At 40.1% G+C, this 72089-nt stretch overlaps 1 protein-coding gene and 2 long non-coding RNA genes across 3 annotated transcripts; 2 read left to right on the forward strand and 1 right to left on the reverse strand.

The window, feature by feature from the left end:
• Positions 1–6437: 6437 nt before the first annotated feature.
• Positions 6438–45091, reverse strand: LOC107759262 (phosphatidylinositol 4-kinase alpha 2-like). Its single transcript, XM_075255487.1, has 15 exons — positions 44972–45091; positions 44524–44794; positions 44314–44442; positions 44230–44243; positions 43753–43854; positions 43541–43624; positions 42933–42940; positions 42701–42792; positions 41839–41915; positions 37004–37176; positions 36684–36879; positions 22457–22597; positions 8003–8211; positions 7009–7170; positions 6438–6919 (listed from the first exon to the last, which is right to left on the reverse strand). The coding sequence occupies exons 1-15, from the start codon at positions 45089–45091 to the stop codon at positions 6661–6663; spliced, it is 2037 nt and encodes a 678-aa protein (XP_075111588.1). The 3' UTR covers positions 6438–6660.
• Positions 26763–30452, forward strand: LOC142181470 (uncharacterized). The gene is made up of 3 exons (XR_012710119.1): positions 26763–27013; positions 27368–27424; positions 28273–30452. It is a non-coding gene; the product is annotated as an uncharacterized LOC142181470 (long non-coding RNA).
• LOC142181471 (uncharacterized) lies at positions 34197–36211 on the forward strand. Its single transcript, XR_012710120.1, has 3 exons — positions 34197–34642; positions 34998–35054; positions 35903–36211. It is a non-coding gene; the product is annotated as an uncharacterized LOC142181471 (long non-coding RNA).
• Positions 45092–72089: the final 26998 nt, after the last annotated feature.

The raw sequence follows: 72089 nt of genomic DNA on the forward strand, positions 1-72089 counted from the left end.
CACTCTCTTATTTTAGCATGTTTAGAATAAAGCTATGCTATGAGTAATGAGACTCATGTCAAAATGTAAATGGAATGGTATTTAACGCCTGATGATTCCCATTTGTTTTAATTCTTCAGTTTTTTTATTATTGTTAGAAGAGTAGTTGATTCTGTATTCGACAATGTGTTGGTAATTTTAGATTACACAAAACGTCTGTTAGTTACCAAATTAGAATAGTGACATTGAGGCATGGATTTAATTATTATTTCGGATTGATTAATGTTAGTATTAGAAAGGGCTGTTGATTATGATTAAATGCAAAAGGGTCGTCTGTTGTAGTAAGGACTCGATGTCGAGTCCGGGGCCTTAGCCTTATCCTTCCAGATTTTGGGCCCATCGAGCTTTGAAGCTTGAAATCATTTGCAAAGACAATTTGTTTGGCTGGGCTGGTATTTAGGGCCTAGCAACTCCTCCGTTGATTATAGGATCATCGTGAAAGCGAATTGGATCCGAAATGCATGATATAAAAAGAGTTGTAGGAGATCTAGATTCCTTTTAATGTGTGCTGAATATTTTTAATTCCAAAGTTTGAGTCAGGCAACTCAATCCCACAAATCCAAGTTATGAATTGGGCTTACCTTGAGCCCAAAGCTGAAAGGCACTTTTCAAAGGGGTTTGTTCAGTTGCATGTTCGAAGTAGTTTCCCTTTTAGCATTTGATTCATTAATACGATGTGCTTTAGTAAATTAGCCGGGTAGAACCTTTTGGTTAAAAAATAATTAGAATCCTTCAAACTTCCTTATTTAATTAGTGGAGGTGAGCCATGTTAAATAACAAAAATAGTTTATGGCCCTCCGAAATTTAGTTTGAATTCCCTTTTAAAAATAAATTGAGGTGTGCCACGCCCAACAAAATCTCAAAATGTGTGGCCCTCATTTAATTAATCTTGTTTAGTCCTTAGAATTCGAGGCGCTCCATTTAGCAAATTTCCATGGCCCTCGCAAAGTTAAAAACGCGTAATTATTTTAGGCGCATTATTTTAATAACATTACCTTCCTAAACTCGGGTGTGCATTTCATGTGACCCAAATCCAAATCTCAACAACGTTGAATAAAATATGTTTCGGATTGTGGGTGCATTTCATTTGGCGAAGACATGTTTTAGACGACGTTAAATCTTCGTTAAAATGAATAAAAGCGGTTTTAAGGTTAAAATGCACATAGGTTCAAAACGTCTTAAAATCAGATAATTATGCCAATTATAGCAGTTGAGCGACTGTGCTAGAACCACGGAACCCGGGAATGCCTAACACCTTCTTCCGAGTTAACAGAATTCCTTACCCGGATTTCTGGTTCACGAACTGTATAACAGAGTCAATCTTTTCCTCGATTCGAGATTTTAACTAGTGACTTGGGACACCATAAATCTCCCAAGTGGCGACTCTGAATTTTTTAATATAAACAATCTCGTTTCGATTGTCACTTTAATTGGAAAAACTCCCTTACGCCCTTTTTCCGGGGGTGTAGGTAAAAAAGCAGGTGTGACACTAGTCAACCTCTCTATCCGAATTTCTCGAACTATGATTAATGAAATCTGCTCACCGAGCTCGACCAAGAGATGACCTCGATAAGCGGAGGGACTAACTGTATATGTCAAAATTAGATCAGAAAAATTTGGCACGCGGAAACATAAGGCCAAGGTCAGACAGACCGTGGTCGGACAGTCGTCAATTGGCCGAGGTCGGACACTCATCAATAAGGCCGAGGTCAGGCAGTGATGAAACAACTAGTTTGCTTTGGAATACTCAAAAGGAATATTCTACCGAATATTCCCTCTAAATTGTACATTTTTTTACAATTTTCTATGGATACCCCCTTATAAATAGGAAGGGAGGACTTCCCAAAAAGGGGGGTCTCTCTCTCCCTCTGCCTCTCTCTAAAAAATATGTAAAAAGATCTCTCTGGAGGATCTGTAATCCCATACCTTCATCGGATCCAAAGGTTCTTGCATTTGTCTATCATTCTTCTTTATCAAATGAAAGAAGATCCGTCTCACTCAAATTGGGTAAATCTTTTGCTCTATTTACATTTTATTTCCACTTAATGTTACTTAATGCATTTTTCTTTACGCTATTAAATCTGGCCGTAATCCCGGTCAATATTTATACTCGACTATGTTTTTCTATTCATATTACTCATCTCGGATCTAGAGTTAATTATCTTTAACTAGGATTTACCCCTTCATCTTTGATTGATTTGTTCAAATAGGTTTTAACATCTTTTGAGTCAAATAGGTAACACCTGGCATCACGTGGAGTGGAGCAGTGGTAGGTTTGTGAGGCGTTTCAGACTCCCAGAGAATGCTAAGGTGGATCAGGTAAAGGCTAATATGGAGAATGGTGTTTTGACTGTTACGGTCCCGAAAGAGAACGCCAAGAAACCTGAAATGAAGTCCATTGAGGTTGATTTCTTGTTTACCTCAAAAAATGGGGTTAACAATTAAATGTAATTTGTGGTTTTAAAGATATGCGATTTATTCTAATACTAGTGGATATATAAGTAATATTAAGTTTAAATAAGAAGAATTGATGGACCAAAACAGTGTTGCTATAACAATGTGAACCTCAAGCTTTAACTTTCTTGGGGGCCTCAATGTCAGCTAAGAACAAGTGGGGTATGAATAATAAAGTAAAAGCAATAAAGCTGAAGAACACTTGTTGAGCACGTTAAATAAGAAAAGCAAAGTAGAATATTCTATTGCAGTGAATAATGTGTGATACAAATGATTGAGGTCCCTTTTATATACGAGGAGAAAACCCCAATATAGTACATTCCTAATTGTGCTAAAGAATTCTATTGGTACAAGTGTATTACAACCTAGTACAGACCTATTCCATTTCGTACAAATCTTATCCCTTAATTTATGCCCTGATCCACGTGTCCTTGAGAAATTCCTACTCTTTCTTAAGTACCCTCGAGAATGTACTGCCCTCGATGTAGGTCTTTCCAAGCCTTCGATCTGCTTCCTCGAGGTGTGTGTCTTTCAGCTGGGTCCGACCTCTACTTCGAGTCGCCTGAACTCGACCTCATAGCCCAATCCAAGATTTCGAAATTGGTCTCCTTGATTTTGACCGTATACAGATAGTCCCTCGTTTCTTAGAATATAATGATATGAAACGATCTGAATTCCCGAAGCCCTTAGTGATGATGTCATCTTTGTGATGCCAGTGTTCGAAGTGACCGAAACATCCCATCGGCTCATTTCCCCAAAAATATTGAATGCACGCCAGCGTCGGTCGGTCACTAATGCCACTGAACCGTCGCTGCCCCTCTATAAATATGAGGTGTTTTCTCTAAGTAAAGAACTTTACCCTTTCTTCAATCCTTTCCCATCTTCATCTCTTTCTTTAATCACTCGCTTCCTCCACCTCTTTAAGTGTCGGAACACCAAGCTCTTGCCGGAAACACCACGTCCCTGTACACCTATATTCTTTAGTTACAACCACGGCCAAAACTTCCAAGACGGTTCCCAAAAAGGACAAAGCATCATCTTCCTCTGCCTCTCACCTGGCCACAACGGTGGTGCCGCCAACACTTGAGGAAATCACCCATGGTGATTGCATCATTAACAAGGACTTTGGTATCGAGAATCCTCCCAATGTCGAAGGCTGATGTGAGCGCGTATCCCAAAACATCAGCCTGATAATGGAGCAGCTCACCGATGAAGTAAAGAAGGATTGTCGGTGGGGAGACGAGGTTGAGTCCAAATCCCGGGGCCTGATGAAAGCATAAATACCCACAAGGAGGGTTTTTTGAGTGTTTACAATTACCCCTTCACACTGGGTCCCCTCGATCCAGTGGTGATCGATTTTTGCAAAATGTACGAAGTCACCCTCGGTCAAATCTACCCTTCCTTTTGGCGTATCGTGATCATGTTGTGATACCTTTTTGAAAAGTTCAAGGGTTTGGAGTTCACCCTTAGCCACTTGGTCTAGTTGTACTGGCCTTAGTTATTTCGAGGGCTCATTAAGCTGCAATGCCGAACAACGAAGTCCTTTTTCGCCAGCACCGACAAACCCAAAGACCGGGGTTGGATGAGCCGGTTCGTTAGAGTAAGAACTTCGGACATCATCCCCGAGGAAAAAATGTCGTTCCCGAAGAGGTAGAACTTTAACCGTAAGTGGAGTTCGTATTTCTTGTATACATTCATATTTTTTCATTTTCCATAATGCCCTTATCTTTCTTCTGGCAGTCGAAGCTTGGGTGCCCCTAGCGGTACTCGACCTTGAGGATTGGGTCAAAAAGTTAGCTGCCACTTCTTCCTACGATGAACGCAAGTGGCGCGATTTAGCGAGGGGCCGATGGGAGGCCAAGAACCACGGTAAGTGCCTTTCTATAGTTTCATCACTTTCCATACACTTGGCGGTATTTTTACTTACTCACGCTTGCCTACGCAAGCCTTGGAGATGCGTCCGAGATGAGACCGGACCCGCCCTGGGAAACAACCAAGCCTTCAAATCAAAAGCCTGAGAAGGACAATAAAAGAAAAAGGGTCTCGAAACCTGAGGACCCCCAAGACAAGAAGACCTCCACTCGAAGGCTGCGGAAAAGGTTTGCTCAAACGGGCACAAACTAGGCCCATGACTCCCCGGATGGCGAGGAAAATGATGATGAAGATTTGGTGCTGGTGACTCGGACCAGGAAGCCGGTGGAGGCCACCGAGCCTTCCGAACTAAAAGACCTATCCCACGGTGAGGATGCCCAGAGGGAAGAAACGAGCAAGGCCCCTATGTCCCCGGAGGTTGAAATTGTCTCTCCGTCTTCAACAACCATTCCAAAGGGGTTAGATGCTGAGGCCTCCAATGGTAATGAGAATGCCCCGAGTGAAGAACTTGGGGTCGCGATAGCAGGTCACTCCCTTTCATTGCCAACCTTTTTCGAGGGAGCTATCGATGAAGCCAACGCTCTACACATGCCCGATCCGAGTAAGGTCATTGGGGACGATCTTTTCCAGAGTTGCTACATCGGGATTGAGGATGCTGATGACGTGAATGATGCATCACTATCTTTGAGGAGGCTCAACATCTCCTTTCTCGGGTAAGTATTTACCTTTAGCTTTTGCAATTTTTTCATTCTTTTCTTTCGACTGATGTATCTCCATTTCTTGCATAGGCCGTCGCAAAGTTTAGAGCTGACCTAAGCCAATGTGAGGCCAAGCTCAAGAAGGTTTTAGGCGAAGAGAAGGCCTTGAGGCTCCTCTGCAGCCAGAAAGAAGAGGAACTTAAGGATCTCCGAGCGGCGTTGGCTAAAGCTCAAAAAAGCGAGTCCGAGATTGATGAGCAGGTAACTATGATTTTAACAGAGTACAGCCTTCTCGGCCCTGCTTCGGAGGCTAATACTTTGACACCTCAGCTGTAGCAAAAGCTGAATATGATTGGGCAGCTCCGGGGTGAGGTAGATCAAGTTCGGGCTGATTGTCATCAGTGGAAGAAGAACATGGATCAACTTGTTGTCGATAAAGAAGCTATTGCGGCCCAACTGACCTCGGCCGAAGCTCAGCTCCGAGGTGTTGAAGCGAAGAATCTGGCTCAGGCCAGGAAAATCGAGGGGTTGGAGGCCGAGCTGGCTAAAGCCCGGGCTGAAGTTACGCAGGCTAAGGCCGAAGCAGTATAGGCTAAGGCCGAATACGAGAAGACGAAGGTTGCGGCTGATAAATCCATTGCTATATACAAGAGGGAAGCCGCGACCGTTCAAGCTGAGTTGAGGGAGGCCTCCAACCGAGGGAGACGGAGTAATGAATTGGCTAAGTACCAAGCCCGAAGAGAGATTCTTGAAGAGATCCATGCCCGAGGGTTTGACCTTGATCATACGACGACAGGTATACACTAATACATCGGCCTATTAATTACAAAATAACCTACGGTAACTGACTACTAACCTATAGCTAACAAAAAGCTTGTACAATAACTAACTCCTTGTACACGTTAGCTTCCCCAATACTAACTAATACTGAGGTTATCAATCTTTAATACTTGAAAAAAATTATTCAATACACTGCAATTTACTATTATTACCATTAGTCTTTAATACTTTATATTACTAACGTAACTATTAGTCTTCAATATACGTTTTTTGAGAAAATGTTGTTCACTAGCAAACCAAACACAAGGAAACATTTTCCATACAAAATGACTTTGCTGTTCTCTCCGTCTCGACGGTAAACCTGAAAATTGTCACCTATTTGATGATTCATAAATCTGAACTTTGATTAATGATCAGGGCAAGAAGCTCTAGCCTAGAACCTTGTACATGCTGCCTTAAGCTGAAGGCATGCTGGGATTGAAACATACCGCAGAAATTTTCTGTTATCGCGCCAAAAAACAGTAAAACCCGTTGGATGTCAACTGTAGATTTTTCACTCTGTCAGTGTAATTTAACTGACTATAATAGGTTAAGTTTGCTGTTTTACACGCTGATTAGTGCATAAATATTAAACCCAAAATTTTTACAAGCAACACATCTCTGCAATTCTTCGTTCAATTTAACTAAAGGATCACTTGCAGATTCACGCTTCTACCCCACCCTAAAAAGAATTACACCTATGTGATATAGACATTTACATTTTCATAGATTACAAGAACAAAATATACAGTTTATGTGAAACTCTGCAGCAACTCCCTCACTTTTCGATGCCCTGCTGCATATATTGTATCAAATCATATCCGGCCGTAGTCCACTTGTTGTACGCATCACTACATGCACGAATCATGTAATTGGCTGCTTCACGCTCACTCATCTCAGGGTGAAATCTCTTTCTAAGATTTCCTATGGGGTCACCCCTGCTAAAGCAATGCAATCCGCAATCTAGCATCATCGAAACTGTATTTATTATCCCATCCATGTGGCGACGTGCAGCAAGGTAATCCTTGACACACAAGCTGGAAAACAATCAATCGAGCCTTAACATAAGAAAAAAGTAATCCATACAAAATAAGACAGTGCAATTAGCCCAACGAAGACCACTGACCTTACAAACTGGTACCATGTCTCACTTTTCATTGCTCCAGATGGGTCAATTAACTGAGTCATCTCATGACTCAGCTTGAAGTGAGCACTTTCAAATCGCATATTTCCACCAGGAGAAATTTCCAGGATAAAACCAAAATCAATATGGACAAGCCGACCAGCACTGCAGAACAAATATAAAAAGGAATTCATCAGATGATGAGTCAATATAAGGTTCTTCGTGGAAACAGCATTAGGAAAAGGAATGCACAGCTTTGAAGTGAAGTTAATTCTCATCCTTAGGTTCTTGGCATATTAAAAGACTCAATTAAAACAGGTTTTATTCAACAATCAAAGCAACCTAGAAACACCACCTTTCCTGTTAACTAACCAATTGAGTCCACCATGAGCTCGAACAATGAACTCACTAGCCATCTATATATAATAGAAGACTAGTTGAACTTGCCTCATGAACAATACTGTTTCCTTGAGTCTCTTAGTTGACATTGCTAAATGCAAATATCACACAGCAACGGCAAGTATATGGCCAATCTTTAGTAGTATATAATTTATAAGCAGAATAGTCGTCTATTGGTGTGCATATTGCGCATTATCATTCAGCATCATTGATGTGTGTCAGCCATCTTACCATAGACTAATCTAACCCTTCATACAAGGTCTTCAAATCAAATCTGAAAAAGGAGCCTACTTTATGACACATCGTCAATCTAAGCTGGAAATCATGGTGGTGAGGGAACATATAAAAACTTATTTTAAAAAACTTTCAGACACTTCCGAACACATTTAACAGCAGTTATCCTATATTGTGCATGTTTCTATCTCCCCTTTAGCTCATGCACTTCAACTGTTAAAACAATTTGAAACATTTCCACCATGACATGACGATATTTTAGAAGCTTTCTGCATCTTAAGTAACACAAAACCTGACTTACATAAAGTGTAATTTCACAACCATTGGCATTATGAAACTTAACAACAGAAGACAAAGGTCTTACCTGTCAATCAGAAGGTTCCCATTATGTCTATCCTTAGGCTGAAGCAACAAGCTGGCAACTGCATAACCTGCACTGCTTACGATGAAATTCTCACGAGCAGCTTCAAAGCCAGGAGAGCCGACAGGCCCATAGTCCTGTTGGAAAATTTCATATAGACCACCATCAGTCGTCTCACCCATCTGACTTCTGCTCCGTGTGTTGGGTACAACCTGCAAAGGGACAGATGTGAAAAGATTTTGGAGGCAAAAAGAGCTATCATGACCGCATAAAGCTAAATGACCTCATAACCATTGGCTACACGAAATATCATCTTTCTTCTGTATTGTAAAGTAGAAGATACCCCCATGTATCGCATTCTAGGTTTTTTCACGTGTACAAAGATTAACTCTTTAACTAATCTCCAATACAAAACAAAACCATGCATATAAACCACGAACTGTTTGCTGAAAATACTCTATATGCTATAAAAATAAACCAAAGATATGAGGGAACAAGGAGAAGATAAAAGGAAAAAATTAAGTAAAGCATTTTTCACAGCAACACAGTTCAGTAACCAATATTTAGCCACCTATCCTGCAGGTGAGCATTACATCCTTCGGACAACAATTTGCATTCAGACCTTCAATTACCTATACGATTCAACAGACAGTTTAACTTTCCTAATTGCTCTCTAAGGTGTCGACAGTGAGTGATAAAATTTATCAGTTGCTACTCACTAAGACGCTCTTTAAATTCTTACATAAAATGTGTGTGTGTGTGTGTGTGTAATTGGCATATTTACCATGCTTTCCGGTCAGAGAATTGAAAATTGCACTTACCAGATTTAAATTTTAAAAACAAAAAGGGGGGATTGCTTGGATAAATCTGAATAAATATTAGCTGGAACTACTGGCTTAGTCATATTCAAATATCTAGGCTCAGTATTTTTAGCGGATGACATGAGAAATGAAGATGTAACACATAAAAGTAATTAATATTGATGAAATGGAGGAGTGTTATGCAATATGAAGATGCCTAACCAAGTAATAGGCAAGCTTCTATAGAACGGAACTAGCAACATTAAATAGCAGCAAATGCTGGGAATTCAAGGGCCAATATATCCGAAAGATGAATGCCATAAAAATACATATGTTAAGATAGATGTTTGCTCATATAATATTGGACAAATTAGAATGATCAAATTCAAAAGGGAGTGTCGGTAGCACATGTAGAGTATAAACTAAGAGAATTTTGCTTTAGATGGTTTGCCCATGTCCTATGTAAACCTCCATACGCATCGGTTACATGTGTGATATGACAATTGAAGACACTAAAAACATAAAAAGGGACATGGCGACCAAAAATCAAGTGAAAGTAAGACGAAAGACCTACAATGTCTAGAATCAATGTGAACTTAGCTGAGAGCAGCACACGATGGAGGCGAATGATTCATAAATGCAATACCTACTAGTTGAGATTAAAGTTTAGTTATTGTTTATACTCTTACGCAGGTCCAGCATTTGATGCGTGTTTTTTTAGTCTGATGACATTTGTATGGCAGAACAGGGATAAAAGTGAGATCTAGAGAACCCCTAATTTTCCTTAAATCATAAATGACAACTTATTTAGTAGTAAAAGGAAATGGATCCAAATAGACCAGAATGAATACATAGGATTCATAAAGCCAGCCCCAATTATTTCGCGAGTGAGGAGTGATTGACTGGCTTATCCATGAAAGAGACTGAAATGCCGGTATTTCAAATTTTCATTGAAGTGAGACGACAAAAGCTTCATACTCAAACACGACAGATCTGACACATCTAATTATCAGTAATGTTTTTTTGTTGTCTCATCATAAATACTCTCTACAAGCTACTTTTATAACTTGGAGAGACTAGATACAACATTAACTTTTCAACCACCTCTCTAACACGAGTAGAGGAATGTACAGAAGTTGTACCCTTCACTATGCAAATTAAAAGTTACACAAAATGGTAGCACAATTGGATCTACATGCTCCTTTAGAGCCGGAAGGCTACAAAATATCAGCATCCTACATATATTTTCATTTCTCAATCTTTCGTCAGAAGTTCTTTTAAAAAGAAATGTTGGAAGATAATTTTGAAAAGTGAATAAATGATCACGGGACAGCTTGTTGGCCCATAAATTACAGTGGGACTGAAGGAAACATAGGCAACTGATAATAGGCGAAATCTAGGTGATTTAGCTATTGTTTATGCTTCCGCTTAATTATATTCCAATGACATATTATGGTTAATTGATGAAAAATAGGCTCTAATTCTGATATGTATACATTGCTGGATGAGGAGCCTATATGCTGCTTTCAAACGGATATTGGAATGATTTATGAGCAAGAACAACCCCTCTGAGTCGAGTGTGCGCAAGGACGAGACGAAAAATGGACGAAATCAAGCGTCAGACGCGCGAAGAAACGCGCGAAGTCGCGCAGTAGTTCGCGCATAAGAAGAGCTGAGGCAGAATCATGCGCGAAGTTGTGCGCGAGCTCGCGCGTGTTTGATCCGGAAAAAAAGTTATTTAGGGGTAAAATTGGAAATCTGGAGAGAAACCCACTTAACCTATATAAAGTCAAGCTCGCCCAAGGTTAAAGGAGGAAGTTTTTCATAGTTTAGTGGAAGAGATAGAGAGGCAAGAAGCAAGGAGGAGTTTTTGACCATCACGTTCTTCTTTTCTTCTCTTGTTTTTGCTGTTTTGTGATGAAATTGAACTTATTTATGATGAACACTAGTATGAGCAGCTAAGACCCATTGTTCTAGGGTCGTGGGTAAAACATGAATGTTGTTGTTTGAAGTTTAATTTGACAAAATTGGTTTATCATATTGGGTTATTTATTTAATTCTGTTCTTAATTATTCTGCTGAGTAGCTAACAGTGAAATACTATCTACGAATCTTTAGTTGAACTCGAAAGTGGGAACTTTAGATTGCATATAGAATTAAATAGAGCAAGTTCTTGAACCCGGGCCTCGGGGAACGGATTTGCAATTGGGATAGACATATACTCAATTGCCTTGTTTGGTTGAAATACAGGAATTGTAAATGCGTTCTTGTTAATCTTAATTCCATAGACATATAGGCATTGAGTTGACTTGAATAGGTGAGTAAGAACTCGACAGATTCTTATGAGTAATATCAACCCTGTTAATCAATAACCCAGATAAATTGATTAGTCATTTTGAGCCAAGAACACAACACGATTGTAACTATGCTCGTGACCCTGGAATATCTTCTCCTATTATTTGTTACTCGTAATTGTTATTTGTTTGGTTACTTGTTTTAGTTAGATTAATTCTTTATAGTTAAGTAGTAAAACAATTACATCTCTCTTTTGTGAACAATCTCTTGGGTAGATAAAGAAATTGGGTTTGAATCAGTCAACAGTTAATCATAAGTCTTCGTGGGAACGATACTCTATTCACTACTCTATTACTTAACGATCACGTGCACTTGCGTGGGTGTTTTTGGTCGCAACAAGTTTTTGGCGCCGTTGCCGGGGACTTAGAAATTAGCTACTTGACTGAATTGAGCTTTTATTACTTATTTATTCGAGTTTTAACTTTCAGTTCACTTTGTTTGTGCTAATACAGGAGTTTCTATTGAATGCGAAGAAGTAGAAGCGCAAACAACCTCCTTCCTTTTGATCCCGAAATTGAACGAACACTTCATAGGTTGAGGAGGGAGGTGGACGCGAGAACCAGAATTGAAAGAGAGTTGGACATCGAAGTTCAACCACAGCCAATTGAGATGGCAAGTAATGAAGAACGCGCGGTGATTGAAGCCGCAAGGCCCAGTCTGGCTAATATGACTCAGGCTATTGTGAAGCCTGACATCACTGGGCACTTTGAGCTGAAACAATACATGGTGCAGTTGATCCAATCCACAGTGATGTTTGTGTGTTTATCTCATGAAGACCTCCAGAGGCACATTCAGAATTTCTTGGAAATTACGGATACCTACAACTATCCGAACGTTTCCAATGACTATATCAGGCTGACACTTTTCCCCTTTTCACTGATTGGGGAAGCTAAGGAGTGGTTGAATAAAGAGCCAGCGAATTCAATCCGCACCTGGGATGATTTGGCAAGGAAATTCTTAATCAAGTTTTTCCTCACTAAGAAAACAAAGGTATTGAGGAGTCAAATTCTTGGGTTTGAACAACGAGCGGGCGAGACACTGCATCAAGCATGGGAAAGGTACAAGAAGTTGCTCAGAGACTGTCCTCATCATTGCTAGACGGACGAGGTATTAGGTCACACTTTTGTAGATGGGTTAGATTATGCTTCAAAGATGAATCTTGATTCCGCTTGTGGGGGTAGTTGCATGGCTAGACCGTACAGTGAAATCCAAATCTTGCCGAATAACTTCACTGCTACTGATAATAATTGGCAAGGTGAGGGTGATTCACGAAAGACAGTTAAGCAAAAATCAGCCGGGTTACTTGAGTTAGACGAAGTGTCAGCCATGAGAGCCGATATTGCAAAGCTGGCCAATTAGATGACTCGGATGACAATGCAGCAACCACAGACAATGCAACACGTACAACAGATGATTATTTGTTGCGAACTCTGTGGTGACAGTCATATGAGTGATATGTGCCCAACGAATCCAGAATCCATCTATTATGTGGGGAAACAGAACAGAGGTCCACCGAAACAGCATGCACAATACGGGAATTCTTACAATCCTAATTGGAGGAATCATCCCAACTTCTCATGGGGTGGAAATCAGCAGAATCAGAATTAGCATAGACCCCAAGGGAGTTTCAATCAGCCTCAGAGACCACCCCAACAAATGGAAGAAAGTACCAATGATCTGCTAAAGAAGTTGTTGATTGACAACCAGCAACTCAGGACCGATTTCAGAAATCTTGAAAGGCAAATGGGGCAGTTAGCAACAACTCAAAACACTAGACCTGCAGGCGCCCTCCCTAGTGATACAGAAAAAAACCCTCAAGTGAATGCAGTTACACTTAGAAACGGGAGGGAGCTAGAGGAAGTGCCAAAGAAAAATAAAGACAAGCCCATACCTGAGGGAAAGTTGATCCCTAAAGTGACTCAGGAGCAAAAAAATGCTGCTGAAGTTTCAGAGCCCGTGGAGGCCCCTAAACCACCACCACCTTTTCCCCAAAGATTGCAGAAAAAGAATGATGATCGCATGTTCACAAAATTCCTCTCTATGTTGAGCCAGGTTCAATTGAATATCCCACTCGTTGATGTGCTTCAGGAAATTCCAAAGTATGCTAAATACATAAAAGATATAGTGGCTCACAAGAGAAGATTAACTGACTTTGCGACAGTTGCACTTACTGAGGAGAGCACTTCTAGGGTCCAAAATAAGCTCCCTCAAAAGCTTAAGGATCCTGGCAGCTTTACGATTCCTGTACGTATTGGTAATGTTGATGTGGGTCATGCTCTTTGTGATTTGGGGGCAAGCATAAATCTGATGCCCCTGTCTTTGTTCAAACAATTGGGTCTGGGAGCTCCAAGGCCAACTACTGTGATGTTGCAGCTGGCCGACAGATTGATAGCACACCCTGAAGGGGTGATTGAAGATGTGTTGCAGCAGATTGGGAAATTTATCTTCCCAGCTGATTTCATTATCCTCGATTATGAGGCTGATGAACTGGTTCCAATCATATTGGGGCGACCTCTCTTAGCTACTGGTGATGCAATTATCAAAGTGAGAGAGGGAAAGATGATTTTACGGGTAGATGACGAGGAGGCAGTTTTCAATGTCTACAGAGCAATCCAACTTCCCCGCCACTATGAGGAGCTCTCAATGATATCTGTTGTTGAGGCCGTTGTGAAAATTCATTATCCGAGTGTATATCTAGACGATTCCCTAGAGAAAACACTTATGTTACTTAATAGCTTAGGGGCTGATGAGGAGGTTGAGGAGATGATGCACATCCTTGAAACATCTTGTGCGTACCTGCAAGGGACGCACCCCTTCGAGCCTTTGAATAGACCAGAGGGGCCTCCCCCAAGGCCATCAATTGAGAAAGCCCCAAAATTAGAACTTAAACCCCTTCCACCTCACCTGCAATACGCTTATTTGGGTGACTCTGACACTTTACCTGTTATTGTTTCATCTGACTTGTCTAAATTGCAGGAAGAAAAGCTGTTGAGAGTGCTACGTGAGCACAAGCGAGCACTTGGGTGGACTATGTACGACATTAAGGGCATTAGTCCAGCTTTCTGCATGCACAAGATCCTCATGGAGGATGGACACAAGCCCATTGTAGAGCAACAACGCCGACTCAATACAATTATGAAAGAGGTGGTAAGAAAAGAAGTGATTAAGTGGCTCAATGCAGGTATTGTATTCCCTATCTCAGACAGCAAATGGGTAAGCCCCGTTCAATGTGTACCCAAGAAAGGGGGGATGACTGTAGTAGTTAATGAGAATAATGATTTGATACCTACAAGAACTGTCACTGGGTGGAGAATTTGCATTGATTACAGAAAATTGAACAATGCCACCCGGAAGGACCACTTTCCCCTCCCCTTTATTGACCAAATGCTTGATAGATTAGCTGGCCAGGAGTACTATTGCTTCTTAGATGGCTACTCGGGGTATAATCAGATTGCTATAGCCCCATAAGACCAAGAGAAGACCACTTGTACGTGTCCTTATGGTACGTATGCGTTCAAGCGAATGCCTTTTGGTCTTTGTAATGCACCTGCGACTTTTCAAAGGTGTATGATGGCCATTTTTACTAACATGGTTGAGAGGTTTGTGAAAGTGTTCATGGACGATTTTTCTGTATTTGGGTGCTCTTTTGATAACTGTTTGATGAACCTTGATAAAGTACTAGCTAGGTGTGAAGAGACTAACTTGGTGCTAAACTGGGAAAAGTGCCATTTCATGGTACGTGAAGGTATAGTCCTGGGACACAAGGTGTCCAAAGATGGTTTGCAGGTGGACAAAGCAGATGTGGAAGCTATTGAAAAATTGCCTCCACCGATATCTGTCAAAGGCATTCGCAGTTTCTTGGGCCATGCAGGTTTTTATCGTCGTTTCATTAAAGATTTCTCGAAAATTTCCTCTCCCTTGTGCAGGTTGCTTGAGAAAGATGTCGCCTTCAAATTTGATGATGCCTGTCTGAAGGCATTCGAGGAGCTGAAAGGAAGGTTGGTTATTGCACCAATCATAATTGCTCCGGATTGGGAGCAGCCATTCGAGTTGATGTGCGATGCTAGCGACTTGGCTGTTGGTGCTGTCTTGGGGCAAAGGAGAAATAAGATATTCCACTCCATCTACTATGCGATCAAAACTCTGAATCCAGCTCAGATGAACTACACCGTCACTGAAAAAGAGTTGCTTGCAGTGGTGTGGGCATTTGACAAGTTTAGGTCATATCTTGTGGGGATTAAAGTCATCGTCTACACAGATCATTCAGCCATCAGGTACTTATTTGAGAAAAAGGATGCCAAGCCGAGACTGATTCGGTGGATCCTATTGCTGCAAGATTTTGATTTAGAGATCCGAGATCGCAAAGGAACAGAGAATCAAGTGGTTGATCACTTGTCCAAATTAGAAAATCGGAACCATGTGGCTGAAGGGGATGCAATCAAGGAAACATTCCCTGATGAGCAGTTATTGGCAATCACCTCAAGTACAGTCCCGTGGTATGCAGATTATGTGAACTTTATTGCAAGTGGGGTGACACCACCAGAATTGACATTAGACAATAGACGAAGGTTCTTGCATGATGTGAGGCTTTACATATGGGATGAGCCATTCTTATACAGGCTATGTGCAGACCAGTTGGTGTGGAGATGTGTTCCTAAGGAGGAGATGAGTGTCATACTTCATAGTTGTCACGCCTCGTCATACGGAGGTCATCACGGTGGAGACAGGACCGCCCAAAAAGTGCTACAATCAGGTTTCTATTGGCCAAATTTTTTTAGGGATGCACACACCTTTGTTAAAATGTGTGACAGGTGCCAAAGAATCGGGACGATCACTAAGAAGCACGAGATGCCGCTGCAAAACATCCTGGTAGTGGAGCTTTTCGATGTTTGGGGAATTCACTTCATGGGACCTTTTCCATACTCAAACGGCCATAGATACATCTTGGTAGCAGTTGATTATGTGTCTAAGTGGGTGGAGGTCATTGCTCTGCCCTCTAATGATGCAAAGGTAGTGGTAAGCTTTGTCAAAAAGCATATCTTCACATGCTTTGGAACTCCCAGAGTGTTGATCGGCGATGGAGGTACGCATTTCTGCAACAAACTGTTAAACAATGTCCTTGCAAAGTACGGGGTCAAGCATAAGGTCTCCACTGCTTATCATCCACAGACGAGTGGTCAAGTGAAGGTTTCAAACAGAGAGGTCAAGCAAATTCTCGAGAAAACAGTGAGTGCAAATAGAAAAGATTGGGCCGGAAAGTTAGACGACACATTGTGGGCGTATCGAACAGCATACAAAACTCCCATATGGGCTTCTCCTTATAGATTGGTGTATGGGAAGGCATGTCACTTGCCCGTCAAACTTGAGCACAAGGCCTATTGGGCAATAAATAAGCTAAACATGAATGGGGACTTAGCTGGAGAGAAGAGGCTACTGCAACTCGATGAGCTCGAGGAGTTTCGATTACATGCATATGAGAATGCCAAATTGTATAAAGAAAAGACTAAGAGGTGGCATGACAAGCACATTCAACATCGAGAGTTCGAGCCAGGGCAAGAAGTTCTGTTGTTCAATTCGAGGTTGAAGCTTTTTCCCAGAAAGCTTAAATCTCTTTGGTCAGGCCCTTTTGTTGTGGTAAGCGTGAAGCCTCATGGAGCCGTGGAGTTAAGAGATATGAGTTCCACTGGCACTTTCTTGGTGAACGGTCAACGGATAAAACATTACTGGGGTGGTGACTTTGCACGTCACAAGACCTCATTGGACTTGAAGGATGCTTGAGAAAATGTTGTAACCGTCGTGCCACGATGTTAAATAAGGCGCTGGTTGGGAGGCAACCCAACGATAGTAGTACTGTTTGATTTTGAGCTTTAACTTACTAACAAATGCAGGCGACGAAGGGCAGGTAAAAGGACCATCAACCAGGAGCAAAACAGGTGACAATAAATGTAAAAATAAATCCCCAGGAGCGCGACTTCGCGCCCACTTTGCGCGTATGTTCGCGCGCCTGGGAGATCCTTTCTGCCTGGAACTTAACGGAACCGCGCGAGCTCCAAACTTTACGCACAAGTTCGCGAACCTTTCTGCCTGAACTTAATGGAAACGCGCGAACAAACGCGCGCGCTACAAACTTCGCGCGTATGTTCGCGCGCCTGGGCGACCCTTTCAGCCTGGAACTTTTCAGGCATTTTGTTTTTCTCTTTAGTTTTAGTTTTTCTTTTTATTCTTGTAGTTTAAATTGACTATTTGTTTTAGAACAACTCCCCCTCCCCCTTCTATTAAACAAAACCCAAAACCCCCTCTCCCAAACTATCCCAACTTCCAACACCCATCCCCCTATCTCACGAGATTAGCAGCATCTCCCTCTCTCACGATTGTTAACAAGGTATGAACCCTAGTTTTAGTTTTCTTTCTTTTTCTCTTTCTATTTTCAGATTTTAGTTTCATGTTGTATCTTATGCCTTTAATGTAGATGTGTTTTGTGATTTGGTGTTCAAACTTGGTGAAATATATTATGGGGTTAGTTTGTTGTAAGTGTGGGGTGGGTAGTACTTGATTTGGGTTATGGATGAGCTCTTGTGGGAAGCCCTTGTGCAAGACCCTTAGAAAAAAGCTGTGAGAGCCTAATGCCCACAAGGTGTTTGTGGAAAGGCCTCAATGAGCATAATTCTGTAGTTGTGACCAATTTTGCGTGTGAAGTCTGAGTAACCGCATCAAGTGACACTATTTTTGTTGGGCTGAGCTAATGTGTCCATGTTTTGCAGGTATTATGGCACCATCGAAAAAGCGCCAAGCCACGGGTCTATCCTCAAGCTGCCAAAGAGAAGCTCCGGCACATTCCTATGACAGCAACAAATTTGTCTCCATTGAGGCTCAGACCCGTTTTACAGGGAAGGCAATTCCAGAGAAGGGCATCAACATAAAAAAAGTCAAGGAACGATGCCCCCACATGTACAATGAGTTGATGGAGCGGGGTTTCCAAGCCTTCATTGACGAGCCAGGGGAGGCTAATGTAATGGTTGTACGCGAATTCTATGCTAATCTACCAGAGCATGTCAACCATGTGGTCATAGTGCGCCGTAAGGCGGTGGATGCCTCCATTGAGGCGATACGCACATCTTATCAACTGCCTGACCCTCTACCTGAGAACACTGACTTTTATAAATATGGGCGAAATCCAACCAATGCCAAGTGGGAGCGCTTCTTTGATGAAAGTTGCGCACCAGGACAAATGGTAGAGTGGCTAGAACATGGAGAGAAGTTCCATTCATCCGTCTTAACTCCAGAGGCGAAGAGCTGGCTGTATGTGATCAACAGTCGCCTTATTCCCTCCACAAATACTACGGAGGTGAATGGACCCCGGGCTGCGTTGATTTGGTGTTTGATTAAGGGTCTTCCCTTTGACATGGCCAAAGTGATCCACGACGAGATGTTTATCCGATGCCCCCAACGCCAGTATGGCTTTTTTTCCCAACTTTGGTGACTAAGCTTTGCAGGAATGTGCAGGTGCCTGAAAATATTCGTGTGGATGGGCTGGTAAGGATGAAAGTGGTTCTGATGCATCGGAGGAGGAAGAGCCAATGGATATGGAGGGCGAAGCACAGGCCCAAGCGCCCCGCGCAACAACTGCAGCACTGTCACGAGCGGCGTCCTCTTCAGGAACTGCCTGAGTGTCCCGGCACACCACATTGGAGCAGGAGGTGGCTGGTCTACGCACCTCCTTAAATGATTTGGGCACTCGTGTGGATGCGATAGCTGACCGACAGGTCAAGTCGGAAAAGAAGTTCATGGGTTGGCTGCGAGCTTTGGGGCGTGCGTGTAACGTGAACCCCGAAACTGTTTCCGATCAAGAGTGAAGCTTCAGGGAAGTCTCTTCACCTCACTGTTCTTTTAAATTTTAAGCCATGGGGACATGTCTTCTTTTTAATAGGGATTCCTTCATTGTATGTTGTATATAGTTGTACTAATTTCCGGGTTGTCTTGTGTGTTTCATGTTGACTTGATAGTTTTTGTTAAGCAGGAGTAGTTTTTTTTATTTAGAGAAATGGCTCGGCCCGAAGACGGATCCCTTTCGACGGGGTTTTTGAGGGACTGAGTCGAGAAAAAAAAATCTGTAGGCTCTTCCTGATGATGGATCTTTTAGACGATTTTCTTGAGGGAAGTGAGTCTAAAGAAAATAACAAAAAAAAATTTATTTTTTCTTAGGTAGTGTAGCAATTCCCCCTTGGTTTTTCTTTAAGCCGCGGTTCTTTTCCAAGGGTTTAGCTTGAACCGGGCATAAGTAGTTTTTATTTTGTTTTCTTTTTGATTTGTAGATTAGGAAAATGGGCTACGAGCTATAAAAATTAAAAGAGAACCCATAGCGTTGACACACCTGAACACAATAGACCCTAGAGTGTAACGCTTAGTCCTAATTGTTGAATCTCACTGAAAGCACCTTAATTTGTATATTTGTACTGAATTGAATGCTCGTAATGGAGCATCTTGATTAGCTGATCTGAATGAGTCATATGCCATGTGTGGTGAGTATTTGTGTAGTCCATGTATGATACTTGTGTCTAGAACTTGCCTGATATATGAGTTGAAGCGAAATTTGAGGTAACGCTTGGTTTGAAAAATGATGTTAGGCTTTCTTTGACTTTTTTGAGCTTAATTGCTTATCACAAATAAAATTTGTCCCTAGTTAACCCTTTTTGAGCCTTTAGACTTTTGTTTGGCACCCGCATTACAAGCCTATACCCTTTTGTTCTTAATTGACATTGTTTTGATCCTTTTACCTCTTAAAGCACTTTGATTGTGAGAGGAGCGCTAAAAGAAGTAAGAAGGAAATAAGTGTGGGGTGGCTTTTGAGTGGAACCAATAAAAGGATAAAAGGTGCAATTATGTTGTAAACGAATACACCACTAACAGAAATTGAGTGACAAGAAGAATAAACTAATTAAAAAAAAGGGGAAGATGATTACATTGTGTCTTGTTCCAGCTAGTGGGAATGAATTAATAGAATGCTTAAAGAAGAAGGGAGTATTTGTGGGATGATATTGTGTGTGAATGAGAAGTGGGTTGAAGAATTTGCGCAAACAAAATTGTTTATGTGATGTGTTAAAGTGCTTAGAGGTTGAGTTACTATTCCTAAATACATCCTACCCGTCCCTTAGCCCACATTACAACCATGAAAAAGTCCTAATTGATTTGGGATCGAGCTAACCTACATTAGTAGAGATTTACATTAAGGGCAAGCTTATGGTACCAATTGCATGCATGTGACCTCTTTTGTGAGAGTGAGTGATTTCCTTGATATATGTGAATATATGAATTGAATGTGGTGGATTGAACTCAGTTTCTGTTGATGTAATTGTGAGGGCATATGATTCGTGACGGAAAAGCAAGTCTTGACTTCTATGTAGAGTACTTTGAGGAAGTGTGAATATTGCGTGGCACTTGAGAGTCGATTTTGGGGCTAGGATTGTTTACTGCTAGGCGTAATACATGTACATTGTTCTAGGTGTAATGCGTTAAGGAAAATGGTTGAGTGAAGGATTCTCTAGAAAGTATAGTTGATTGCTCGAGGACTAGCAATGAATTAAGTGTGGGGTGTTGATAATAGGAGAAATCTAGGTGATTTAGCTATTGTTTATGCTTCCGCTTGATTATATTCCAATGACATATTATGGTTAATTAATGAAAAATAGGCTCTAATTGTGATATGTATACATTGCTGGATGAGGAGCCTATATGCTGCTTTCAAGAGGATATTGGAATGATTTATGAGCAAGAACAACCCCTCGGAGTCGAGTGTGCGCAAGGACGAGACGAAAAATGGACGAAATCAAGTGTCAGACGTGCGAAGAAACGCACGAAGTCGCGCGTAAGAAGAGCTGAGGCAGAATCATGCGCGAAGTTGTGCGCGAGCTCGCGCCTGTCCGATCCGAAAAAAGTTATTTAGGGGTAAAATTGGAAATTTGGGGAGAAACCCACTTAACCTATATAAAGTCAAGCTCGCCCAAGGTTAAAAGAGGAAGTTTTTCATAGTTTAGTGGAAGAGATAGAGAGACAAGAGGCAAGGAGGAGTTTTTGACCATCAAGTTCTTCTTTTCTTCTCTTGTTTTTGTTGTTTTGTCATGAAATTGAACTTATTTATGATGAACACTAGTATGAGCAGGTAAGACTCATTGTTCTAGGGTCGTGGGTAAAACATGAATGTTGTTGTTTGAATTTTAATTTGACAAAATTGGTTTATCATATTGGGTTATTTATTTAATTATGTTCTTAATTATTCTACTGAGTAGCTAACAGTGAAATACTATCTACGAATCTTTAGTTGAACTCGAAAGTGGGAACTTTAGATTGCATATAGAATTAAATAGAGCAAGTTCTTGAACCCGGGCCTCGGGGAACGGATTTGCAATTGGGATAGACATATACCCAATTGCCTTGTTTGGTTGAAATACAGGAATTGTAAATGCGTTCTTGTTAATCTTAATTCCATAGACATATAGGCATTGAGTTGACTTGAATAGGCGAGTAAGAACTCGACAGATTCTTATGAGTAATATCAACCATGTCAATCAATAACCCAGACAAATTGATTAGTCATTTTGAGCCAAGAACACAACACGATTGTAACTATGCCCGTGACCCTGGAATATCTTCTCCTATTGTTTGTTACTCGTAATTGCTATTTGTTTGGTTACTTGTTTTAGTTAGATTAATTATTTATAGTTAAGTAGTAAAATAATTACATCTCTCTTTTGTGAACAATCTCTTGGGTAGATAAAGAAATTGGGTTTGAATCAGTCAACAGTTAATCATAAGTCTTCGTGGGAACGATACTCTATTCACTACTCTATTACTTGACGATCACGTACACTTGCGTGAGTGTTTTTGGTCGCAACAGCAACAAACAGAATGGAAGAGCTTGATTAATTGTCTTGTTCTCCTATTTCAATCTATTCTTAGTTTTCCTAGAGTCTCCGAGTTTGTCCCTACATTTTCTGCAAACTCTGTCATCAGGACATTCCATGATGAATCCCTCAAGGGACTATTTCACAATCTGATTCCGCTAAAATAGCAAATCCTACGAAAATAAGGGCATATAGCTAACAGAACTGATTTGGGTAAAACTTAATAGGTCAGTTATGGCTAGTTTCATCTTCATATGTCTTTTTTCTCCTCTATATTCATATCTATTTCCACTTTCTTCTTTTTTCAGATAAATCAGCAGTTTCCAGACATTTCACATATGAAAATTTCATTATGAAAGCATACGCATCCATGAAACCATAGGCAGATGTCATGTAAAGATTCACCTCAATTATTCCTCTTTCTGGGCCCGTTGGGAGAACTCCATATGGAAATAAATAAAGATTAAGCCCAACAGCTTCAAAGATATCTTTTAAAAGTGAAATAACTTGTAAAGCAAGAACATCTTGTCGACAATCATCTCCAACCTATGCCAAAGAAAAACAAAATTTGGCCAATTGTAAAATAGCATAAACAAGATTGAGTTGGTTAGCATACTGAAAACTAACAAGAGAACTCACGATCATCGGAGAATAATTCGGCAAAATTATAGGAAACATGTTAGACACTCATCCTGATAATTCCAGAAATCACTATCCTAGCTTTTTACTCATCGAACACAACTTATCTCTTTAGTTACTTTTTTTTAATTACTTTAGTATTTGTTATTTAATTAGTTTAAAACAAAATCACAATTTTTATAACTCGAAAATTGTTTGAACCTATTTTTTTAGTGATATTGATAATTATAGCTATGCGTTAGTTCTCAGTGAGATTCGACTCAGGCTCTTTAGCCGGATATATTTGCAGTGACCGCTTATCCTTTTTAGAACTAAAGTTAGGCATTGATCACAATACTATTTCTGTAGGATCTGAATAAGCTTGGGAAAGCTTTTTAATTGCACAAAGTATTCAGGATCGTTGAGCCCATGTCAAGTTCATCTACTTACTGCTCAAAATCCATAACTTCTAGATCATATTCCTAAAACTGATGTATCAGTAAGATAAGAAAAGTAACTAATTTTCCAACTCCTCTATAATAAATGAAATGACATTGTTCCTATATGAAATTGGTTTAAAAAGATTTAGTGCCCCTAAAATGGAATATCTTACTCATTTTACCTTTGATTACAATTTATGCAAAAGTTCAATTACTTACCACAATACTTCTGAATTTGATAAGACTTTCAAAATCAAACATCTGGAATTTGATGATCGTAAATTACAAATACCACTATTCTAATTCTACTTTGCCTTTAGTCGTTCAAAATTTATCCACTTTTCTCAAATAGAGATTTTTTCTCAAGCTACCGAACTCTTTTGAATTCATAACACCGGAATAATTGAACCAACTATTATATGATTTGAAAGTAGAAACTTCTCTTTAGATAGGTTTAAATAAATCAGACGTTTGCCTTTAGCTTTATACACATATCCAATAGAAAATTCATGCAATCCACAAAACCCTCTAATGGAATACAAATTTAAGAATGTTAAAAGTTTGTAAAATGCTTAAGTTGTGTCTGGGCTAGAAATTAATTGGAGGAAGAGTCTATTGTTCCCGGTAAATGAAGTGTCAGAGATTCAAGTATTAGCAGCAACTCGAGGATGTGAAATTGATCTCTTCTTACAAGTTACTTAGGGATGGATTTGGGGTCAAGAAATAAGTCACAAGATATCGGGGATGGAGTTCTTGAAAGGTGTGAAAAAAGATTCTCTAGATGGAAGAGACAACACTTATCCTTGGACGCAGGGTGATTTTGGTAAACATTGCTCTTTACTCACTACCTACCTATATATGATGTCTTTATTTCCTTTGCCTGCAAAAATTGAAAAGAGATTGCTTCTTTGAGGAGAAACTTCATTTGGGAAGGTAACAAGGCAAGAAATGTTTCTACTTAGTAAAATGAAGAACTCTCACTGTTAGCAAGATGGAAGGGGGGTTAGGTATAAAAATTTGAGAATGCAGAATAAAAGTTTACTTATGAATGATACGCAGGTTTAGTTTGGAAGAGCAAGCTTTGTGGAGAAAGGTTATCAGTGAAAAACACGGACAAGAAGGTAAGTGGGTCTTAAAGTGACTTCCCCTTATGATGTTAGTGTATGGAAGTCCATCAGAAACTATTGGCCTGCTTTTGCCAATTATGTCAATATATATAAAACTTGGTAATGGGATGAAAACTTCTTTCTGGAATGACAATTGAAGCCAACATGGACCATTAAAAGATTGATCTTTCTGTTTGAGCCAACAACCTGATGCATCTGTTGCTGAACAACAACAACAACAACCCAGTAAAAAATCTCACAAATGGGGTCAGGGGAGGGTAGAGTGTACGCGGACCTTACCCCTACCCGGGGTAGAGAGGCATCTGTTGCTGAAGTTAGGGATAAATCGGGGTGAAATATAATTTTAGAAGGTTTTTGAACGCCTGGGAAGTGGATAGAGTAGCTGAACTTCTTAGAAGTTTGGGATATTTTCCAGGAACTACAGCAGCTGAAGACAGTTGAATATGGCGGAGGCATTGCAAAGCTGTGTACACTGTAAAATAGCATATATAACACTCGATCACAGTGGGCAACAGAGATTCAAATGGCCTTGGAAGGAAATATGGAAAGTGAAGATACCTTATAAGGCGGCATGTTTTTCTTGGAATCTAGCTAAGGAAGCATGCTTGACCCAAGAAAAATTAATGTGAAAAGGGTTGCAGCTGTATTCTAAATGTTTTTTGTGTGAAAAAGATTCTAAGAGCATAAATCATCTCTTCCTAGCCTGTGAAGTTACTGGCGAGATTTGGCAGCTTTTTTCAACATGAAAGGAATAAAGTGGGCTACGCCAAAGAATACAACAGAGCTGTTGGCATGCTGGATTAATACTGGAGGTACTGCTGGACATAAAACAATGGTGGCAAATGATACCTGCTTGTGTATGGTGGATTGCGTGGAAGGAGAGAAACACAGATGAAGGAACCCGCAACTCCGTACAGGAAGTCAAGATGAACTGCCTGTTTTTATTTTATTTTTGGTGTAAAAAAGATCCCCTAGATGATGCTGAATATCTCCAAAAAAACGGAGAATGCTTCTCTCTAGTTACTTCCAACTGTGTGACTTTGACGGTTTGACCTAATTTACTATTTCCATGCTTACTTTTTCATCTTTCATATTTGCAGTTTTATTTCTGGATTCTGCTACAGCAGATTTTGTTGATGTTGGCAGTGTAGTACGCAGCACCTTAAAATTTTCTAGAAGAAGATATTTTATAGTTTGTCTGAGTACGTTAGAACAACTAGTAGAATTAAATTTTTGATTGCATTATAGGATCCTTCTTGATAAGACCGGCTTTTTGGAGTTTACAAGTATCATATATGCTTCAATTCATCTGATTGTGCTTCGATAGAATTCTCTGTGGAGTTCCTAATAATGCGCGGACGCATATAAATCTAGGAGTGCTCCTAGTGGTTACCTATTTCTCTTTCTTTTTCCCCTTCCTTCCTAAACTTACCGTTTTAAATTCTGGTTATTCTTGTCTTAGCTTTGTGTCCTAAAGACAACCACACATCCTTATCCTTTTCCAAATTTTTTTTTTTGAACCAATGATATTTCCAAATTCTCATTTAAAAACACCACAAAATCAAGGCCCAAAAGACACCTTTCAAATCTGTCAAAACTTGATATTTTCATTGATTTAATGAGAGTCCCGCTTGATTTTAAATTCTCGTTAATTATATTCCAAGCCTGAAAATAGCCTCCATTTCATCTTTCTAATCCTCCAACGTGCCTAAGCCATCACCCATTCTAATACCAATTAACCTAACAACTTTCTACCCCTTTAACCCCAATTGGTATTTTTTTTTTTAAATTTAAGAAGTCAAATTTAAGGCTTGAAATATAATTAACGAGAATTTAAAATCAAGTGGGACTCTCATTAAATCAATTGAGTCGAGGGTCTATCAGAAACAGCCTCTCTACCTCGCCAGGTAGGGATAAGGTCTGCGTACACACTACCCTCCCCAGACCCCGCTTGTGGAATTATAATGGGTATATTGTTGTTGTTGTAGGAAGTCAAGTTTCAAACGGTCGTGATGCAAGAACAGAGATGTAAAGATTTACAACTCAACATATCATCGGCAAAGCTTCAACGTTACCTCAGCATGGCATTGCAAATGAGATGAAGACAATATATATTTCACCCTCTGATATTATAAGCATTGACCATGTTACACATTGTGTATTCGGCGTTATCATGCTGTAAATGGGGTAATTCGGTAGGAAGATAATTTCTATGAGATATTTAAATGATGCGATAGTAATACGTTAAGATTGGAAGTCATTTGAGTTGTGATTAAAAATTCGACAAAGATCGCGCGCAAGTTACGGGTTTAAATTTTACTGGAATTTGGATAAAATGTTGATGACCTTTTCTCTCAATATACTGGGAGTTATGGTGTGTTCTACCTACCGAATCGAAGGTCTATGAGTCTAGTTTCCAACTCAACAAACCGTTCGTTAATACGACTTCGGAGTAGAGAGATATTAACATTTTTGTACAGGCGTGCACACTGTTACGGGAACAGTGTGCCTAGTCGGGTTTAGTCAAAATTTCTTTATTTAAGTCAATTTTTAAAACAGAACCCCTGCGTTTTATCCTCTCCAAAACAGAACCAAAAACCTAGGGATTTCCTCTCAAACTTCTCCCATCCATCTAGCCAAGCATAACAACAATTTAGTCATCCTCAAGATGGAGAACACCATGGTAGCTTCGGAATCGTGAATTCTTCGGTGTTTCACTTTTCATAGCAAGACTCCGTCTTGTAATTTCGAATTTTGAGTAATTCTGGTCACATAAGGTATGATTTAACTTCCTCTTTGATCTTTGTAAACTTCTACCGTAAGAATTCTTAAGAAATAGTTGAAACCTCTATAGAAATATTCTTGATTTTTTTAGAAACACTCTTAATATGGCTTGATTGTTGGGGCTGTTCTATATGATTTTATTGTGTTGTTTGGATCTGTGAAGACATGGATGGAATTCTGTTGATGAGGAGATGTAGTAAAGTAAAATTTGGTGGTGTGTTGGGGGGAAATTAATCTACAAAAGAGTCTACAAATTCATGGCCACAAGTTGTTCGCGTAAATGTCTAAATGAAGAATTATTTAAGCTATGAGCTTGAATTTGATTTTGAATGGTTTGTATTATGTAGGAAATCATTCCTAAGGCTTTTGAGGTCTTGGAAACAGTATATAACTCCATCGACAAGGTATGTAGGGATTTCGCTATACTTTTCGGCATGACTAGAATTCGAATAAACGTTTATCGAATTGTCTCGTCGGATTCGAGTTATTTCACCTTCAACTTATAAAGATGCTTAGACCTGATCTTTTCTCATAGATTGCTTACTCTAGAGGATATCTATGAATTCTCGGATTTCCTTGTTCCTTGCTTAAAAAGAACTAGAGTCTTTTACTCGTTCTCCTTTCGACGTTCATATAAATCATGAATAAGTAACATTTACTTCAAAGGTACTCATAATACACAACTCTCATGTTCTTAGTACTTGTTGGCTCGTAGTTGAAAATTAAATATTTTTAGCCACAACCATGATAGTCGGGGAAGAATGATGATAGGCCACTTTGACTCTTCTTAGAATACGTCTTTTAAGGTTGGTTTCACATTGCACCTATATAATTTATGATCTAGTATATGTATGTATTTACTTTCATTACCGAGCCGCATTATAGACGGTCGGGTATGACACATATTGTGTAACCACTGATCAGTTGGGATTACCGAGCTTCACGTGGCCGGGTACGATTCTACCGAGTCTTTATTATGGCCGGGTATGTTATGGATATTATAGCCCCACAGAGGGATTTATTATTATATAATGTGATATATTATAAGTAGCGATAGTGAACGACGGTGTCACGAGCATACATTTATATCCATGTTGAATTTTAGTTTCCTACCGAGGCTAGTTTCAGAATTTAAATTATCTCTATGTCTCTTCTCTTGTTAATTACATTTTTCATGTTACACTTGTCGCCCTACATATTCAGTACATATTTCGTACTGACGCATTTTTATGCGCTGTGTTCATGCCCACAGGTTCGAATAGACAGAGTGGTGTGCCTCCTCAGTAGGACCCCCAGGATCAGCGTTGGGTTTCGCACTCCACTTCTTCGGAGTTGCTGACTTTGAGTCCATAGGTACTATTACAGATGTATATGTGTGGTTTTGGGCATGTCGGGGGTTTTGTCCCGCCCTGTTGAGATTGTCTTACACTCTTAGAGGCTTGCAGACTAGCGGTCATTGTATATATATATTTTTCGTATCACCCTATCGGCCTTGTGGATAGCTGTTATACTGTTGTTACAGCCTTGTTGGCCTAGTTTATATATATATATATATATATGTCGTGTTGGGCTCTTCTACCTGCAGGTTATTATATTTCGGATCATATCTCATGGTTGGTTCGCTCGGGCCTTCGGGCATCGGGTGCCAGCCACACCTCACAAGGTTGGGGTGTGACAAACTTGGTATCAGAGCAGGTCAGTCCTAGGGAGTCTACAAGCCGTGTCTAGTAGAGTCTTGTTTATGGTGTGTTGTGCACCACACTTATAAACATGAGGCTATTGGGCATTTAGGATTATTACTTTCTTCTTGATCTAGATCGTGCAATAGAGCCTAATCATAAGTGTTCATTCCTAATTCTCTTTTTTGTTTACCTTCTCAGTGATGCCTAACACTAGGAGACGACAAGTGGCTATGAAATTTATTCAGAGGTTGGACGAGGAGGCGGGAGAGGGCACAAGTCAGGTGCCACCTGCTAATGTAGATCAACATGAGCCACAGAATGAGGCTGATTCTCAGGCTTCCGGGGCAGTACCCCCACCACCCCCGGAAGGGCGTAGAGGAGCTAACATACCTCCAGTCCCTCTCCCAGTTGTTCCTGATCAGGACCTAGACATGCGAAGTGCTGTACAATTGCTGACTCGAATAGTGGCCTCCCAGGCCCAACACCAGACCTTCGGTATTGCTGATAGGTCCGTGAGTGCGAGAGTTCGAGACTTTATCAACTTGGATCCTCCAGTATTTACAGGGGTTGATCCTAATGCTGACCCACAGGATTTTCTGGATCTTATGCAACAGACCTTACAAATTATACATGCCACGGATGTTGAGTCAGTGGAGTTTACTTCTTATAGACTACGTGATGTTGCTGTGACATGGTATGAGACTTGGAAGCAAACTCGGGGGCCTAATGTGCCACCAGTGACATGGAAGGAGTTCTCTGAGGCATTTTTACAGCAATATTTGCCAATCGAGCTTCGAAGAGCCCGACGAGATAGGTTCTTACACTTATAACAGGGTAATATGAGCGTTCGGGAATATAACATGCAGTTCAACTCTTTGGCTAGGTATGCTCCTACGATTGTTGCTGATATGAGTGATCGGGTACACTAGTTTGTTTGTGGTTTGGGGGCACACTTGATAAATGAGTGCACTACAGCTTCTCTAAACCAAGGAATGGATATTTCCCGTATTCAAGCATATGCACAGGGTCTAGAGGATCGCAAGAGGCAACAACGAGCCAATCGAGAGCATGATAGAGGGAAGCAGAAGAGGGCGCGGTTCGCAGGTAACATAGGGGAGTTTCGAGGTGGATTTAGGCCACAGTTTCCCCGGCGTCAGTCTTATCCGGCAGCCAGTGCACCGCCACAGTTTCAGGGACAGCGCCAGGATCGGACCACTTATTCTGGTCCACGTCAGAGTTCATGGACCCCAGATCCACAGTTTAGAGGCGAGTTCAGTCAGATGAGGCCTCAGTTTCCTAGATGTGATCGATGTGGCCGAAATCATTTTGGACCATGTCGCCAGGGTTCTGATGCATGTTATACATGTGGACAGCCAGGTCATATTATGAGACATTATTCGATGACAGGTGGAGGGGGTATGGCTCAACCGATGGCATCTGCAGGGGCTTCTTCTTCTTCGGTACGTCCTTAGACAGAGTATGCAGACATCAGCTGGCAGGGGTAGGGGAAGATTTGGAGCTTCTGGTTCAGGAGGTCAGCAAAATCGCATATATGCTTTATCGAGTCGTCAGGATTTAGAGTCATCTCCGGACGTGGTTACAGGTATACTATCCGTCTTTTCTATCGATATGTATGCCTTGATAGATCCTGGTTCTACATTGTCGTATATCTCCCCCTTCGTTGCTAGTAAATGGGATAGAGAGCCTGAATTGTTGCAACAGTCCTTTGAGGTATCTACGCCAATGGGTGAGTCTGTTGTAGTTAGACGGGTATATCGAAGTTGTGACGTGAAGATTCATGACCGCCATACGTTAGCAGATTTGCATGATCTAGAAATGGTCGATTTTGATATCATTATGGGTATGGATTGGTTGGCTTCTTGTTATGCCAATGTAGATTGCTGGACAAAGATTGTTCGTTTTAATTTTCCAAGTGAGCCTATTATTGAATGGAAAGGTGATGCTGCAGCGCCTAAGGGAAAGTTTATTTCTTACCTTAAAGCTCGAAGGATGATTTTGAAAGGGTACATCTATCATTTGGTACGAGTGCATGATATGGAGGTGAAATCTCCAACCCTTCAATCGGTTCCCGTCGTGAATGAATTTCCTGATGTATTTCCTGATGAACTTCCTGGTCTTCCTCCAGAAAGAGAAATCGACTTTGCTATTGATATGCTTCCAGATACTCAACCAATATCTATTCCTCCATACAGAATGGCTCCTGCTGAGTTAAAAGAATTGAAAGCCCAGTTGAAGGATCTTTTGAATAAGGGCTTTATCAGGCCCAGCACATCTCCCTGGGGTGCACCAGTGTTGTTTGTTCGTAAGAAGGATGGTTCGTTAAGAATGTGTATTGACTATCGCCAGCTCAACAAAGTGACTATCAAGAACAAGTACCCTTTACCCAGAATTGATGATTTGTTTGATCAGTTGCAAGGTGCCAAATATTTCTCAAAGATTGACCTTCGATCCGGCTATCACCAATTGCGAGTTAAGGAGAGAGATATTCCGAAAACGACTTTCCGGACTAGATATGGCCATTATGAATTTCTTGTGATGTCTTTCGGTCTTACTAATGCGCCAGCAGCTTTTATGGATTTAATGAATCGGGTTTTCAAGCCATTTCTAGATATATTTGTAATTGTTTTCATTGATGATATTCTGGTATATTCTCAATCAGAAGCAGAACATGAGGATCATTTGCGTGTGGTGTTGCAGACTTTGAAAAATCAGAAATTATATGCTAAATTCTCCAAATGTGAATTTTGGTTGAATTCAGTGGCTTTCCTTGGGCATATCGTTTCCGATAAAGGTATTAAGGTAGATGGTCAGAAAATTGAAGCAGTACAAAACTGGCCTAGACCTACAACTCCTACGGAAGTTCGTAGTTTCTTGGGCTTAGCTGGTTATTATCAGAGATTTGTTGAGAACTTCTCTTCTATTGCTGCTCCCATGACAAAATTGACACACAAAGCCGTTAAGTTCCAATGGTCTGATGCATGTGAAAGGAGCTTTCATGAGTTGAAGAAACGCTTAACATCAGCACCTGTTCTAGCACTTCCGGAAGGATATGAAGGTTATGTGGTATATTGTGATGCATCCAGGGTTGGATTGGGATGTGTTCTAATGCAGCATGGAAAAGTTATTGCATATGCTTCGAGGCAGTTGCGGAAGCACGAATACAATTATCCGACTCACGATATTGAGTTAGCAGCCGTTATATTTTCCTTAAAAATATGGCGTCATTATCTTTATGGTGTTCATGTGGATATCTATACAGATCACAAAAGTTTACAATATATATTTAAGCAGAAAGACTTGAACTTGAGACAAAGAAGATGGCTTGAATTGCTGAAGGACTATGATGTGGATATTTTGTACCATCCGGGCAAAGCGAATGTGGTAGCTGATGCATTGAGTCGTAAATCCATGGGCAGCTTGAAGTATGTAGAAGCTGGGAAATTAGAAATGACTAAAGAGATATATCAATTGTCTAACCTGAGTGTACGACTACATGATACAGGTGACCAGGGTGTAGTAGTCCAAAATATTGCGGGGTCATCACTGGTAGCTAAGGTAGAAATGCGTCAATTTGAGGATCCGGAGTTAGTCAAAATTAAAGAGAGTATCCCTTTTCAGAAGAAGCAGTTGTTCAAGCAATCTGATGATGGAATTCTAAAATATAAAGGCCGATGGTGTGTACCTAATGTTGGGGAGCTTCGTAAGCAAATTATGACAGAGATGCACCAGTCTCGGTACTCAGTTCATCCTGGTTCAACCAAAATGTATCATGATCTTCGTCAGCTATACTGGTGGAACGGCATGAAGAAAGATATAGCCACATTTGTGGCTCAGTGTCCCAACTGCCAGCAGGTTAAAGCTGAACACCAGAAACCTAGAGGGCTACTTCAAAATATTGAGATTCCAGCTTGGAAATGGGAATCGATTAATATGGGTTTCATTACAGGATTGCCCAATTCTCGCCGTAAGTTCAATTCTATTTGGGTCATTGTGGATAGGCTGACGAAATCAGCTCACTTTCTCCCAGTTAGGACCACCTATTCAGCTGAAGACTATGCGAGCCTGTATATCAAGGAAATAGTTCGGCTACATGGAGTTCCGTTTTCTATTATATCTGACAGAGGTGCCCAATTTACAGCTAATTTCTGGAGGTCTTTTCAAGAAGGTTTGGGTACTCTTGTTAACCTTAGTACAGCATTTCATCCGCAGACCGACGGACAAGCCGAACGCACTATTCAGACACTTGAAGATATGTTGCGAGCTTGTGTCTTAGACTTCAAGGGAAGTTGGGAAGATCATTTACCGCTTATTGAGTTTGCCTACAATAACAGTTATCATGCCGGTATTCAGATGGCACCTTATGAGGCACTATATGGGAGGAAATGCAGATCTCCTATTGGCTGGTTTGATGTTGGTGAGACAAAGTTGCTAGGACCTGAATTGGTACAACAAGCTGTAGAAAAGGTAAAGTTGATCTAGGAAAGGTTGCGTACAGCTCAAAGTCGACAGAAATCATATTCAGATAACCGACACCGAGCCTTGGAATTTGCTGTGGGAGACTGGGTATTCTTGAAAGTGTCGCCTATAAAGGGTGTAATGAGATTTGGTAAGAAAGGAAAACTCAGCCCTAGATATGTTGGGCCATATCAGATTGTTCAGAGAATTGGGCGAGTAGCCTACAAACTTGACCTGCCACCAGAATTAGAAGCAATCCATCCGGTATTTCACATTTCCATGCTTCGGAAATTCTTAGGTGATCCTTCTTGCATCAGCCCTATCGAGGATATTGAAGTTTCCGAGAACTTGTCATATGAAGAAATACCTATTGCCATTCTTGACCGTCAAATCCGTAAGCTACGGACTAAAGAGGTAGCCTCAGTAAAAGTACTTTGGAGGAGCAATAATGTAGAGGAAATGACATGGGAGGCCGAGGAGGACATGAAGTCCAGATACCCTCATTTATTTGAGTCTTCAGGTGATATGCCTGAGACAAACATGGCAGGTGTTGCACATATATCAACCAGTGACAGTTAAGGTAATTAAGTTATGGCTAACCTTCTTATTATCATTATTGTATAAGCAAATGGTCGGGTGAGGCCAAGTTGATGTTATTATTATGATGTGTAGCCCTGTGTGGCCTTAGATATGTATGTTTGGGCTGATGGCAGGTTTTGGATATTCATATTTATAGGGGAAACTCTGGCGAATTTTTTTTTAAAAAAATAAAAATTCAGAAGTTAGGTTAACCGTTAACATTCGAGGACGAATGTTCTTAAGGAGGGGAGAATGTTACACCTTGTGTATTCGGCGTTATCATGCTGTAAATGGGATAATTCGGTAGGAAGATAATTTCTATGAGATATTTAAATGATGCGATAGTTATACGTTAAGATTGGAAGTCATTTGAGTTGTGATTAAAAATTCGACAAAGATCGCGCGCAAGTTACGGGTTTAAATTTCACTGGAATTTGGATAAAATGTTGATGACCTTTTCTCTCAATATACTGGGAGTTATGGTGTGTTCTACCTACCGAATCGAAGGTCTATGAGTCTAGTTTCCAACGCAACAAACCGTTCGTTAATACGACTTCGGAGTAGAGAGATATTAACATTTTCGTACAGGGGTGCACACTGTTACGGGAACAGTGTGCCTAGTCGGGTTTAGTCAAAATTTCTTTATTTAAGTCAATTTTTAAAACAGAACCCCTGCGTTTTATCCTCTCCAAAACAGAACCAAAAACCTAGGAATTTCCTCTCAAACTTCTCCCATCCATCTAGCCAAGCATAACAACAATTTAGTCATCCTCAAGATGGAGAACACCATGGTAGCTTCGGAATCGTGAATTCTTCGGTGTTTCACTTTTCATAGCAAGACTCCGTCTTGTAATTTCGAATTTTGAGTAATTCTGGTCACATAAGGTATGATTTAACTTCCTCTTTGATATTTGTAAACTTCTACCGTAAGAATTCTTAAGAAATAGTTGAAACCTCTATAGAAATATTCTTGATTTTTTTAGAAACCTCTCTTAATATGGCTTGATTGTTGGGGCTGTTCTATATGATTTTATTGTGTTGTTTGGATCTGTGAAGACATGGATGGAATTCTGTTGATGAGGAGATGTAGTAAAGTAAAATTTGGTGGTGTGTTGGGGGGAAATTAATCTACAAAAGAGTCTACAAATTCATGGCCACAAGTTGTTCGCGTAAATGTCTAAATGAAGAATTATTTAAGCTATGAGCTTGAATTTGATTTTGAATGGTTTGTATTATGAAGGAAATCATTCCTAAGGCTTTTGAGGTCTTGGAAACAGTATATAACTCCATCGACAAGGTATGTAGGGCTTTCGCTATACTTTTCGGCATGACTAGAATTCGAATAAACGTTTATCGAATTGTCTCGTCGGATTCGAGTTATTTCACCTTCAACTTATAAAGATGCTTAGACCTGATCTTTTCTCATAGATTGCTTACTCTAGAGGATATCTATGAATTCTCGGATTTCCTTGTTCCTTGCTTAAAAAGAACTAGAGCCTTTTACTCGTTCTCCTTTCGACGTTCATATAAATCATGAATAAGTAACATTTACTTCAAAGGTACTCATAATACACAACTCTCATGTTCTTAGTACTTGTTGGCTCGTAGTTGAAAATTAAATATTTTTAGCCACAACCATGATAGTCGGGGAAGAATGATGATAGGCCACTTTGACTCTTCTTAGAATACGTCTTTTAAGGTTGGTTTCACATTGCACCTATATAATTTATGATCTAGTATATGTATGTATTTACTTTCATTACCGAGCCGCATTATAGACGGCCGAGTATGACACATATTGTGTAACCACTGATCAGTTGGGATTACCGAGCTTCACGTGGCCGGGTACGATTCTACCGAGCCTTTATTATGGCCGGGTATGTTATGGATATTATAGCCCCATAGAGGGATTTATTATTATATAATGTGATATATTATAAGTAGCGATAGTGAACGACGGTGTCACGAGCATACATTTATATCCATGTTGAATTTTAGTTTCCTACCGAGGCTAGTTTCAGAATTTAAATTATCTCTATGTCTCTTCTCTTGTTAATTACATTTTTCATGTTACACTTGTCGCCCTACATATTCAGTACATATTTCGTACTGACGCATTTTTATGCGCTGTGTTCATGCCCACAGGTTCGAATAGACAGAGTGGTGTGCCTCCTCAGTAGGACCCCCAGGATCAGCGTTGGGTTTCGCACTCCACTTCTTCGGAGTTGCTGACTTTGAGTCCATAGGTACTATTACAGATGTATATGTGTGGTTTTGGGCATGTCGGGGGTTTTGTCCCGCCCTGTTGAGATTGTCTTACACTCTTAGAGGCTTGCAGACTAGCGGTCATTGTATATATATATTTTTCGTATCACCCTATCGGCCTTCTGGATAGCTGTTATACTGTTGTTACAGCCTTGTTGGCCTAGTTTATATATATATATATATGTCGTGTTGGGCTCTTCTACCTGCAGGTTATTATATTTCGGATCATATCTCATGGTTGGTTCGCTCGGGCCTTCGGGCATCGGGTGCCAGCCACACCTCACAAGGTTGGGGTGTGACAGACCAGTCCGAGTTCTATGCAACAACAGTAAAATGTCAAACTTAACCATTAAACTCAAAATAGAGTAATTACCTACTAATCGTTAAGTATGAAAAAGAGACTCATAAATTTTAATGATTTTCATTCACTTCTTTCAATACTTCTGAAGCAAGCCAGTCAACCATCCACTGGAATTAACTGAAAGAAGACTTTTACGGAGAAGAAATCCCTTTAAATTTATATATATTAGCTGCTAAGCATAACGATGTGGTGGGAAAAAGTTGTGGCAGGAAGGCAAGACCTTAGGCAGATTTTCTTTCATCTGAAATAAAATATCTAAGATCTAGATCAATAAAATACACTTGTATCCCCTAATCTTACCTTGAATATACAAGCTTGGGGTTTTATGTCATTTTGATCGCCATCTCGATCTGCAACGTTAAATGTGATCATAATAGGAACCTTGGCAGCTGATTGCAAGGGAATTCCCCTATCAAACTGAATCCCTTTCACGATTTTATTAGGAGCTGTAGGTAGATAGAGATCATCTCCTTGCATCTCAATTTTCTCCAGCTCCCTAGTAAATGAAAATATGAGGTTTGTTCAAGATAGACAAATATCAGAAGGCACACAGCACCTATATATACAACATATTGTACACAAATCAACAATATTAAATCTTGGTGCACATTCTACTTTACCTCCGAATGCCAGCTCTTCTCTCCTCCTTGGGAAGTGGATAGAGTGCGCCAGATATAGATGTAACCTTGTCAAAGAAATCGAACTCCCTTTGAAACATATCACGAGCCTTTTCATTGAACCCATCAATTATTCGTTGCCTCACAAGAGGAAGCAGGGCCAGAAATGCAGCATGCTGAAGATAAAATACAAAGATATCGACAGTTATGAAATAGTACAAATTAAAAAATAAATCTATTAACCGCTGAGTGAGAATGTGCAAGAACTTATGAGGTGGAACTAAAATTGGAAAGGTCCATACATTACAACAAGAGTACTGCCAAAAGAGTGCATTGTACTTGGGACACATCGAAGGAAATGTCCCTGAAACAATTGCCAATGCAAATGCAGTCAAAACGTATTATGTTGGATCCTTTATATAGCATTAATGTTCTCCGGTTGGGATGAAGAAGGCTTTTATTCTTGTTACCCAAACACTATCAACCTTTTGAAAACCCTTTGAGCCGGCTCCCATTCTTTGATTACCCTCTTTGGAACCTAAAAGTGTTATTGAAAAATGAAATGAAAAAAAAAACAAAAAAAAAGAGGAAGAAAAGACAAAGAAAATGAAATGAAAAAAAATGAAAAAAAGAGAGGAAAATGGAAAGGAAAAAGAAAGAGAACAAAAACAAAATAGAAAAACAAAAGAAAATCAAATACAAAGTTCCCTGAACTATGTTCGACTTGATTCCGAAAGGATACGTAGGCAGCCTCTCTCTGGGGTTCAGTCACACCAAAATAAAACTCCAAATTCCCCCAAAAGTGAAACTGGGACAGATGTTATAATTGTTCGGCGATGGTTTCGCCTGAAAGGTTCCAAATTTGTAATTCAATCCAAATTCCTTTTACCCCAAATACTGTTCAAGTCCTTTCGATCAATTGGTAAAAGATGTTCAAAATTGGAGGATACAGTTACTTGGATCTGATACAACAAAATGAGAGAGTCTTATTGGTGAAAACTCACACGGGCACCGTAAGGCGACAGTATGCAGAGAAACTAGAAATGAGAGAGTCATGTTAGTGAAAACTCACAAAGAGCACTATTAGGCGATGGTGAGAAGAGAATTAAGAAAGGTTAGCTCATGAAAACCCGCAAAGGGCGCCCATGATCGAAAAGAAGATCCTCACAGCCATCAGCATCAACAGAGTCTTGGAAAGGTTTCTCAATTTTGAGGCAGAAGTTGTGATGAATTTATGAGAGTCGGACGGTTTATACAGATCAAGCATCCTGTCCAAAAGGCATGTAATATTCATTGAAGTCCGTATGTACTCTAAATAAGTCCTTCTTTCCTTTCCCCGAAAGGGACACATCTTGTTTAAACTAATTCTCCATTCCCTTGTTTGCTTTCTTTGAATCCCTTTCGGTCTAAATCTATTCCAAAATTTATGCAAAGAAGAGATAGCAAGACTGATTTACAGGGTTCTCATTTGATACAAGCTAATATGCAAAAAGGCACCCAGCATGGCCATGGCGGCCGATACTTCGAAATCAAAACTCTTAGAAGGAGAAAATCAAATTGAAGTGCCTATAAAGGCAAATAAAGTTGAAAAGGTTGAGTCCCACATGGCCAACCATCTCGACAAAAGTTTGAAAAGCCAAGGTACCCAAATGATCTGAAATTAAAGTTCGAAGAGAGAAACCAGAAATGAAAGGCCTACGATGGAGAAATAAAGTTGGAAAAGGTTAAGTCCCACACAACTAGATGTTACGACAAAGTTTGAGGAGCCAAAAGTCCCCCTATGCTCCAAAGTTTTTTTTCTAAAAAAAAAGAAAAAAAAGAAGAAGAAAAAAAGAGAGAAAAAAAAAGAAAAAGAAAAAGAAAAACCTCAAGTCAAAAGTGAAAGACCTATGAAGGCAAAATAAAGTCGAAAAGGTTGAGTTCCACTGACAACCGTCATGGCAAAATCTGGAAAACCAGAGGTTCTCAGGGCCTTAAATGAAATCGGTCCCCAGAAAACGAGTAGTTGCAATTGAGATCTTCATCAAAGAAGCCGGGACGAGATCAAGTGATTGAAACAATCAAGGACACAAAACCAACCATCGTTTCAAACTAACAATTGTTCTTTGTTTGAAAACATAAAACATGTTCAGTCCAAAGTAACCTTGCAAGAAGCAGGTGCAACCAAAGAGAAACTGCACAAGGGCTAGAAATAGCTTTGCAACAATAATCAATCCAAAAGGGAAGTCTCCTCCAAATTCTTTCCTGCATTTTTACTCATTTTATAAATAAAATAAAATAAAATAAAATAAAATAAAAAAGAGAATAAAATTCAAAAATATGGTAGCCTAGAGTCCCCAATCTCTAGTTACGTTTTTTTCAACATAAGATCTCCACTCCCTAGTTGATTTTATTTTAGACATAGGGTCTCCACTCCCTAGTTTACTTTTCCAACATAGGGTCTCCACTCCCTAGTTGATTTTATTTTAGACATAGGGTCTCCACTCCCTAGTCGCTTTTCCAACATAGGGTCTCCATTCCCTAGTTGATTTTATTTTAGGCATAGGGTCACCATTCCCTAGTTGATTTTCCAACATAGGGTCTCCACTCCCTAGTCTGCTTTTCCAACATAGAGTCTTCACTCCCTAATTGATTTTATTTTAGGCATAGGGTCACCATTTCCTAGTTGATTTTCCAACATAGGGTCTCCACTCCCTAGTCTACTTTTCCAACATAGGGTCTCCATTCCCTAGTTGATTTTATTTTAGGCATAGGGTCACCATTCCCTAGTTGATTTTCCAACATAGGGTCTCCACTCCCTAGTCTGCTTTTCCAACATAGGGTCTCCACTACCTAATTGATTTTATTTTAGACATAGGGTCTCCACTCCCTAGTCTACTTTTCCAACATAGGGTCTCCACTCCCTAGTCACTTTTCCATCATAGGGCCTCCACTCCTCAGTCACTTTTCCAACATAGGGTCTCCACTCCCTAGTTGATTTTATTTTAGACATAGGGTCTCCACTCCCTAGTCACTTTTCCAACATAGTGTCTCCACTCCCTAGTTGATTTTATTTTAGGCATAAGGGTATCCACTCCCTAGTCTGCTTTTCCAACATAGGGTCTCCACTCCCTAGTTGATTTTATTTTAGAAATAGGGTCTCCACTCCCTAGTATGCTTTTCCAACACAGTGTCAACATTCCCTAGTTGAAGTTAGTTTAGACATAGGGTATCCACTCCCTAGTCACTTTTCCAACATAGGGTCTCCACTACTTAGTCACTTTTCCAACATAGGGTCTCCACTCCCTAGTTGATTTTAGTTTAGATATAGGGTCTCCACTCCCTTGTCTCGTTTCCAACATAGGTTCTCCACTCCCTAGTTGATTTTATTATAAATATAGAGCTCTACTCCCTAATTTGTTTCCCCAAGGATACACAATCCTGATTTTATTGCTTTCAATAAAGAAATAGTTTAGATTTTTATTACAAATAACTCATGAAATTTTCCTAGTGAAAACTAGGGCAGAAAATTTCGTTCGTTTGTTGCTTTTGTGCCTGAACAGGTTTTCACCGTGAGCCACAGGGTTTGAGATGGCCAAAAGAAGAAGTCTCTTCCCTAATAAAAGAAAGGAAGAACAAGAAGAGAAGTTGAACTCTATGTGCAGAAGTAGAGAAAAGAGGTGGACTGTCCAAGACATGATTGAAGTCACAAGCTTTGCATGTCCCGCCTTGATCCGAAGAGTTGAAGAAAAATGAACCAGCATTCGCAGCTAACGAGCATCAAGATTCAGATCAGAGTATGCAGGAAGAACCAGCCAAGACTCAAGATCAAGCTTTCAGAAGATTTATATATAGGAATCTTGTAACTCGTAGCTGACAGGTTTAGTTAGTCTTTTTCATTTTTGATTTTGATGTAATAATAGGACCGCAGACTGGAGCCTCGACGGAACCTCACTTGACTCTCGAACTCATCACTCCATCATCCTTCTAGAACTACACCGACCTGATTCCTTTATAGCCAAGGATATGTAGGCAACCTCGATCAAACTTTTTCAAAATGTTTCCAAATGGAGTTTCAAACAGGCAAAAATTGCTCGTAATTGCTCACTTTATCTTTACCCAAAAACTCTTCATATTTTCGAGCAAATAGGGACAGTTGTGAGCACCTAATTTTTGCCCTACATGAAAATAACTCCTAAAATTAAATAAAAATAATTTTTAATGAATTTTAGAAGTGTTTCTTTATTTAGTTGCATTTCATGCATTTTTAATATTTTTAAAATGATAAAAAATGTCACGTTTTAATTTCATGTCATTTTAGGTCCAATTTGCATTTAGGAATTTAATTCCATAATTTAATTGCATTCATTAAACAAAAATCACAAAAAAAAATTACTACAATAGTCATGTCCACATTTTAGCTTTTAGTTTTAATTAATTAGTGTTAAATTAGTAAAAATAAGTAAGATTAACTTTACAAATTAATTTAAGCTAGAGCCTAATTTAGAATTTTATTTAACTTATTTAATTAATTCAATTAGATTTTTGAAATCAAAAGAAAATAAAGAAAAGAAGTAGATATGATCTTTCAATTTCGTTTGGGCCAGCTTAACTTGAAGCCCAAAAATCCCAGTTTACCCAAGCCCAAAACATTGAGCCCATACCCATTCTCCATTTGACCTAACCTAATTCCTACCCCTATAAAATAATCCCTAACTCCTAAAATTAAAGGAGACCCAAGATCCCTAAGCGAAAAAATCCGCCTCTTTGAGCAACCCCCCCTGTCGATCTTCATCTTCTTCTTGAGGGTGAAGTAGACATTTTCCATGGCTTCCTCTTAAAATATAACACACACAAACACAGCCATTCCCTGCTCCTCCACCTTTCCTCCATTGAAACCAATCTCGTTCTTCCACCAAAACACAAAAATCCATCCCTACAACACCCACAAAATAGTCCGAAATGATCGAAAACAAAAGCTCAAATCGCTATCGTCTTCGCCGAGAAAACAGTCCCATAATCACTACAAATAAACTTGAAACCAGCCCCCTTTTGCCCATAAAAACCAGACCAGTACAACCCCAAAGTAACTTCAAAACAGCCGTTAGTCACTCCATAAGTTGAGGTTCTATCACCGCTTCGAAGTTCTGATCAGTAGCTCGTTCGAATGTCATTTTGTTCCTTTTGGTGCACGCTCCTTTGTATACATAGCAAATTCAGCAATAAAGATTTTGACATTTCAATTGAGTTTTTCACACTTTCACTTGGCTTTTACATTTTTCGTCTTCATCGGCCTGCTCTAACCTCAAATATTATCTAGAATGTATTCACCATGTATCATGACGGAGATGAAAATTAACAAAAGGAGCTGGAAATAAAGAAAATGAACGGTAAAATATCACTTCTGAATGTTAATTTCATCACTTTTCTTCAAAAGGTCAACAACTCAAAGTGGGAGCAAGTCCATGTTCCTTCAAGTGTTCGGCCTATTGTCACTCTGAATCTCCCTAGCTATGGCAGTGTATGGAAATCATGGGGACATTTGAAGCCAGAGTACTTGGAGAAGGTATTCTTTTGTAGTTAGCTGTGTGGACTTAGTGGCTTTGGCATATCACACTTCCATTTTACATCGGTCCTTTTTCATCCACTCTAATTTACACTATTTATATAGAGATAAATTGAAACTTATTGCACTTAAATTTGGTCACAAGTAGTTAATACATTTGTCATCCACCAATGCAGGCACAGGAGATTGAAGGTCAGACACAGGAGACTGAAGGTCAGGTAAGCTCGAGTCAACACTGACTCGGAGACTAAACCCAAAACAGATGAGCAAAGCACAAAAGCTCTAACGCATACTTGTGTTAAATATCGCACTTGACCGAGCATGAAAGAGCCTCCGGGCCTATCTAATGAGCTCCAGATCCATAGGGCTCCCGCCAAATGTTGAAACCAGCCCACCTGGTTGAAAGCAATGTAGAAAGAGATACAAAAGAGATAAAGCTCCAAGTTTTCTTTTATTTACATACGCAAAAGGTGTGTTCTCTATCTATAAGCATGCTCTGCAAATATCAAATACAAAATAGCAAAATAGCAAAATCTACGCCCCGCTCCAGAAGGCTACGGCCTATCATCCCCATCTTCACTCTCTGTGGCGTTGGCAAGAAGTGACCGAGCATCGCACTCGCCCGCCCTCGCTCGAGCCAACTCTTCCGAGAGAAAGAAATGCCTGGCACCAATCTCCTCGAGTATCTTTCTTCGGGATCTGCAACAAACATATTCCTCGATCCTCTTTTCACGATCGAGGGCCTGCTTCAACTCGGCTTAGGCATCAGTAGCGTCCTTCAAATGAATAACCATATCCTAATCAGCCTTAGTCCGACTCAATGCTGTTCCAGCCCGAGCATCGATTATCTCAGCCCTGACCTTCGAGATATCGGACTCAAGCTTCGCGATCATATCCGCTTGAACTGAAGCATTATCATGAGCCAAGCGTAGTTGGGCCTTGAAGGCGGGAACTTTAGCCAAGGCACCCTTCTCCTCAAAAGCTTGAGCCTGCACCTGAGCCCTCAGTTCACCACAAGCATTCCTAACTCGGTCGGCTTCGCCCCTAAGGTACTCTAGAGCCTCCGTCTTTTTCTGCAACTAAGATAGGCATAAGGATTAACCTTAAGGATCAAAAAGGCGAAATGCATACTACAAGAGGTTACCTGCTAATAGCTTTCGCAATTCGAGCTCCGGTACGCCTCATATCGCCAGAGCATCAACTCAACCTCCTTATCCTCGCTGAAGAGCCTAAGGGACTCACCCTCATCCAGAGGTTTCCGAAGCCTAGCCCCATGACGGAGAAGCTCAGACCTAAGCGTATCAAAGGCCTGCATAAGAAAAACTCGATAAGGAAAGGAAGACACGAAATGTAGAAGGACTATGCCGAAACTCACCGCGAAGTGAAGCCGGCGGACTTCCTCGAAGGCCAAGCACACTCCTATTGGTCCAGCCCCTCTGGAAACCAACCTCGGTCGAGGCATAATATTTCAGAGGAACCACCGCTCCGGAACCAAAGACTTCATGAACAACAGGCTCGGGCGATGTTCTCCTCTCAAAGACACGGGCCCGTATAGCCCCGCTAAAAGGTCCATCGCACTGCGAGTGCAAATCCCGTTTATCATCGCCGTCCCTTAGCTCGGAGGCCGATGACTCCTCCCCCTCTCCGGAGGAACACAGCCTCGTCCCAAGGAACTACCCGATACCTGTAGCGGCAAATCTAGTATGAAAGAAAGTGGAAAATGTCATCTCAAACATACGAAGACCAAGGTAAAAGCATATGCGCATACCTTGGTGTTTCATTCCCCATCTTCCCCAGGACACATCTTGCAACCTACGCTCGTCGTAAGTCGAATGAGTCGCCAACCTCCAAACCCAACCGGGCAAATCGGGAATTTCGCCCGGCGTCCATGAAGTTGCTGCAGAAAAGGAGAAAACAAAATTACTCAACTGGTGTTCACTATAAGCGAGTCTAATAAAGTACGAGACACTCCACTCACGTGCGTAATTCCATCCCTCAGGGAATGGCATGAGCTCCACGGGGATAATGTCAGTCGTTCGAACCTGGACGAATCGACTGACCCACTCTTGATCCTCATCTCCCTCATCATCAACAACAAAGGGCGTGGGCGAACGACACCGCAGGGTTAGTAGGCGTTGATGGTGAAAGAGCTGGTACAGCCTAACGAGGTGACTAAGAGTGAATTCAAGCCCAACCTCCTCCGCAAATAATCTCATCATCAGCACCACTCGCCAAAACGACGGATGTATCTACACCAAAGTAACCCGATAATTCAGGCAGAAATCAAGCACGACCCTATCAAGGGGGCTTAGTGCGAAAGGGTATAAATATACATTCACGAATCCGTCAGCGGAGTCCGTAATACTCTAATCCGAGGAAAGCGCCTACAATGCTATCCCCTCGGCCCATCCGCAGTATCTCCTCACTATCTCCAAATGTTCCTCTCCTATCAAAGACATAGTCTTAACAGTAAACTCCCGCGGATCTTGAGCACTAGGAGTGGAACTATCCCCTCCCTGCCATGTCGACCCTGAAGTAGCTGCCATGGCTATGGTAGAATCGACAGACTGAAGTAGGGGCCTACACCAACACTTTCGCGCTTAAGATAATGAAGGACCCGATGCCAAAGCGGAAGGATAACTATCTAAAATGATGGTATCTTCCAAATAATCAAGAGCCACCCCACATATATGTGGGAAACAACAACGATTCGCCTATCCAGGGTAGCCATGGGAGGCCAACGGCCTCGGTATAGAACCCGGGGTGGTACCCGACCATAGAGACCTCTATTGACAAGAAGTTAGGATTCAAGGAGCCAACTGTATCATCTCCAGTCCCGAGGTGGTGTCCGACCTCGAGGACCTCCACCAAAAAGAAGTCAGGTTTCGGAAAGCCTTCAACGCTATCATAGAGCTCGAGGCGGTACCCGATCTCGTGGTTCTACTTTCTAAAAAGAAAAATAAGCACTTAAAGCTCCGCCCACGAGGGCTCGACGTCAGAAAATCACCTAAATACGAATAGCCCCTTCCTCAGAAGCCTGCCTACAACACCTTAAAAGGTTATCTATGCCATGGTCAAGGTAAAAGCTCCGAGCACCCGAAGTCGACTTTCGCTTTGGTGCTCCATCTCCATAAGGCTCAAGGGCCCCGATGATCCAGGTTTATCGGACCACTTCTAGCTTGATTCCGAGAACAACGATGAGCTCGGAAAGGAGCCATTTCTGTCGACCAAAGGCCAAAAAAAATATTAGTGATCGTTAACAGAAGCATACATTCAAAATCTCCGCGAGCGCGCAAAAGTATACAAGGACACGACAAAAATCAAAAGCAAAAGTAAAGAAAACATCTTCATATTTGGTAAATATCAGATACAGCGACCCCCAAAGGGTCCTTACATGGAATTACAAAAGCCCACAATGGGTCCTTACGCAGAAACAAAAAGGGAATCCACCCATATTTAAAACCTAAGAGCTTAGTTCGTCTTCGAGGGTCCATCTCCGGTATCAACATCCTCGAGCACCGCCCCCTCGAGCCCACATCCTCGAAGGTAATTCCTTCGACCGCCGTCTCCTCGAGGTTCCCAGCTCAATCCCGCAGAAGGTCCCCACCTGGGAAAAGATGAGAAGAGGAAAAGGAGGGGATGCAGAGGAGGCATAGAAAAAAGATATAGCCCGCCGAAGCCAAAGGTTGAAGATTCGGCGGGCCCCAGCCTCAATGACTGGTAGTGCCATTTTATCCCTTGGGAAAGGAAAAACCCAAGGAATGAAGTGCCATACCAGGCCTAGGTGGGAGAGTGAGCAATGGTGCATAGTCTGAGTGACTGTCTACAAAAGGGGAGAATCAATTCCCCGTCTATCGTCGTTTCGGGTCAATGGGGACAGCGGCAACATACGCAACAACAACCCACAATGGAAACGGAACGACATAGTCGAGCTCCGGCAAAGGGCCACACCACGGCCTATCGAAATGATGCCAAACGACCTTGAGGCTGTAGACTCCGAACATGGTGATCAACAATAGAGGAAGATGATAAAGAGAAATGGGCGAATGAGTAGATGAAGGTACTTGGATAGAAAAACAATGCCAGAGCACCCCCATTTATAAGGGGTAATGATACGGTCATCGAGGCTTTGGAATACTGACCGGCGGACGCAACTACAACATTTTTGAAGAACCGAATCGATGGTGGTACTTTCACCTTGGAAACAGGAATCGACAGTGCATTGAATGATGTCAAATACATAAGTCCATGGGACATCCCGGTTGTCACAAAAGCTCGCACCACAGGTTGCATCATTGGTATGACGACACCGCGAGAAGCTCGTAGAGTCAGGTGTCAGAATCATTTCCCATCGCTTCATTCTGGGAAACCGGAGACTATCTGTATGCGGCAAAATCAGAGGGCTTAATTTCTTGCTATCAAGCCACTTCAGAAGGATATCTTGAGACCCCGAGGATGCGTAGTTGCGACCGAGTCCCCTCCCTTGGGCCTCGTCAAGGACCAACTCAAATAAGATGAAGATCGAGGCTGGAACAAAAGGGGGAGTTCCCAAGGCATGCGGGTAAGTCTGGCAGAGCTGGCCTACCTAGAGCCTGTGTCGAGGCGTCACATCTAGCCGTCCCATCTCCATGCTTTTTACAATTAATGTATGTTGTACTATAACCGGGTTCCCCTCCTATATAAAGGGAGTTCACACCACTTTGTAAGGGGCTACTGTTGCTCCAATTATTCTACACAAAATCAATAATATCTCTCTGTCTCTCTCTTTCTTCTCTCTAACTTGCTCGTTCTTATTAGCTCGAGGCCACTCTTTTCATTTATTGTTTTCATACTTGTTCTTTATTTATTTCTCGGTATTAGCCATAAAGAGCCTTCTTTAATTATATCTTAACTGTAATCCCATTCCTAATTACCCCCGATAACTCGAGCCGGATATCGACCCCGAGGTCCTTCATCGACCAGCCTGAAGCCCGAGCAACAAGCCCCTCGGTTTGATTACTATCCCATTTTAGCTTGTATCTCATCGTTAAACTTCATACCTAACATCAACTGCTCTAACAACTAGCATAAAAATAGATCATGTATTTTTAGAGTCCCATTTATAAATTTAATTGTTGTTACCATTCACGGTAAACAAGAAGGGCATCATCAGGGAGAGGGTTAGGAGGATTGGGGACTATATTGTGATGAAGTGCAATGAATGCGAAGACATAACTAGGTCCATTTTCTTCGCTTCAGTTATGATTTTTGTCCGGCAGATCATGGACGACCTGTTTCGCCTCCAAGAAGATATGGCTCATAGGCCCGTAGCGAGACCAACCGGAGCAACAATGGAAGCACTTATGTATTCTTGATTTTATTTTTTTTCGAGTCTGTATTGCAGTTTCTTCTAGAGTCTGTTAGTCCATTTTGACTCTTGTTTTAGTTTTTGAAAATATTTAAGTCTGTAGGGTGGAGTGGTTGTAGTAGGAAAAACCCGGAATGTTTTTATTTTATAAAAATTGAAAAAATTAAAAAATGTGTCATTCTTTTATTTCGCATTTATCCCCTAAACTATGTAATGATCTAATTTATGCAGCGTCATGATACATAGGCAATCCCCATAGGATTCGATCATAGCCCTAAAACAAATAAAAGTGAAGAAAAAAAAGGAAGAACGGAAAAGAAAAGGGAGAGAAAATAAAAAGAGAAAAATTGAGTGGAAGAAAAAATAATGGCAAAATGAGAGAGCAAAAAAAAGGGCAAAATAAACGGGAAGTGACGAGAACCAAGTGGGAAAGGTCAAAGATATATTGGAGTGGAAAGAAAGGAAAAGACAGAAGAGAAAGCCCAAAATTAGGAGTGTTAGTTAAAAGCCGGGATGAAACATGCAGCCGTTCAAATACACAGTAGAAAATTTTAACTGTTCAGGTGCATTGCATCCCAAATGTGCGGTTGCCTATCTGTTAAATCTTAAACACTAACAAATTTGTTGTTGTCATTGAGAACAGGAAGGTGGTTAGTTTATTTGGCATTCTGGCAACCCACCCGTACAACACCAAGTCTAAACACAAGTTGATCATGGCTGGCCAAGAACTGGACACAAGTATTATCGATCCACCGAGAGAGGTGGAGGAGTCTGAGCCTGGTCTAAAAGAGGAGTTACATAAATTGAAGCAACAAATGGCCAAAATGTACCAGGCATGGATGAAGGGACATCCCCCACCATCATACCCCACCAACCCTGCTTTATTCCCACCACTAGCTCAATCTCAAGAGCCTCCCGCTGTTGATTCATCTCCACAACAGGCACCAAACTTCACCCCTTACCACCACTATCATGGAACCACTTCCCAAACAATCCAAGCTCTACCAGCCAAAACAACCCCATACCCCTATCTACCAGCTACCCCTATTTTCGTAGCACCTCCACCAGCTACAGTCCATCGATCTTCCAGTGAGCTGTTATTACAGACCCAAGATAATCAGTACTATCCCTAGAGCCCACCTTTAAAGTCCCAGATCATTACTCCTACACTCCTAATTTCGACCTCCCTGTTAAGACTGAGAAACCACCCAAAAACCCGGAACAGGAGGAGATGTTTAGGAATGTGAGAAGCCTGGAACAGTCGCTCATAAATATGCAGGGGTTGGGAGGACAAGTGAGTGTAGCCTACAAAGACTTGTGTTTGTTTCCGGACGTACAACTACCTGTTAGGTTCAAAATGCCCAAATTTGACTTGTATGACGGGCACGGAGATATCGTTCCCACTTAAGGGGATTTTGCAGCAAAATGAGAGGAGCCGGTGGGAAAGATGAGTTGTTAATGGCACACTTTAGCCAGAGTCTGAGTGGCGCGGCATTGGAGTGGTACACTCGTCAGGATCACAACAGATGGTATACCTGGGATGATTTGGCCCAAGCATTCGCTCGACATTTCCAATAAAACATAGAAATTGTTCCAGATCGTTTGTCTTTGACTAAGATATAGAAGAACCCTCGTGAAAGTTTCATGGAATATGGTTTCCACTAGAGATAACAGGTACCACGGGTCAACCCTCCAATGGAGGAGGACGAAATGGTGGAATACTTCCTTCTGGCCTTGGAGCCTACTTACTTTGGCCATCTGATCTCGGCCATAGGTAAGTCTTTCAATGAAGTAGTAAAAATGGGAAGAATGGTAGAGGAAGGGCTCAAATTAAGAAAGATCATGAGCTACTCTGTCATCAAAGCAACTATGCAAGCAATCTAGAATGGCACTGGAGGCATGCTAGGGAAAAAAAAGAAAGAGGATATCGCTATGGTCGTCTTAGGATCGTGGCATGGCCCAGGGGGTTCTCCTACCCACTACACCCAACCTCGACTCCAGCTTCAAACTTATACCCCAACTCCATATAATCCACCCCAACACTACTTCCCACCACCAGAGCCTCAGTATTCTATCAGGCCACCCCAATATCATGTCCATCACGCACAGTCATATGCTCAACCCCCTCCTCACCTGCAATGGCATGCCCCAGCTCCACGAAACCCTTACCCACCTCCACAAACATATCGAAACCCCACTGGTCCAAACTTTCGGGGCAAGCTAGAATTTAAAAATGAAAGGTTGCAGCGGAAGAAAACTTTCACCCCGCTTGGGGAATATTATAGCAGCTTATTTCAAAGGTTGAGGCAGTTGGATGTTCTGTGGACAATTGAATCAAAAATACCAAACCCCCCTCCAAAGAACCTGAATTATTCTCTCAGATGTGCGTGTTGCTCTAATGCTTGGGGGCACGACACAGAAAAGTGTTGTCACTTGAAGAATGCCATCCAAGAGCTTATTGATACGAACCAAATTGTTGTCGAGAGCCCAGAAGCACCCAATATCAATCAGAACCCATTGCCAGCCCATGCTGAAATACACATTATTGAGATAGTGCACAAGGATGGGGTGCCCAAGAAACCTTCACAATCCGTCATGATGATCCGGTCTAGTGAAAGTAAGTCAGTCAAGGACCTGATTGTCACAAAAGCAACCTCTTCGATAGTTGAAGGATCGACATACAAGTTGAGCATGCCAAATGATAAGTTAGTTGTGGTAGTTGAAAAGAGGTCCCCAAGTGATGTTGTAGCAAAGCAAGAAAAGCCAAAGGTGATCATGCCGAGAGTAGCAAGTAAGAATGTCATAATTGTGGAGTGTGCCTGCACGGACCCTCTCATTATCAAATCTATGACCCAGCTGCCGGTAGCTAACACCAAGACTGTCCCATGGAACTATGAGCAGGTGATAGTGACCTATAAGGAAGGAAGTGAAAGAGGAAGTTAACGAGGCCCATGGATTAACTCGTTCAGGGTGATGCTTTGCCCCAGAAGAGTTAAGGAAAGCTAAAACACTCAGAGACAATCCAGTTCTAGTGATGAAACTGGTCACTGAAGAAGAGGCGGAGGAGTTTTTGAGAAAAATGAAGGTGCAAGATTACTCCATCGTGGAACAGTTGAGAAAGACTCCTTCTCAGATTTCCCTGATATCATTGTTGATCCATATAGATGAGCACCGCCAGGCCCTGATGAAGATTCTGAATGAAGCTCATGTCCCCGACATAATCATAGTGAACCATTTGGAGAAAATTGCTAAGAAAATATTTGAGTCTAACAGGATCACATTCTCAGAGGATGAGTTGCCTTTAGAGGGTACGGACCACAATCGAGCCCTCTATCTCCCAGTGAAATGCGAAAATTCTATGGTCACAAGGGTGTTAGTTGAAAATGGTTCCAGTGCAAACATTTGCCCTCTCTCTACTCTAAACAAGTTAAAATTTGATGATGAGAGGATCCACAAGAACAATATATGTGTCCGAGGTTTTGACGAAGGGGGAAAAGACTCTATTGGCAACATCATGCTCAAATTGACAATCAGACCATACCATGGAGTTCCAAGTACTGGATGTGGCTGTTTCTTACAATTTGTTGTTGGGTAGGCCTTGGATACAAGTTACCAAAGTGGTTCCGTCTTCTCTACACTAGATGGTGAAGTTTGAGTGGGATAGACAAAAAATCGTCTTGCATAGTGATGAGAACTTATGTGCTTTCAATGATACCTACGTCCCGTTTATTGAGGCTGAAGAAGATACGGGGTCGTGGGTCTATCAAGTTTCCGAAACAGTGTCGGTTGAAAAGGTTCCAAAAGGGGAATACATTCTAGGTCCAAAGCTAGCTTCTGCAACCGTTATGGTAGCAATTGAAATGTTGAAGAATGGTTTTATGTCGGGCAAGGGTCTGGGTGCATCTCTGTAAGGCATCGTGCAGCTAGTGTCTTTGCGTGAAAATTTTGGTACATTTGGTCTAGGGTTCAAACCTATAGGGGATGATGTGAAGAAGTCTAGAAAGCTGAAAAAGAAGGCATGGTCGCTCCCTAAGCTAGTCCCACGTCTCTCCAGGTCTTTCATCAAGGCAGGGGTCGTGAAGCGTCCAGTATAACAGTTCCAAAGCCTGTGGTTGATTTTGATGAAGAATTGGTTAAAAGGTTCTAGAGTCTACTTGATGAGGTGAACATGGTAGAAACTAGGGAAGGTTCCAGCAAATCGGATGTGCAGTTTATTGGGCCAAAAGTGAAGCTTAACAATTAGGATGCCACTCATCTCCCTATCCGGAAGGAGTTTTAGTGGTTTGCTTTGTTTTCCTTTCAGTTTATCTAGATTATTCCAGGGTTGTAATTCAGATTTTTATTTTCCGTTTGTTTTGATGTACAAACCCTTCTATCCTTTATTTTCAATGAAATGCAAATTCCTTTTTCCCATTACTCCTGATAGTGTCATTTTCTTTTCTTTCTTTGTACAGTTGTTTTTTAGCTAGTTCCAATGACATGACATGCATGAGGGATCTTCAGCCAAGTCTTAAAAGCCAATCTAACTCTAAAATAATAATCAAAGAAATAGAGTATAATGATAAAATAGAATATGATGAAGAGGAAGCATTTGAGGAAATTAGTAAAGATCTTACTCACTTTGAAGAGAAACCCAAGCCTAATTTGAATGAAACTAAAGCAATCAATTTAGGGGATCCAGATAATATCAGGGAAACCAAGATAAGTGTACACTTGAAACCAAAAATCAAGGATGAAATAATCAAAGCACTGTTTGAATATAAAGACATTTTTGCATGGTCATATGACGACATGCCAAGTCTAAGTACTGACTTGGTGGTTCACAAATTGCCCACTGACCCGGCATTCCATCCCATCAAGCAGAAGTTAAGGAAGTTCAAAACTGACATGAGTGTGAAGATCAAGGAAGAAATCACAAAGCAGTTGGACGCAAAGGTCATTCGAGTCACGCAATACCCCACTTGGTTAGCTAATATTGTGCCAGTGCCAAAGAAGGACATCAAGACCACGGTGTGCGTTGATTACCGCGATCTCAACAAAGCAAGTCCAAAGGATAATTTCCATTGCCAAATATCCATATTCTGATTGACAACTGTGCCAAGCATGATATCGGGTATTTTGTGTATTGCTATGCGGATACCACCAAATCTTGATGGATGAGGAGGATGTAGAAAAGACAGCGTTCATCATACCATAGGGGACATATTGCTACCAGGTAATGCCATGTGGTTTGAAAAATGTTGGGGCAACTTACATGAGAGCAATGACTATTCTGTTTCACGACATGATACACAAGGAGATTGAGGTTTATGTAGATGATGTGATCATAAAGTCAAAGCAACAGCCCGACCATGTCGGAGATTTGAGGAAGTTTTTCCAGAGGCTCCACAGGTACAATCTTAAGCTCAACCCTACCAAGTGTGCATTTGGTGTTCCATCTGGAAAACTGTTGGGGTTCATAGTCAGTCGGAGAGGCATTGAGTTGGATCCGTCAAAGATCAAAGATATCCAAGAATTGCCAGCTCCAAGGAATAAGACTGAGGTGATGAGTTTGCTCGGGAATTTTAGCTACGTCAACAAGTTTATTGCTCAACTCACAACAACTTGTGAGCCCATCTTTAAGTTACTGAAAATGGATGTTGCGGTCAAATGGACTGATGAGTGCTAGGAGACATTTGATAAAATCAAGGGATACTTGTCAAACCCACCTGTGTTGGTCCCACTAGAACCCGTAAGGCCTTTAATTCTCTATTTGACGGTCCTGGATAATTCATTCGGTTGTCTGCTGGGTCAACATGACATCACTTGAAGGAAGGAGCAATCCATCTATTATCTTAGCAAGAAGTTCACATCCTATGAGGTTAAGCATACTCCCCTTGAAAGGACATGTTACGCCCTGACTTGGGTAGCACAAAGGTTGAAGCATTATCTGCCATCCTACACTACTTAACTCATTTCTTGCCTGGATCCTCTAAAGTATATATTTAAGAAGCCTATGCCCACATGAAGACTTGAAAAGTGGCAAATTTTTCTCACAGAGTTTGACATCATCTATGTGACTCGAACCGCGATAAAAGCCCAAGCATTGGCCGATCATTTGGCCGAAAACCCAGTGGATGAAGAGTATGAGCCATTGAGGACTTATTTTCTTGATGAAGAGGTGATGCATATTGGCGAGGTGGAGCAGGATGAAAAGGCAGGTTGGAAACCTTTCTTTGATGGAGCCGCTAACATCAAAGGTGTCAGAATAGGGGTTGTGCTCATTTCTAAAACAGGGCATCACTACCCTATTATGGTCGAGCTTCATTTCTATTGTATTAACAACATGGCTGAGTACGAGGCATGCATTCTAGGTTTAAGGTTAGCGGTAGATATGTGATTCCAGGAAGTCTTGGTCTTGGGAGACTCGGATCTTTTGGTGCACTAGATTCAAGGAGAATGAGAGACTCGAGATTTAAAGCTCATACCGTATCGACAATGTTTGCATGATCTTTGTCAACGATTTCAATCAATTAAATTCAGGCATATTCCTAGGATCCATAATGAGGTTGCCGATGCCTTGGCTACTTTGGCATCAATGTTACACCATCCGGACAAAGTTTATGTTGACCCTTTGCACATTCAAGTTCGTGATCAGCATGCCTACTGTAATGTGGTTGGAGGAAGAACTTGATGGTGAACCGTGGTTCCATGCAATCAGGGAATACATCAGGAAGGGGGTATATATGATACAAGCTACATGTGATCAAAAGAGAACAATTCTACGTTTGGCTAGTGAATTTTTCTTGAGCGGGGGAATCTTGTACAAGAGGACTCCAGATATTGGACTATTGAGATGCATAGATGCTAAACAAGCCACGACTATCATGAAAGAAGTACATTCCGGAGTTTGCAGGCCGCATATGAGTGGGTATGTTCTGGCAAAGAAAGTTTTTTGAGTAGGGTATTATTGGCTCACCGTGGAACGAGATTGCATCAGCTTTGTACGCAAGTGTCAACAATGCCAGGTACACGGAGACTTGATTCATTCTCGCCATCTGAGTTGCATACAATGACCGCATCATGGTCCTTTGTTGCTTGGGGCATGGATGTCATTGAACCAATTGAGCCAGCGGCATCAAACGGGCACATGTTTATTCTGGTGGCTATTGACTATTTCACTAAGTGGGTTGAAGCTATGACTTTCAAATCGGTGACCAAGAAGGCAGTGGTCGATTTTGTTCATTCAAACATCATTTGTAGGTTTGGAATCCCCAAGGTAATCATCACGGACAATGGTGGTAATCTTAACAGCCATTTGATGAAAGAAGTATGTCAATAGTTCAAGATTACGCATCGAAATTCCACTCCGTATCTCCCCAAGGCAAATGGAGCTGTTGAGGCGGCAAACAAGAACATAAAGAAGATACTTTGAAAGATGGTGAAAGGTTCTAGGCAATGGCATGAAAAGTTGCCTTTTGCTTTGTTGGGTTATCGCACTACTGTTCGCACTTCAGTATGTGCAACTCCTTATTTGTTGGTATATGGTGCTACAACAGTGATACCTACGGAAGTTGAAATTCCATCCCTTCGGATTGTTGCTGAAGCCAAAATTGATGATGATGAGTGTAAAACCCGATTGGAGCAATTAAGTCTGATTGATGAGAAAAGACTGGAGGCAGTATGTCATGGCCAGTTGTATCAAAAGAGAATGGCAAGAGCATACAACAAGAAGGTGCATCCCCGAAAATTTGAAGTGGGTAAGCAAGTGTTGAAACCCATCCTTCCACACCAAGATGAAGCTAAAGGCAAGTTTTCCACAAATTGGCAAGGGCCGTTCATTGTAACGAGAGTATTGTCCAATAGTACTTTGTACTTAACAGATATAGAAGGTAAATGTGTAGATATGACTATCAATTCTGATGTGGTCAAAAGATATTATGTATGATTTCTTTGGTTTGTCTAATTGTTGTTTGTACTTGGCATGTTTTGAAGATTGGAATGACGAAGGCATTTTATTTTGCTATCTAAACACTTTATCCTTTGTTACCCCTTTGAACCTTATTTATTTATTTCATACCCCTCTTTTGGAATCAGTAGCAAAGCAAAGTGCGGCCAAAGCATACCAGAAATAGCATGATGCAAAATGGTAAATAAGGTGTTAGTGGAAGTTCAAGTGGTCGAGTGGTTTCGTGAGTTTTGGGGAAATACAGAGGTGCAAATTGGAAGGACAGAAATGTAAAACAACAGGTTGAGTGTAGGGCACTCGGGTCATTCGGGGTCCTGTGGTTGAGGGTCATTTAGAAGGTCATACAATTCTTTGCCAATTGGAGACAGCTAATCGGAACAAAGCATGGCAGTGGAAAGGCAACCTTCACTAAGAATACCGCAAACTAACCACCACATTTTCAAACTGATAAGATTTTCTTTGATTAAAACAGGGGTAGGAAATTTCGTTTGTTCCGGAGGAACCCCCCGTGAGGAAATCATGTGCCAGACAGGTTCGACCGTAAATTTTCAGGACCCTCATGAATAATAGGATTTAATTTAAAATTTTCAGGGCCCTCTTGGATAATGGGATTTAATTTTGAAAGTCTTCAGGACCCTCCTGGATAATGGGACCTAGTTAAATTTCAAGATCTTCATAGATAACAAGATTTAGCGTAAGTTCTACCTTTAGGAAATATAATTTAGCTTTAAAATTTTCACTCCTAAGATGAGATTTAATTCGAAGTTTTTAGGATCCTCCTGGATAATGGGATTTAGCTTTTAAATTCTTAGAGCTCTTTTGGGTAACATGATTCAATTAGCACTCACAAATGTGCCCAGATACCAAACTAGGGCAGAAAAGTTTTTTTTGTTTTGTATGTTTTGTTGTAATGGCAGGAGCCCACCTGGATAACAAGGGAATACAGTTCAAGTTTTGGCAATCGGGCGCCCACCTGGAGAGAAAGGGAATATAGTTCAAGTTTCGGCAATCAGGTGCCCACCTGGAGAACAAGGGAATGTATTTCAAGTTTTGGCAATCAGGCGCCCACTTGGAGAACAAGGGAATACAGTTCATGTTTTGGCAATCAGCGGCCCACCTGGAGAACAATGGAATACAGTTCAAGTTTTGGCAATCAGGCGCCCACCTGGAGAACAAAGGAATACAGTTAAAGTTTTCGCAATCAGGCCCCCACCTGGAGAACAAGGGAATATAGTTCAAGTTTTTGGCAATCAGGTGCCCACCAGGAGAACAATGGAATACAGTTCAAGTTTTGGAAATCAGGTGCCCACTTAGAGAACAAGGGAATACAGTTAAAGTTTTCGCAATCAGGCCCCCACCTAGAGAACAAGGGAATACAGTTCAAGTTTTTGGCAATCAGGTGCTCACTTGGAGAACAAGGGAAAACAGTTAAAGTTTTGGCAATCAGGCGCCCACCTGGAGAACAAGGGAATATAGTTAACGTTTCGGAAATTAGGCGCCCACCTAGAGAACAATGGAATACAGTTAATGTTTTGGCATTCAGGAGCCCACCTAGAGAACAAGGGAATACAATTAAAGTTTCGGCAATCAGGCGCCCACCTGGAGAACAAGGGAATACAGTTAAAGTTTTGTCAATCAGGCGCCCACCTAGAGAACAAGGGAATACAGTTCAGATTTTGGAATAAGGCGCCCACCTGGAAAATAAAGGAATTCATTTCAGAATTCAATTTGAGTTAGCAACAACAGAAACTCACCTCAAGAGTGCAATTCAACAGTTCAAGATGCACAACAGAACTGCAGAAGCGGCAAGATCAAGTTTAAAGACGTGTAGATAGGATTCTTTTAATTCATATATCATAGTTTAGCCTAGCTTTTTTTTTATTTTGTCCCGGTGTAATAAGGGGTTCAGCAGGAAGCAGCAGCAACAGTGAAATCACAGCTTCCCGGTAGTCCCAGCTACCAAAACTTCCCAAACTACACTGACCTGATTTCTTTATAGCCAAGGATATTTAAGCAACCTCGAAAGCAAGGTTCAGTCAGATCTTTCAAAAAATGCTTCCCACGGAGTATTCAAACGGGCAAAAATCGCTCGTATCCGCTCACTTTATCTTTGCCCGAAAACTCTTCGTGTTTCCAAGCAAAGAGGGGCAGCTGTGAGCACGTGATTTTTTCCCTATGTGAAATACTCCTACAAATTAAAGAAACAGATTTTTCCCAATTGTTTTCAACTTTGTAGGATTTTTGTAGGAATTTGTGTTAATTGTTTGTATTTCTGTGCATGTTTACTCTTATTAAAATCATGAAAAATACAAAAAATGTCATGCATTGAATTTAGATTTTGTTTCCATATTTTTAGGATTAATTAGTTAATTAGTTGTTCTACTAAAACGAAAATAACAAAAATAGTTCATTTTTTGCATTTTTAGTCATAATTTTCGATTAGTAGTTTTTCTTTTATAATTTAGGGTCAGTTAATTATTATAAATTTTATAGTTGGATAATTAATTTAATTTTACAACTTATATTAATGTAGGGTTTAGTTTAGGATTTTTATTAATTAAAGAAAAGAGAAAAAAAAACAAAAGAAAAAGGATTAATAATTAAATAAAAGAGAGGTTTGTTTTAGACTTGAAATTGGGCCAGTCCACACCCAAATTTTATCCCAAACCCGCCCCAAATCCAAGCCCAAAATAAAATTGCCCGGTCCAGCCCTTCATCTAAACTAAACGACCCTGTTTCGCCCATCCTTGATCACAGCCGTTGGATCCTAGTGATCCAACGGTTCGAAACTAACCTTCCCCTTGGTATAAAACTGTCCTAACCGGTCAACCCCCCTATTTCGAACCCCCCATTTCATCTCTACCACCCAAAACCTAGAGGATCCTAGCCGCCTAAAAAACACTGTCGCCTCTGCCGCTAACCACCACCGAAAATTGCCGCATGGTGGTTCCGGTGCTCCAAACACACTCAAATTAACACCACATAGTCTCTGTTCCCTACCCTTTTAGAATCCACAAACATTTTCTCCAAAATACCCACCCATAACCTCAAATCTTAGATCTAAAAATCAGAGTCCAAACCCTAATCTCTCCAAATCAATCCAAAATTTCACTAAGCCGTCTCCTCACTCACCTCACCCCTAATACCTTGCTGGTTCTCCTAAAAGGCCCCTCAAAATCAAGTATTTTCAGATTGAAAATCTGAAAAGCCTAATGGTCTCTATTGAGTGATTCCGGAAGACTAAATGGTTCAAACCTACATGAGTCACTTGCTCTTAACAGGAGCAATTGATTCATTTGGGTTTGATTTATTTTCAAACCAGCCATAATCTGTTCAAGCTCCGGCCAGGTCCTCTGAGTCCAGTTTGTTTCTTACATTAGCATAGGTAATTTTCTTTGATTGTTCTTCATGTGGTTGTTCTGTTTGTAGCTGCATGAGTTAGATTCTTATTTTTGTTCAGAATTGTCTGTTTACTCCTGCGTTTAATGATTTAGACTAATCAGTAGTTTTTGGGGATAATTTGTGCATGTTTATCACAATTATTAGTTGGTCAGTTTTTTTCGGCTAGGGTTTATTTAAAATTGGTTTAGCTTGTGTCCAGTTAATTTAATTTAAAATCAGCATGTTAGTTTCATGTTGTTGTTTGATTCCCTGCTATAATGATGTTAGTTTGGTTCAATAGGTTTAATTCTTAGAAAATGGCTCATTATTATTAATTCTGGATTCATGTTAGGTTCAAATGTTTCTGTTTTGTGTCGTTTCTGATTTCAGTTCAATGCTAAAAGAATTTAGGTTTAGTCAGAAGCTTAATTGAATTAGGATTTGTTCCATTTGATCTTCCTTGCTTTTAATTCAGGTTTTTGTGTTATTTACTTTAGTTTGTAATTGTTTAACACTTATAAGGGGTTAATTGGATAGATTAAAACTTAGGAGGGTAGTTTGGGAAATAGAAATCAGATTTTTAGAAGGGAAGCTTCTAGAATCTAGGGCAGCCGGCCCAATTTTGGCCAGCACAAATGCTGGAACCAATCAAAAGCTGCTAGTTGTCCCAATTCTGTTAAAAAAGATTCCATATGAGGGAATAATTCCCATTCTATTTTCAGCAGTACATGGCACTCTCAAGGGCTATATATAGACCTTTTTCTTTCACACAAAAGGCAAAAATCAGAACCCTAGAAAATACACAAAGTTTCTGCACTACACTTACTGAAATTGGACTCGAATTGTTCTCTGATTTTTTTTCTATTAAGAACCCAAAAGTTTTCATGGGAATTTCTGATTTTCTAAGATGAAGTAGGGCTGGTTATTGAAGATGTGGTATTGATTATCACTGTTGCTCTCTGTTGCTAGTTTTCTGTTGTTATTTCATCTTGGCTAATTTTAGGGTTTTCCTTTCTTTGTTGTTGTATCGAGGTACTTCACATACTATGAAATGCAAAAACATGAAGCTATAATATATTGGCTGGAAAGTGAAACTCCAGATCCATTTCTTGTTAATGTTTTCTCTGCTTTTCTTTCTCTGTTTGTAGTTTTTTTATTTGTCTACGTTGTTTTTTCCTTTAAACTTGATGTTTGCTTTTATTCAGTCAGTCATAATGTTTAGGTTGAAAGTTAGAGTGATCTAGTGTTTCACGTGTTTTTGAATAATTTTGTCACTGTTTGAGGACTGTAATATTTAAGGACTGTGTTAGACTTGTGATTATCTGTTATTGGTATATGCTTGTAATGGACAAACACATTGAGTCAAATCATGATAAGTGTTAATGTTATTTAAGGTTAGGTTAATGTATGATAATTTCATATTAGTATTTAATAGATGTTGGATCATTCTTATGTTTGGTTAAAATTAGTTGATACATGTAAGTGGCCCATACTGTTACTATTGACAACAGATCATTAAAAGCTGAGTTTATAATTTGGCATCCATGCACCTAATGTTCAAAATTGTTGTATTTGGTCATAAGTGAGTTAGAGGGTTTAATCCTACAAGGGACTTAATGTCGAAGGCCTCTTCGTAGAGGCTATTGGGCCTGACTTTGGCCCATATCAGGCTGGTCTATTTGGAGCTGGACTCAAAGCGTTGTTTCATTGCCTTTCTCATTTTGTTTTGGGCTCGATCCTAAGCCCTTCAGGTTCAGCAGTTCCAATTTGTTGAGTTTTTCTATATGTTATATAATAAAAATAGTTCTTTTTTATAATAACTGAAGGTTGATCACGGGAGGCCGGGCCCAATACCTGGTTATTCGGCTATGGTGGTCTCTTGCCTTGGTCTCCATTGCTGGGCTTGATGTCGAGCCCAGTATTGTCTTGTTTTCCTCTTGAAACCTTTAGAGAATATTGGGCCTACTACCGACCCAGATTTTTGTTATAATTAAATACTTGGTATATTATCCAATGCATACTTGTAATGAGTAGGCTTAGATTGAACTTTAATATAGATTAAAACCCGAACATCTTGAGGCTACTTTAGTCAAATACACTTCTTTTAAAATAGATTGGGGGCGTGCCATCTGTTGATACCCAATTGTTCCCAAATAATATTTCAAATTGCATATATGTCTTCAAAATCATGCATTAATTAGCAATTGGTATTTACCATATTTTTCCTATATTTTTATTAATTTATCCAGCATTTTATTTCCAAGAAATAATTACAAAATTACCTCACAAATGATTTCAAAAGCATTTCTTGATGTAATGTATTATTTTGGTCTTATTAAGAGTAAATTATTTCATAATTAGCCAAATTGGTACCTTTTGGCTATAATTGCAATAACTTTGCAATTATAGTCCAATCATATGATTTTGTACTATTTTCATCCAGAAATTAATCATGTGTATTTTTTTAAATACTAAATAAATATTTTAAAATTATTTTCTACGCATGAAATTCATTTTTATAATTAACAGCTATTTTTGTAAATTATTTTAATTAATTTACATTGGGTATTTAACAAATAGCCACTTTCATTTCAATTACAACCTAATTAAACCAGACCGCAAACCCAATTAAATCAGCCCAAACATCCCAGGCCCAATCCATTAATCCCCCGACCCAATTTCTTGTTTAATCTGGACGGTTGATCAATTTGAACAACGAACCAGATTCACCCATACGATAATTAACCTAAAAGACTACCCCCCAAACCCTCAATCCCATTCTCTCATTCTCTCTTCTGCTCCGCCATTACATCCTCTCATTTCTCTCAAGCTCTCTCTGCTAAACCCTAAGCTCCTCTCACCGGCCATTGGCTCACTGGTAATAATGGTGGCTCAACCACCATCCCTAGCCTCCATGGCTCCCTCACATGCCGGATCCTTGCTACCTTGAGCTTCTCAAGGGGACCAGAGGCTGTTCAACTCTTACCCATGGCCTTTTCATGCCATTCTTAGGCCACCCTTGGTCGTCCGAGTAGATCTTTATATTTTCCGGCTAGATCCATGGCTTCTAAGTTGGAATCTTTTTATCTCTGGGTTATCTGTCACTGAAACCCTAACTCATCTCTTGAATCTTCAGATCTACCACATATCTGAGTATATTTTGGGTTATCTTAACTGTTTCTTAAGAATCTCTTCGATTTTTCAAAAATGCCTTTACATCTTCAAACTAGGGTTTCTTAACCCCTTTTCAAAATGACTTTTCCTTCTGATTTTCCGTATTATTCTATGATTTTTACAATGTTTAAACATTTATTCACGTTTCCCCCCTTTTATATGATTTATTATATTAAAACCCTAAGTTCATTGGTCCTAATCTTGGGTTCTGAGTCTGTCTCTGATGATTTGATTCGTATGTGTGCTTGTTTCTCATGAACGCTCTGAGTTTCTGTAATTTTACCCTATTATGTTCATTAGGTTTTCTGATTTTTGCTTCTTCCGTCTATATTATGTTTATTTTGTCAATTCCTCTAATTATTACTATTTTTTCTAGTTGAATCCCCGATTCTATGTGATTTTTACTACTGTGCTCATTAGGGTTTCTGATTTTTTGCCTCTTCTTGCCTATTATGTGTTTATTTCATGTATGCATAGAGACTTGTGGTAATCTCCCCTTAATCAGTACTACTCCTGCTTGAATCCCTAATTTCCTGTAACTGATACCTTTCACTAATCTTTTGTGATGATTTCCTTACTGAATTTCAACCTCTAAGATGTTTTCTTGCCTTATTTTTTGGTCGACTATGCTGTCAATCAATTCTTAAGTACTTTCCTTAATTAAATTTTCTAAAACTTGCCTAATTACTTGTTCTTTACTTACTATGCCTGAAAATATTTCCTTATGTGATGTGTTCCAGTCTTATCTGATCTCTTTCCTTATTTGTCTTTACCGTTCGAAGTTAACTCCCTTAATTGAGGAGTATTTACATTAATTTTATACTGATTGATTCTGAGTCCCCATAATTACTGCTTGACTTTGATTCTTACCCTATTATTCTACCTAGTTTAAAACTATATATACATACTCTCTCATTAACAAAAACACACTAACACATTGGTTCAAAAAACTCTTTCTCACACTCAAATCTTTCTGCTTTCTTTCTTTACTACTTGCTACTATCTTGAATTAGCTGGTTGTGATCCAAGGCTAATTATTGTGCTCTCCTATCCTCCACTTTGTGTTTACTATCTTCTTTACTGGTATGTTCTGATTTCAATTCAAGTTTCAAAAATAATATGTTTCTTTTACTACTTTAGTTCATCCTTTTTCTAGTATGTTTTGTATCTATGGTTTTGTTGTGCAACCTATAGTTGAGATGTTTTATGTACTACCCCTATTAGGATCAGCATGCTTATGAAATGTTACCCCCTCCCCCCTTTTGTAGTATGTGACTCTGTTCCATTTTATGTTTAACTGGTTTTAGTATGAACCTTTCTTTGGCAAAACAATTTGTACCTTAAGTTAATTGGTTTTGTGTTAATTCTGAAGTTCATGTTGTACCCTAATCCCATGACTCCCCTAGAATTCTTCTGATTCTGTATCTATGTGCACTTCTGTCTGTTATGTGTTCACTGCATATGCTTTATATGTCCCCAATTCCCATTATCCCTGTGTGAAGGCTGTTCTTTGAATGTTGCAAAACTTGTTTTGGTTCTGTGTTGGGTCTGTTGTTTATTTGATTCCACAACTCTTGTCAAAAAACTATTTTACTGAGTAACTCTCTTTATTATATAAAACTATTTCTACTGAGTCTCTTTCAACACTGTTTTCATTCAAATCTTTTCAAAACTATGTCAAGCACTCTCACACTACTCTTAGGTCCTTAAGTTTTGGCCCCTCCAATGTGTGACTGCTTAGGGATCCCTATGAGATCCCTTTGAACTCTGATGCATTGGATCTGGTTCTTCCACACTGCACTTACTCAATTATGGTTGTGAAATCTGAGTGTGAGCACTGCCCGGGATCCCTTGAGGCCCTTAGGGAACTCTGATACATCCGGATATGAGAATGGCTATGAAACAATCTGGGCATTTGAGGTTCTGGAAATCTGGGCCTGTTTTCAGGCTCCCTATAATATAACTTCTTGTTTTTCTTTATCTATGTAATTCATTTCAATATTGGTTTGTAATAATTATTGTAAACAAATATTGGGTTTGGCTAGTGGAAAGGGGAGGGTGGTTATATATGTTATCAATATCAATGGGTAGAAACTATGCCTTAGGTTTACATTTCCTATATGCGCATTAGAATCTATGTCTACGACCAATACATTCAAAGCATGCCATACATTAGATATCACGTTTTAGGTTTACTGCTTTAGTATCTCATTTGACCTTATTTATTACTTAGAAATCCTGCTTCTAGGCTAAATAAAAGCATTAACACAAAACTGTTACTCCTATGCATCTGGAAATCATGCTTAACAATGTTGCAACTCTCTCTGCATTTAGAAATCACGCTTCAGGAATTTTGCATATAAATCATTCTGCATTTTATATGTGCATATTAGATACCCTATTTTAGGATCTCGTTCATACTCGCTCAGTCACACTTAGTTAAACTACTGATGCATGAAAAAGGATATAAGATGGTATCACCTCTAATTCTACTATTTTAAATAGACTGGTAATAACTCCTTGTATTCTCAGAGTTACAACGCTTAGAACAACATACATTAGGTATAATAACTTCTAAACTATTTTAATAAATCTGTTAGATATTGTGCATAATCCCACGCCTAGGCAAGCCCTAGGTAATCAAATTTTCATAAAACTGGAAACTGCCTCTTTGTGTGTTTACTGTTTAATGGTTAACAGGCTTAAAATCAGTAGGCAAACTGATAGGGCCACTGCTTCTGAGTTTATAAAATAAACTGCCTATCTTCTATGTTTTGATATTCACTTAGACATCATGCCTTAAGATCCTATTTAATAATATTGCCCTTATTTGTGTTTGAGTCGTGCTGCTTATGTGCATTATTTGTGGAGGTAAATCCGAACCTCTAATTGCTTCTTTTCTACCTTATTTGCTAAAGTCTTATTTGTTCTTGCCTGTCGCCTAGTATTTTCTCCTTTTAAACCTTAAGGGTCTATCTAGAACTGCTTATAAGTAGAGGTCCTGATTTCCTCCAAGACCATTAAGAAGGGATGGGTAACAACACACAATAGAAATCATTAAACAACACTCGCTTTAATAACCGCTAAAGGGTGGGAAGATTAGATATGGATATGATGACTACGCGCTAATGTCACGTGTAACCCCTCATTGAGGAGTGTTTATCGGACATTGCATGGGGTGATCCTGTAGGCTAACCAACATAGGACCCCTCCTTCCCAAAATTCCTTTGCTTAAACTTTCCGTATATGTATATAATTTGTTTAAGCCTTTCCTTTGTCTCATTATGTAATGTCCAAACCTGCTCTTGTTTGTAATTATGTGTTTAAAACTATTTATTTATTAATGGGCTAGTTCATAAGTATGAGTTCGGCCGACACCCATCGTTGTGGACCAAGAGGGGTGCCTAACACCTTCCCCTCAAGGTTATTTCGAGCCCTTACCCTAAATCTCTAGTAATGCAAACCAATCCAAGAGTTAATCGCTCTGGGTGCCCTAACGGACCATAATCCGTTAGGTGGCGACTCTTCAAATACCCAATTCCTAAAAGGAAAATGAGTTATTACCCCCATGAATGTGGAAACCCGGACTTTCTCCGTGGAGGAAAAAGGGGGGTGTGACACCATCCGTAGTTGATTCACCAATGGCCCTCACATTACTTTTATAACTTAGATACTAAAAATGAATGTTCGTAGTTTGCTTTAGGCACATATTAAAAATAAAATCGGAGTATGCGTTCGCGCAACTTCGACCAAACTTTCTTAATAATAACAAAGCGTTATTAATTGTGACGTTCGCGTGACATGATTTTTGACGCGCCAAACAAATGGGTATATGTGTGCATGACCCATTTCGAGATAATTTCCTAATTAAAAAGTCAAATGCACATAGGTTTTAAAATGTGTAATTAGAAAATTTGATTAAACCAAGTATAATCAAAGCGACCGTGCTAAAACCACGAAACCCGGGAATTCCTAACACCTGCTCCTGGGTTAACATAATTCCTTACCTGGATTTCTGTGTTCGCAGACCATAAATAAGAGTCAAACCTTCCTCGATTCGGGATTTTAAACCGGTAACATGGGACACCATAAATTATCCCAAGTGACAACTCTGATTTTTATATATATAATCTCGTTTTGGTTGTCACTTAAATTGCAAAACAACTCCCTTATACCCTTCTGGGGGTAGTAAAAAAGGAGCTCTGACACCTCCTTTGATAGAAAAAAGAGCATTTGATAGAAAAATTGTCCAAACATGAGTTAGTTATTGGTAACAAACCATAAACTCTTTCAAAAATAAAGATATTGTATATACTTTTAAACCTTTGCAATTGCTTCATATGGACTTATTTGGGCATGCTAGAACTGTTAGTATAGGAGGAAAAAGATATGCTTTTGTTGATGACTATTCACGTTTCACTTGGGTAATTTTCTTATCTCATAAATATGAAGCATTAAGAAATTTCAAGATTTTCTGCAAAAAAGGTTGAAAGAGAAGGGATATTTGATTTCAACAATTCAGAGTGATCATGGAGGAGAATTTGAAAGTAGAGCTTTTGAAGATTTCTGTAATGATCAGGGATACACTCATAATTTCTCTGCACCACGATCACCACAGCAAAATGGGGTTGTTGAGAGGAAAAACAAAACCCTCCAAGACATGGCAAGAACCATGTGACTAGATCATTCACTGCCAAATCACTTTTGGGCAGAAGGTGTAAGTACATCATGTCACATTCTCAACCGATGTCTCAGAAGGCCCATTCTGAAGAAGACTCCTTATGAACTATGGAAAGGTAAATGTCCTAATATCAGTTACATTCATCCATTAGGAAGTAAGTAATTTATTCACAATAACGGTAAGGACAACCTTGGAAAATTCGATCCAAGAAGCGATGAAGGTATTTTTCTGGGCTATTCATTAAATGTAGATCTTTTAAAGTCTATCATAAACGCACATTATGTATGGAAGAATCTGTACATGTTATATTCGACAAAAATAACCCCTTGGTCGAGAAAGGAATTACTGCAGGGGATGAAGATCAAGCTCAGGAAACTCAGGAGACAAGCAAATCTCAAGAGTCAACTGATAAATCTGCTATGATAGAGTCAACTAATGAAATCAGTAGCAGTGTACCAAATCATCCGATCGAGTCGACTACTAATATAGTGCGTCCAAATGAATGGAGAAGCGAACCTAAATATCCTAAAAAATTCATCATAGGGGATCCAAATAAAGGAATGAAAACCAGATGAGCTCTCAAAAAGAAAGCAAATTTAGCATTAGTCTCTCAGGTTGAACCATAGAAGATAGAGGAAGCTCTAAAAGATTCAAGCTGGGTACAAGCAATACAAGAAGAGTTAGATCAGTTTGGTATATATCAAGTGTGGAAACATATACCCAAACCTGAAAATGTTTATGTTATCGGAACAAAATGGGTCTTCAGAAATAAATTGAATGAGGATGGAAAAGTCGTAAGGAATAAAGCTAGATTAGTTGCTCAGAGATATTCACAACAGGAAGGAGTCGACTATGGAAAAACTTTCACTCCAGTAACTCGCTTGGAGTCAATACGAATCCTTCTGGCATATGCATCGTTTAAGGGATTTAGACTGTTTCAGATGGATGTCAAAAGTGCCTTTTGAATGGATTTATTGAGGAAGAAGTATACGTGAAACAATTGCCTGGATTTGTAGATTCAAAGTTTTTGTATCATGTATATAAGCTCACTAAGGCACTATATGGACTAAAGCAAGCTCCACGTGCATGGCATTATAGACTTAGTTCTTTTCTTATTGATCATCGCTTCACAAGAGGTAAAGTAGACAGTACCTTGTTTATTAAAAGATCATCAGAAGGTAATCTCATTATTCAGATTTATGTTGATGATATTATATTTGGTAGTGCTAACCCTCTTATGTGCAAGGAATTTTCAAATCTTATGCAAAGTGAATTCGAAATGAGCATGACCGGAGAGCTAACATTCTTCCTTGGACTTCAAATTCAACAATCTGAAGAAGGAACCTTTATATGTCAGACCAAATACACAAAGGAACTTATTCAAAAATTTGGTATGAGCAATGCAAAATCCATTGGCACACCAATGAGTCCTTCAACGAGTCTAGACAAAGATGAGCATGGAATCCCTTTTGAAGAAACTAAGTATCATGGTATGATTGGCTCATTATTGTATCTGACTGCAAGTCGACCAAATATTATGTTCAGTGTGTGTAAATGTGTCAGGTTTCAGTCAGCTCCTAAAAAATCTCATCTGACTACTGTAAAGAGAATCATTCGATATCTCATTGGGACTGTCTCCCACAGACTATGGTATCCTCGCTCTAACTCTTTTAAATTAAAAGGTTTTTCAGATGCTGACCTTGCAGGTGATAAGGAATATAGAAAGAGCATAAGTTGTACATGTCAATTACTTGGAAAGGCATTGATATCGTGGAACAGTAACAAACAAGCATCAGTACTTGGAAGGAGAATATATCGCTATAGGACAATGTTGTGCACAATTACTGTGGATGCCCCATCAACTGGGTGACTATGAACTTTCCTTTTAACCTATACAAATTTTTTGTGATAATTCAAGTGCTATTTGTCTTTCAAAAAATCTTGTGCATCATTCTAGAGCAAAATATATAGATATCAAGCATCATTTTATTAGAGATCATGTTCTTAAGGGAGAAATCGAAATATCTTTTGTTGGAACAACTGATCAGTTAGCAGATATCTTCACCAAGCCGTTATTATAAGATATATTTTGTGTTTTAAGAAAATTACTTGGCATTACTTGCTTGAATAATAAACTGTAGGACCTATGTGTAATACAGTTTCTTTTGTAGGTTTAATAATTGTCTTTTACTCTTGCATTAATTACGCCTCCATTTTCCCTCTCTTTTCCTCTTCTTTCACATCCGTTTTGTCATTCAAAGTTGGAAAGCCAATCATCACGTCTATTCGACTGATGCCTTTCAGTTGTTCCAAATCTTTGTTTTATTTCCTTAAACTTATCTTCATTACGATCTAATCCTTGATTCATTATTTCGAGGTCTGACAGCTTTCAGGATCTAGGCATGAAGTCCGCAAGCATGTCATGTTATTGAAATCTGCATTTAATAGAACTAAAACAAAATAATAAAGAAAAATGACAAGATTAAGAAAAGAGACATTCCTAGACAATGAAATATTAATTTCATTTGATTTTTTCTTTTTGCTTTTTTGATTTTTTTAAAAAATTTTTTAAGATAGAAGGGTTTACATCAGAAAGTAAGACAATAAGGTAAAACGTCCGGATCACACCCTAAGATAATCCGGATGCAGAAAGGATAGCAAGAGTGGCTACCGAGACTCCCATCTAATCGGGAACTTTCAGGCTTGGCGACCGTTTTTCTGCTTTTCTTCTGTTTCAGCAATGGCTACAATGGCCTTCAGTGCCGGATCAAATTCCTCAGCTTCACAAATCATTCCGACTATTGGCCCGATATTGTGGGCAGGCAACATATTGTTCATCACATCAGGAGTTTCTTCATCTCGAAAAACGATTCTTTCAGCTTCAATCAAATCTTCAACTGCCTTTCTGAGTGTCCAACAGTCCTCTGTTTTATGTCCCACTGCTCTAGAGTGGTATTCACATATAGCATCAGCTCGATGCAAGGGGGACTCGGGGTTTAGCCAGTTCAGGGCCACTGGCTGCAATAGGATTAGCCTGATTAGCTTTTGGAACAAGCTTAAATACGATTCACCAATAGGGGTGAACTGATTCTTTATGAAAGGCTCTCTTGGGTGAGGATTGTATTGGGGGTCATTTGGTTGAGGATTATATGGAACTTGTAAGGATGGGCATTTCTGGGAGGTGGAGCTCCGTTTTGTGGATAATGTTGTGGCTGCGGGTTTAAGTAGTCTAAGTATTAAGAAACAGTCTAAGTATGATCAAATAAACCAAGGTTTAAGTAGTGTTGAGGGACTTCAGGAAGCATATATGATTGGACAAATGACCTGCGGGCCCCCCTAGAGTTAAAGCTATCATGTCACGACCCTAAACCCGGAACCGGTTATGATGGTGCCTCTCATGAAGACAAGGCCAGCCGACACTGTCCATTTCAGTATTTAATAATTAAACATTAAGAAACAGTCTAAGTATGATCAAATAAACCAAGGTTTAAGTAGTTAATAGCATAAAGCGCGGAAAATAACCCAACACAGCCCGATACCAGGGTGTCACTAGTCATGAGCATCTAACAAAACGGAATACTCCAAATCATCAAACTACAGAGTTTAATATAGAAAACAAAGAACATGAAGAAGAAATATAGGGAAGAGCTCCAGGCTGCAAATGCCAACAGCTACCTAGAGACTCCTCGGATCCGCCTAAGCTGGAAATGATCAGCACTCGGGAGCTGGACCAGATACGCGTGAATCTGCACACAGGGTGTAGGGAGTAAAATGAGTACTCCAACTCAGTGAGTAATAATCATAAATAAAGACTAAAAGCAGGAAATCACGTGAGGCACAAAGCATGCTATAATGAAGCAGTAAAACCATTAAAACAATAAACCAGTGAAAGATAGGTAAAAATCTTTTAACTCAAATTTAACTTCATGAAAAGCCTTTTTCAACAATTAAGCATGGTAATTGATACGCAATTAAGAGAAGATAAACACATAAAGGTTCGCCCCTCGGGAACCGTATCAACAAATTCGCCCCTCGGGCAACATCTTAGAACAATACCAGCCCCTAGGGCAATCACATAGAACAATACCAGCCCATCGGGCAATCATATAGAACAATATCAGTCCCTCGGACTCAATCTCACATCACAATAGGTACCCGCACTTACTGGGGGTGTGCAGACTCCTAGAGGGGCCCCTTACGGCTCAAGCACAATATCAAGCCATCTCGTGGCATCATCACTAGGCCCTCGGCCTCATATCAATCAAGCCACCTCATGGCGTACATATCTCAGGCCCTCGGCCTCATAATCAGTATCAAATGTTTCCTCACAACATAGGTCATCGGCCTTACTCAGTCAAAATCCCCACAAGCCACTCGGGCGACAGTAAAATAGTGATTCTCAGCCCAATTATCATTTGAAAGATCATTTAAGTAATAAAACAGAGTAAATATGGCTGAGTATGAAAACAATGGAAAATAACATGACTAAGTTCAAGTATAAAGTCAAAGTAGTGAGGAAATATAAATAAAAATCCCCGAAGGGTTCAAATAGTTGGAACAAGGCCCAAATATGGCATTCAGCCCAAATCATGATGATAGCAAATAGATTTTAGTCAAATACGCGGTAAAATGGTCATTCGGGACGAACTAAGTCACAATCCCCAACAGTGCACGACCCCACGCTCATCATCAAGTGTGTGCGTCACCTCAATATAGCACAACGATGTGAAAGTCCGGGGTTTCATACCCTTAGAACATCATTTACAATCATTACTCACCTCGAACCGGTCAAATCTCTAGCTCGCAACGCCTTTCTCCCTCGAATCCGCCTCCAATTGCGTCAAATCTATCCAAAAATCAGAACGAGGATGTCGAAATATGCTAGGGGAATGAAGCCCTAGCAAAAATAATCAAAATATGACACAAATCCCGAAATTACCAAAACCCGACCCCCGGGCCCACGTCTCGGAATTCAATGATTTTTACATCAATAGGTTCCTTATCTCCCCATGA

The sequence above is a fragment of the Nicotiana tabacum genome, chromosome 6, assembly GCF_000715075.1.
Source record: "Nicotiana tabacum cultivar K326 chromosome 6, ASM71507v2, whole genome shotgun sequence".
NCBI lineage: Eukaryota > Viridiplantae > Streptophyta > Magnoliopsida > Solanales > Solanaceae > Nicotiana > Nicotiana tabacum.

Coding starts and splice junctions, on each gene's coding strand:
- LOC107759262 (XM_075255487.1), bottom strand. CDS start 45,091: ATGGCAGCTACTTCAGGGTCGACATGGCAGGGAGGGGATAGTTCCACT. Junction 36,880..37,003: donor AGAAGAGCTGGCATTCGGAG/GTAAAGTAGAAT, acceptor TTCATTTACTAG/GGAGCTGGAGAAAATTGAGA. Junction 8,212..22,456: donor CAGAAAGAGGAATAATTGAG/GTGAATCTTTAC, acceptor GTCCCTTTGCAG/GTTGTACCCAACACACGGAG.